Raw genomic sequence first — 72089 nt, forward strand, 5'->3', positions numbered from 1 at the left:
TGAGTTGCTGGAAAGGAAAACTCATGTCTTATGGAGGCTGGTTGATTCTTATTAACTCGGTGCTCACGAGTTTACCTATATTCCTATTATCTTTCTTTGAGGTCCCAGTTGGGGTTAGGAAAAGACTGGACTTCTATCGATCCAGATTCTTTTGGCAGAGTGATGAACTTAAGAGAAAATACTGACTGGACAAATGGGATATTATCTGTCGACCAAAGGACCAGGGGGCCTTGGTATTGAAAATTTAGAGGTCAAGAACAGATGCCTGCTTAGTAAGTGGCTGTATAAGTTGTCACTTGAGACGGAGGCAACATGGGCGCAGATTATACGTAGTAAATATCTGCATTCCAAGACCCTATCCCAGGTCACTATCAGACCAACTGATTCGCCGTTCTGGAAGGGGCTCATGAGAGTCAAAGCTACCTTCTTTAACAGAACTAGGTTTATTGTCGGTAATGGCAACAACACTCGATTCTGGGAAGATACGTGGCTTGGTGACGCGCCTTTGGCGACCCAGTATCCATCCCTTTATCGTATTGTTCAGCATCATGAGGCTCTTGTTGCTACGGTCATGCAGTCCATTCCACTTAACATTCAGTTTAGGAGGGTGCTTGTGGGTGATCGGTGGGAAGCATGGCTTCACTTGGTTCATCGTCTGATGGAGGTTCAGTTAACTCCTCAGCCCGATCAATTGTGGTGGAAGCTTACTAGATCTAGGGAGTTCATAGTTAAATCGATGTATATCGATATTATTAACTCTAGTGTGATTCCTAGTTCCAAAAAGGTTTGGAAAGTCAAGGTCCCTTTGAAGATCAAAGTGTTTATGTGGTTTGTGTTGGGGAACGTAGTAAATTCAAAAAAATTCCTACGGACACGCAAGATCATGGTGATGCATAGCAATGAGAGGGAAGAGTGTTGTCTACGTACCCTCGTAGACCGGAAGCGAAAGCGTTAGCACAACGCGGTTTATGTAGTCGTACGTCTTCACAGCCCGACCGATCAAGCACCGAAACTACGGCACCTCCGAGTTCTGGCACACGTTCAGCTCGATGACGATCCCCGAACTCCGATCCAGCAAAGTGTCAGGGATGAGTTCCGTCAGCACGATGGCGTGGTGACGATCTTGATGTTCTACCGTCGCAGGGCTTCGCCTAAGCACCGTTACAATATTATCGAGGATTATGGTGGAGGGGGGCACCGCACACGGCTAAGAGATCAATGATCAATTGTTGTGTCTATGGGGTGCCCCCCTGCTCCCGTATATAAAGGAGTGGAGGAGGGGGCCGACCAAGGAGGGTGGCGCACCCTAAGGGGGAGTCCAACTCCTACAGGGAGTAGGACTCCCCTTTTTCCTATTAGGAGTAGGAGAGGGAAGGAAGAGGAAGGAGGGAGGAAGGAAAGGGGGGGTCGGCCCCCTCCCAATTCAAATTGGGCTTGGGGGGGCCTCCCTTGCTCCTTTCCCCTCCTTTCCACTAAGGCCCAATAAGGCCCATATACCTCCCGGGGGGTTCCGATAACCTCCCGGTGATCCGGTATTGTCCCAATCTCACCCGGAACCTTTCCGGTGTCCAAATATAGTCGTCCAATATATCGATATTTATGTCTCGGCCATTTCGAGACTCCTCGTCAAGTCTGTGATCACATCCGGGACTCCAAACAACCTTCGGTACATCAAAATATATAAACTCATAATGAAACTGTCATCGAACGTTAAGCGTGCGGACCCTACGGGTTCGAGAACAATGTAGACATGACCGAGACACGTCTCCGGTCAATAACCAATAGCGGAACCTGGATGCTCATATTGGCTCCTACATATTCTACGAAGATCTCTATCGGTCAGACCGCATAACAACATACGTTTGTTCCCTTTGTCATCGGTATGTTACTTGCCCGAGATTCGATCGTCGGTATCTCAATACGTAGTCAATCTCGTTACTGGCAAGTCTCTTTACTCGTTCTATAATACATCATCTTGCAACTAACTTATTAGTTGCATTGCTTGCAAGGCTTAAGTGATGTGCATTACCGAGGGGGCCAGAGATACCTCTCCGACAATCGGAGTGACAAATCCTAATCTCGAAATACGCCAACCCAACATGTACCTTTGGAGACACCTGTAGAGCACCTTTATAATCACCCAGTTACGTTGTGACGTTTGGTAGCACACAAAGTGTTCCTCCGGTAAACGGGAGTTGCATAATCTCATAGTTATAGGAACATGTATAAGTCATGAAGAAAGCAATAGCAACATACTAAACGATCGGGTGCTAAGCTAATGGAATGGGTCATGTCAATCACATCATTCTCCTAATGATGTGATCTCGTTAATCAAATGACAACTCATGTCTATGGTTAGGAAACATAACCATCTTCGATTAACGAGCTAGTCAAGTAGAGGCTTACTAGTGACACTTTGTTTGTTTATGTATTCACACAAGTATCATGTTTCCGGTTAATACAATTCTAGCATGAATAATAAACATTTATCATGATATAAGAAAATAAATAATAACTTTATTATTTCCTCTAGGGCATATTTCCTTCAGTCTCCCACTTGCACTAGAGTCAATAATCTAGATTACACAGTAATGATTCTAACACCCATGGAGCCTTGGTGCTGATCATGTTTTGCTCGTGGAAGAGGCTTAGTCAATGGGTCTGCTACATTCAGATCCGTATGTATCTTGCAAATCTCTATGTCTCCCACCTGGACTAGATCCTGGATGGAATTGAAGCGTCTCTTGATGTGCTTGGTTCTCTTGTGAAATATGGATTCCTTTGCCAAGGCAATTGCACCAGTATTGTCACAGAAGATTTTCATTGGACCCGATGCACTAGGTATGACACCTAGATCGGATATGAACTCCTTCATCCAAACTCCTTCGTTTGCTGCTTCCGAAGCAGCTATGTACTCCGCTTCACATGTAGATCCCGCCACGACGCTTTGTTTAGAACTGCACCAACTGACAGCTCCATCGTTTAATGTAAATACATATCCGGTTTGCGATTTAGAATCGTCCGGATCAGTTTCAAAGCTTGCATCAACGTAACCATTTACGATGAGCTCTTTGTCACCTCCATATACGAGAAACATATCCTTAGTCCTTTTCAGGTATTTCAGGATGTTCTTGACCGCTGTCTAGTGATCCACTCCTGGATTACTTTGGTACCTCCCTGCTAGACTTATAGCAAGGCACACATCAGTTCTGGTACACAGCATTGCATACATGATAGAGCCTATGGCTGAAGCATAGGGAACATCTTTCATTTTCTCTCTATCTTCTGCAGTGGTCGGGCATTGAGTCTTACTCAACTTCACACCTTGTAACACAGGCAAGAATCCTTTCTTTGCTTGATCCATTTTGAACTTCTCCAAAACTTTGTCAAGGTATGTGCTTTGTGAAAGTCCAATTAAGCGTCTTGATCTATCTCTATAGATCTTAATGCCCAATATGTAAGAAGCTTCACCGAGGTCTTTCATTGAAAAACTCTTATTCAAGTATCCCTTTATGCTATCCAGAAATTCTATATCATTTCCGATTAGTAATATGTCATCCACATATAATATCAGAAATGCTACAGAGCTCCCACTCACTTTCTTGTAAATACAGGCTTCTCCAAAAGTCTGTATAAAACCAAATGCTTTGATCACACTATCAAAGCGTTTATTCCAACTCCGAGATGCTTGCACCAGTCCATAAATGGATCGCTAGAGCTTGCACACTTTGTTAGCTCCCTTTGGATCGAAAAAACCTTCCGGCTGCATCATATACAACTCTTCTTCCAGAAATCCATTCAGGAATGCAGTTTTGACATCCATCTGCCAAATTTCATAATCATAAAAAGCGGCAATTGCTAACATGATTCGGACAGACTTAAGCATCGCTACGGGTGAGAAGGTCTCATCGTAGTCAATCCCTTGAACTTGTCAAAAACCTTTTGCGACAAGTCGAGCTTTGTAGACAGTAACATTACCGTCAGCGTCAGTCTTCTTCTTGAAGATCCATTTATTCTCAATTGCTTGCCAATCATTGGGCAAGTCAACCAAAGTCCACACTTTGTTCTCATACATGGATCCCATCTCAGATTTCATGGCTTCAAGCCATTTTGCGGAATCTGGGCTCACCATCGCTTCTTCATAGTTCGTAGGTTCATCATGATCTAGTAGCATGACTTCCAGAACAGGATTACCGTACCACTCTGATGCGGATCTTACTCTAGTTGATCTACGAGGTTCAGTAGTAACTTGTTCTGAAGTTTCATGATCATCATCATTAGCTTCCTCACTAATTGGTGTAGGTGTCACAGAAACCGGTTTCTGTGATGTACTACTTTCCAATAAGGGAGCAGGTACAGTTACCTCATCAAGTTCTACTTTCCTCCCACTCACTTCTTTCGAGAGAAACTCCTTCTCTAGAAAGGATCCATTCTTAGCAATAAATGTCTTGCCTTCGGATCTGTGATAGAAGGTGTACCCAACAGTCTCCTTCGGGTATCCTATGAAGACACATTTCTCCGATTTGGGTTCGAGCTTATCAGGTTGAAGCTTTTTCACATAAGCATCGCAGCCCCAAACTTTCAGAAACGACAACTTTGGTTTCTTGCCAAACCATAGTTCATAAGGTGTCGTCTCAACAGATTTTGATGGTGCCCTATTTAACGTGAATGCGGCCGTCTCTAAAGCATAAACCCAAAACGATAGCGGTAAATCTGTAAGAGACATCATAGATCGCACCATATCAAGTAAAGTACGATTACGACGTTCGGACACACCATTATGCTGTGGTGTTTCGGGTGGCGTGAGTTGCGAAACTATTCCGCATTGTTTCAAATGTAAACCAAACTCGTAACTCAAATATTCTCCTCCACGATCATATCGTAGAAACTTTATTTTCTTGTTACGATGATTTTCAACTTCACTCTAAAATTCTTTGAACTTTTCAAATGTTTCAGACTTATGTTTCATTAAGTAGATATACCCATATCTGCTTAAATCATCTGTGAAGGTGAGAAAATAACGATATCCGCCATGAGCTTCAACATTCATTGGACCACATACATCTGTATGTATGATTTCCAACAAATCTGTTGCTCTCTCCATAGTACCGGAGAACGGCGTTTTAGTCATCTTGCCCATGAGGCACGGTTCGCAAGTACCAAGTGATTCATAATCAAGTGGTTCCAAAAGTCCATCAGTATGGAGTTTCTTCATGCGCTTTACACCGATATGACCTAAACGGCAGTGCCACAAATAAGTTGCACTATCATTATCAACTCTGCATCTTTTGGCTTCAACATTATGAATATATGTATCACTACTATCGAGATTCATCAAAAATAGACCACTCTTCAAGGGTGCATGACCATAAAAGATATTACTCATATAAATAGAACAACCATTATTCTCTGATTTAAATGAATAACCGTCTCGCATCAAACAAGATCCAGATATAATGTTCATGCTCAACGCTGGCACCAAATAACAATTATTTAGGTCTAATACTAATCCCGATGGTAGATGTAGAGGTAGTGTGCCGACCGCGATCACATCGACTTTGGAACCATTTCCCACGCGCATCGTCACCTCATCCTTCGCCAGTGTTCGCTTAATCCGTAGTCCCTGTTTCGAGTTGCAAATATTAGCAACAGAACCAGTATCAAATACCCAGGTGCTACTGCGAGCTCTAGTAAGGTACACATCAATAACATGTATATCACATATACCTTTGTTCACCTTGCCATCCTTCTTATCTGCCAAATACTTGGGGCAGTTCCGCTTCCAGTGACCAGTCTGCTTGCAGTAGAAGCACTCAGTTTCAGGCTTAGGTCCAGACTTGGGTTTCTTCTCCTGAGCAGCAACTTGCTTGCTGTTCTTCTTGAAGTTTCCCTTCTTCTTCCCCTTGCCCTTTTTCTTGAAACTAGTGGTCTTGTTGACCATCAACACTTGATGCTCCTTCTTGATTTCTACCTCCGCAGCTTTTAGCATTGTGAAGATCTCGGGAATTGTCTTATTCATCCCTTGCATATTATAGTTCATCATGAAGCTCTTGTAGCTAGGTGGAAGTGATTGGAGAATTCTATCAATGACGCAATCATCTGGAAGATTAACTCCCAGTTGAATTAAGTGATTATTATACCCAGACATTTTGAGTATATGCTCACTGACAGAACTGTTCTCCTCCATCTTGCAGCTATAGAACTTATTGGAGACTTCATATCTCTCAATCCGGGCATTTGCTTGAAATATTAACTTCAACTCCTGGAACATCTCATATGCTCCATGACGTTCAAAACGTCGTTGAAGTCCCGATTCTAAGCCGTAAAGCATGGCACACTGAACTATCGAATAGTCATTAGCTTTGCTCTGCCAGACGTTCATAACATCAGGTGTTGATCCAGCAGCAGGCCTGGCACCCAGCGGTGCTTCCAGGACGTAATTCTTCTGTGTAGCAATGAGGATAATCCTCAAGTTACGGACCCAGTCTGTATAATTGCTACCATCATCTTTCAACTTTGCTTTCTCAAGGAACGCATTAAAATTCAACGGAACAACAACACGGGCCATCTATCTACAATCAAACATAAACAAGCAAGATACTATCAGGTACTAAGTTCATGATAAATTTAAGTTCAATTAATCATATTACTTAAGAACTCCCACTTAGAAAGACATCCCTCTAATCTTCTAAGTGATCACGTGATCCAAATCAACTAAACCATAATCGATCATCACGTGAAATGGAGTAGTTTTCAATGGTGAACATCACTATGTTGATCATATCTACTATATGATTCACGCTCGACCTTTCGGTCTCAGTGTTCCGAGGCCATATCTGCATATGCTAGGCTCGTCAAGTTTAACTTGAGTATTCTGCGTGTGCAAAAACTGGTTTGCACCCGTTGTAGATGGACGTAGAGCTTATCACACCCGATCATCACGTGGTGTCTGGGCACGAAAAACTTTGGCAACAGTGCATACTCAGGGAGAACACTTTTATCTTGAAATTTAGTGAGAGATCATCTTATAATGCTACCGTCAATCAAAGCAAGATAAGATGCATAAAAGATAAACATCACATGCAATCAATATAAGTGATATGATATGGCCATCATCATCTTGTGCTTGTGATCTCCATCTCCGAAGCATCGTCATGATCACCATCGTCACCGGCGCGACACCTTGATCTCCATCGTAGCATCGTTGTCGTCTCGCCAATCCTATGCTTCCACGACTATCGCTACCGCTTAGTGATAAAGTAAAGCATTACAGCGCGATTGCATTGCATACAATAAAGCGACAACCATATGGCTCCTGCCAGTTGCCGATAACTCGGTTACAAAACATGATCATCTCATACAATAAAATTTAGCATCATGTCTTGACCATATCACATCACAACATGCCCTGCAAAAACAAGTTAGACGTCCTCTACTTTGTTGTTGCAAGTTTTACGTGGCTGCTACGGGCTTTAGCAAGAACCGTTCTTACCTACGCATCAAAACCACAACAATAGTTTGTCAAGTTGGTGCTGTTTTAACCTTCGCAAGGACCGGGCGTAGCCACACTCGGTTCAACTAAAGTTGGAGAAACTGACACCCGCCAGCCACCTGTGTGCAAAGCACGTCGGTAGAACCAGTCTCGCGTAAGCGTACGCGTAATGTCGGTCCGGGCCGCTTCATCCAACAATACCGCCGAACCAAAGTATGACATGCTGGTAAGCAGTATGACTTATATCGCCCACAACTCACTTGTGTTCTACTCGTGCATAACATCAACGCATAAAATCTAGGCTCGGATGCCACTGTTGGGGAACGTAGTAATTTCAAAAAAATTCCTACGCACACGCAAGATCATGGTGATGCATAGAAACAAGAGGGGAGAGTGTTGTCTACGTACCCTCGTAGACCGGAAGCGGAAGCGTTATCACAACGCGGTTGATGTAGTCGTACGTCTTCACGGCCCGACCGATCAAGCACCGAAACTACGGCACCTCCGAGTTCTAGCACACGTTCAGCTCGATGACGATTCCCGAACTCCGATCCAGCAAAGTGTCGGGGATGAGTTCCGTCAGCACGACGGCGTGGTGAAGATCTTGATGTTCTACCGTCGCAGGGCTTCGCCTAAGCACCGCTACAATATTATCGAGGATTATGGTGGAGGGGGGCACCGCACACGGCTAACAGATCAATGATCAATTGTTGTGTCTATGGGGTGCCCCCTGCTCCCGTATATAAAGGAGTGGAGGAGGGGGCCGGCCAAGGAGGGTGGCGCGCCCTAAGGGGGAGTCCAACTCCTACAGGGAGTAGGACTCCCCTTTTTCCTATTAGGAGTAGGAGAGGGAAGGAAGAGGAAGGAGGGAGGAAGGAAAGGGGGGCGGCCCCCTCCCAATTCGGATTGGGCTTGGGGGGGCGCCCCCTCCCTTGCTCCTTTCCCCTCCTTTCCACTAAGGCCCAATAAGGCCCATATACCTCCCGGGGGGTTCCGATAACCTCCCGGTGATCCGGTATTGTCCCAATCTCACCCGGAACCTTTCCGGTGTCCAAATATAGTCATCCAATATATCGATCTTTTTGTATCGACCATTTCGAGACTCCTCGTCAAGTCCGTGATCACATCCGGGACTCCGAACAACCTTCGGTACATCAAAATATATAAACTCATAATGAAACTGTCATCGTAACGTTAAGCGTGCGGACCCTACGGGTTCGAGAACAATGTAGACATGATCGAGACACGTCTCCGGTCACTAACCAATAGCGGAACCTGGATGCTCATATTGGCTCCTACATATTCTACGAAGATCTTTATCGGTCAGACCGCATAACAACATACGTTTGTTCCCTTTGTCATCGGTATGTTACTTGCCCGAGATTCGATCGTCGGTATCTCAATACCTAGTTCAATCTCGTTACCGGCAAGTCTCTTTACTCATTCTATAATACATCATCTTGCAACTAACTTATTAGTTGCATTGCTTGCAAGGCTTAAGTGATGTGCATTACCGAGAGGGCCCAGAGATACCTCTCCGACAATCGGAGTGACAAATCCTAATCTCGAAATACGCCAACCCAACATGTACCTTTGGAGACACCTATAGAGCACATTTATAATCACCCAGTTACGTTGTGACGTTTGGTAGCACACAAAGTGTTCCTCCGGTAAACGGGAGTTGCATAATCTCATAGTTATAGGAACATGTATAAGTCATGAAGAAAGCAATAGCAACATACTAAACGATCGGGTGCTAAGCTAATGGAATGGGTCATGTCAATCACATCATTCTCCTAATGATGTGATCTCGTTAATCAAATGACAACTCATGTCTATGGTTAGGAAACATAACCATCTTCGATTAACGAGCTAGTCAAGTAGAGGCTTACTAGTGACACTTTGTTTGTTTATGTATTCACACAAGTATCATGTTTCCGGTTAATACAATTCTAGCATGAATAATAAACATTTATCATGATATAAGGAAATAAATAATAACTTTATTATTGCCTCTAGGGCATATTTCCTTTAGTTTGTTCATAAACAAGTAATTTTAACAAAGGACAATCTAGTTAAGCGAAAGTGGACAGGTTCTACTAGGTGTAGCTTGTGTGATCGGGAAGAGACTATCAAGCACCTCTTCTTTGACTGCCCGTTGGCATGAGGGTTGTGGCGCTATGTGCAAATTGCCTTTAACATTACTCCTCCGACTTCGGTCAACACATTATTCGGGACGTGGCTTGTTGGGATAGAGCCAGAAATAGCTAGACACATTCGTGTAGGAGTTTGTGCGTTGTTATGGGCAATTTGGAATTGCAGAAATGATTTGGCATTTAACAGAACACCAACTATTCATTTTTTGCAGGTTTTATTCCGGGCTACTGCGTTGATCCGTATGTGGTCCTTACTCACTCCAACGGAGGCCACGGAGCGTTTGGTTACTGGATCTGTCCGGTGAGAGATGGTAGCGCGGGATATCTTCAACCGGTTTGGATGGCGGTCATGTAATAGGATAGGCGATTAGTTTCCCTATCTGTTATTTTGCCAGCCGGTTGTGGCTTGTCAGGTTTTCTGTTTTGGCGTTGACGCTCTGTGTGAGCTAGCCGATCTTTTTTGTTCAGACTTAAAGACCTTGTTGAACCTTTTTACTTGCTAATAAATGTGGCCGTATGAATCGTTCTGATGCAGAGGCCGGGGAGTCCCTCTTTTCCTTGCCTCGGTTTCTCTCTTATGTTCTGCCTTGTCTTCCTTTTTTCCTTGCCTCGGCTTCTCTCTTATGCTCTGCGACATATTCTCTGTTCTTCATTCCCACAGCTTACTGCATGTTTAGTTGCCCAACTTCCATCTCTTCCTCCCATGTCTGTTGCCTATTCTGCTCCTCCATTTGCCTCTCTAGCTCATCATGTTGAAATATGAATAAAAAAGACATATTCCTCTGCAACTTCTTTTGCTCCTCTGTTCTCTTCTCTTTTCTTCTTCTCTACAGCTTTTCTTTTTCTTTCTGCAACCCTAAACATCTTCTACTCCGATTCTTCTTTTTTTCTAGCTGCCAAAACCTGCCTCTTGGCCACTTTTGCTTGCTTCTTTTTCTCTTCAGTTACTTTCTTTCTTCAAAAAGTATTAGTTTATCTATCTATAAAGCTTTCCTTTTCTCTTAATTTGCTTTTTTCCTTGCTTCAGCCTCCTCCTGCCTTCTTTAAGACAGTTGTATAATCATTTGATCTTCCTCTTGGATCTTGACCATTGCAACATCAAACTTGAGCTTGTTTGCAACATCTCTTTGTTTTGCTACTGCTCTAAGTTGTGCCAATGCTATCACCATAGTTTTTCCTAACTAGATGACTCGTTGCTCCAATTGGCGCAGAGACCAACTGCAGCCTGGAAGCCAAGCGAACTATTTGGAGGATTTTTCCTCAACTGTTTGCAAATGACTATGTTCCTATTGCGTTTCTATTTGCATCGACAATCATTGATAGAAAAGCAATGTGAATGTCGGACTTCTTTTTCTTCTGTTCTGTTAGTCTTGTTGTCAGACTATGAAGTGACTTCTCGAAGTTGTGTCACCTTGACTGGAAGGCATGTTTCGGCATCTAGGTGTGGTTTTTGTGCATTGCCCAGAACTTGAGACCCTTGTAGCTAGACATATCACGTGCTGCCTGGAGTTGGACCGATGCGGCTACTCGGCTAGCATGTTCCACCCCCGGCCTTTTACCCCTTCTACCTTGCCGACCGATGTGCATGCTTCACGTGCTCGCTTGTTACACTTTCCTGGACCGTCGTTCATTTGGTCGGTTCGCCTTGTTTCCTCTGATCCTAGGTGGGTTCTCAGTTTGAATGCTAACTAAATTTAGATCAGAAATGCTAAAAATCTGACATAGCAAATCAAAGTTTTTATGGAAAATTACGTCTCATGAGCATGGCAAATTACTTCAGCAAGCATGGCAAATTCTGAAGAAAAAAACTAAACATGTCAGGATTTGCCATGCTTTCTGAAGAAAAAAAACTAAACATGTCAGGATTTTCCATGCTTGCTGAAGGGAATTGTGAGGCTCGTGACATGCAGTTTGCCATACAAAACACTCGATTTGCCATGTTTAAAAATCTGACATCAAATTTGTAGCACGGTCCATTTGGATCACGACAAGAGGGCCTGAGGAAGAAAACCACATCATCTGCAAAGATGGACATGTGTTGTATGGGCACAATCCCTGGTAAGTTCTCCAACACCTCCTCGTCCACAACTTGCAGAATCAAGGTCGTAAGGGCATCCATTGTGATGAAAAATAGCAAAGAGGAGACCAGATCCCCTTGACTTAATCCTTGAGCATGAGAGATCTTTCTTTCTGGAATGCCATTCACCGAAACCCAAGAGCTTGTCGTGGAAAGCAATATCAAGATCCACCTCAGCCACGCTTGACTGAATCCTTTTTTGTTGGAGAACTTGAGAAAGGCCTAGGAGAGAGGGTCGAACGCTCGCGTCAAATCCAGTTTGAGCAGCACGCCTTTGATCTTCTTGGCATGTAACTTCCTTGCCACTTGTCGCACTAGAAGAAAATTATCATGGAGGTTTCTAATTTTGATGAACACCAATTGATTGACTTGGACTAACTTGGCCATCCTCCTTCTGGCTCTGTCAGAAAACGCCTTGGCAAATGATTTAGAGAAACTATGCCCCAAGCTGATTGGTCGGTAGTCACCAACTCGCTCAGCATCCAGCTTTTTGGGGTCATGGTAATTAGAGCCTTATTGAGAGCACCAAACCCACGAGCCACAACAATCCCCCACATAAAATTTTTAAGCGAGTCGTCATGATGTCAGGTGTTATGATGCTCCAAGCCTTCTGGTAAAATAGGCCAATGAAGCCGTTAGGGCCTGGTGCACGGTCAAGTGGTAGATCACGTAACACCCTCCACACTTACTCTTCCGTGAACACACCATCCATGTCAGACAGATCCACCGAATTCACACCAATAGCGCTCTGATCAATGCAGTGCTCCCTAATCTTCATATTTCCCAGGAGGTTGTCGAAAGAATCAGCAAAAGAGTTCTCCTAGCCCACTTGGTCAGTGATAATGCTCTTGCCCATGCCCCATCTTCTCTGTTCTTTATTCCCATAGCTTACTGCATGCATGTTCAGTTGCCCATCTTGCATCTCTTCCTCCCATGCATGTTGCCCGCCTTTCCAAAGATTGTTGCAGTTACCCTGACGTGTTGGTCGCATAGCGGCGCGAACAAGCCTCTTAGCTCTGCGACAACATTCTCATCCACCTTTAGGTTCTCCGGTAAGATCCCCAATGCTCCCGTGAGCACCGTTTCGGTTGTCGAAGCTTTGAAAGATTTCCTGCCAGCCTTTGCCTTGCCTGACATGGTGCAACGACGTGGGGTGCAGGGCCGTCTATGAGGGAGGCCAAACTGGCCGACCGCACAGGGCCCCAAAATCTTGGGGGCCCCAAATCATCAGGTAAACAACATTAGGTATTAGTTTAATCTGGAAAAAGGATCCAACAATCCATCCCATTAGCACCATACGGGAGTTCAAAGAGGCTACAGCCTTATTTGCAACCGAAATTGTTGTGCATACGATGAACAATGCATACGATTTTTGTACGACATGATCTCACTCGTCCATCCAACTGATCGAATGGTTGCTGACCTCTGTCGTACGTACATCGTACAAAATTTGTCGTATGTGTAGCAGTTCTCGTTTGAGACACTGCTCACCTGCCTGGCTATTCTATTCCCCTTCTCCCCCTACATGTTTGGCTATTGCATGCGTCGTCCAGATTGCTTTCTATACGAGGGTACAAACGATCTCACTGGCCGGTGACTGATCAGGTCATCACCTATATGAGTACGAACACACTACGTAGCTCAATTCAATGTTCATCTACTGGGCCCCATCTGATCTGTTCGTTCGTTTCGTCGTTTCGATGCGCTACTATATTTTTTTTTCGCCAGTTGTATCCAGCGTTCCAATTTTTAATTGCCTCTGCAGCTTATCTACAATGTGCAATAAAAATAGAAAATTTGATACTACATGGATGATGCTTTTAGGTAGAACAACATGAGATCATAACTGATTAGTTGTGTGTTTGTTTAACTTCAAAAAACATTGTATGTTTTTTAAAAGATATGATTGCACTTGCGTTTTGCCCTGGGCCCCTAAATTCCTGAAGACGGCCCTGGTAGAGTGAAAGGCTCTGCTTCAGGTGCCGAGGTGGAGGTGGCTTGGATCTCCTTAAGAAGCGGGGTGGTGGAATTTCAATCATCGAGGAGCAGGGCTGCTTCATTTTAGCATAGGCAGCCGCATCTCGATCCGACATGTCCGTAACAAACGCGTGCCGCCTCCCCCTCCATGTGAGAAGCAGCACCATCTTGTCCTATAGTACTAGGCTCCACAAGAAGTAGGGGGGGGAGCGCAACGAGGCGGTGCGAAATCCACCTCCTCCGGAAAGATTGCGTGATTTGGCAAGAAAAGGGGGGGAGGGGGGGGGGGGCAGGGCTTGGAAGTAGCTCTCCACAGAGGGTGCAGGCGAGGGAAGGGGCCTAGGTGACGAAACTGCAGGCGAAGCCAACACCGTGGACGATGCGATGCCATCAATTCAGCCCCGTCTCACCAATGATGTGGTGCCATGCCATGGATTCAGCCCATCGCCAACAACCACAAGGAGAATGAGTAGAGCTCATTTTAGACCCGATGTGTCTGGTTTTAAGCTCGTTGTAGTGGCAGTGATGTTTAATTGTACTCATTGTAGTGTTTAACTGTGCAATGAACCATGTTTTATGTAAATCGTTCCGGATATCTGAGCATCCAATTTTGAGAATGTTGTAAAAGCAAAAATTGTTTGCATGTCCAATCTTCTCTCTCCACTATCCATAATTGGTTTGGGCAGCCAAATTACGGGTACAATGTTGGAGATGCTTGTGCTATTTCGCGCGAGAGAGATGCTCGTGCTACTTTAGAACTTTAGAACATTCACCGCAGTCATTATAATCCCATCCTTCCCAGAAACAAAATGCAGAGGCACATCCATCATGTCAACAACGAGCCCCTGCCATACGTTGGTTTTACAGCCATGGTACAAAGCGAGTTTCTCCAATGCAGGCGACGGTTTGCAGGTGGGGGAGTACACCACGGGCTACAGCTACAGCGGCTCACTTCCTGCCACGGCCTTTGCCTTTCTTGGATTTCTTCTTGCCCTTGTGCTTCTGCGCCGCCCTCTGCGAGGTCGAGGCGGCGGCCACTGCTTCCTCCTTCAACGGTTCCACCTCGTTGCTTCCTGCTGTGTCAGGCTCACTGTCTGAACATCCAGTCCGTTCGACCACTCCGTCAGTCTGCGACTGGACATTCCTCATGTCATCTTCTCTCATGGACGCCCTTGCGGAGGACACAAAGCTGATGACCGTCTGCAGTTTGTTCTCACCATCTCCCCATATCGAGTATAGATCCTCCAGAGTCAGACAAGCTGTCTTCTCCATCCTGCGCAAATGGTAAATTATCAGAAGACTTTGGGGATGGCCTAGTCATGTTTTACAAAACGTCACTCATACCTTATTATCTACCAATTGCAGTTCGGCGTTTATACTGCCATTAAGAAATTTAGAGTTGGCCTTAGTTTAACATTGGCTTACCCGGCAATGCATTCATCAAATTCACTGCGGATGCGCCTGATATCTTCCAACAGTTGTGCATCAAGCTTTCCTGTAAAGCCTGCTTGTTCCATCCATCGAACAACACTTCTAAGGAACTGAATAATAACCCTTGCATCTTTCTGCAGAAATCAGCTTTTAGAATAACTTGGCAGCCGCGAAGCAATGGGACAGAGTGAAAAATAACAAAACAAGCACCATAACATATGAAACTCACCTGGCCTTCCTTGTTGGCTTGAAAAGCCTCAAACTTATCCCAGAAGGGAGTATTCTCATCACTTAAATCTATTTCACTTGTACTCTCCACCTTATTGGCTGGTACAGCCTTAGGAATGTTTTTTTTACCATCAGATTTTTCTAGCAGTGCGGCCTCTTCCTTTACAGAACTTGCCTCTTCAGGACGAAGAATAGCCATTACCTTCTGAACATCACCCAAATCCTCTGTGCTAATCATATCAGCATTTATGTTCTGAAAGCTTGCTATATCTTTGGGTGGACCCATAACTACCATACGATCTCCGATTGCAGCAAGTGCATCAGCGAGTGCTCTTCTGAAGTTGCCCCTGGTGCGAGACCTCATTTGCAGTTGCAGGACACGCACAATCTTCTGAGAGAATTCCACAGGTAAATCCTTAAAGACTCCATGCTTCAGAAGAATATTTGTGGCCTCATAGCAATTCCCCAGACCATCATGAGTTAGGATCAGTGGATAAAGTGTAACCACTAGTCTCAACAGGACTGCAGTGTATGAACAACTAGGAGTTGAAGTCTTCTGTACCCAATCCCAGAGCGTATTCTTGTTTCTCAAGATACTCATAATTGTATCAAATATGAAACGCCCTGATAAGAATGTCATCTCCTCAAGATCAGGATCTGGGCTCGAATTAGATACCAGGCAGCTGTCAAGGTAAACCTTGCTGGTACGGCAGTCCAGCATATTGAGCAACAGAGATTTTGTGCCATATATACAACCTTTCTGTAGAAGGTACGATGAAGCCAAGAAACCAAGGCACTCCATCAGACCCACATAGCATATTGGGGATATGTAGTCCAGTTCATTCCTCCAAGTCACATCATAGAAGGTAGAATTAAGAGCAGTCCTAAAGTTCTTGATCAAGTAGGATCTATCAACGCCAGTATCAAGAAATCTCTTCAAATGTCGGAAAAACTTTGCCCAGTCAGAATCATTGTCGAGGTACTGTACCAGCCTTGAAATGAGTGCATCATCCAATCGTGCTGCATGAAGCAGAAGCACAGTTGTCCTCCCAAGATGCCCGTAAGTCAAATTTTTATTTCTTGGCCGAAGATTTGCACCAAGGGAATCAGCAATCAAACAATATGAAGCTGGTGAATCAAGTATACGCAAGAGGCTCCTCGTTGCTCCATCTCTCCAGACAAGAAAAACTAACTCAAAGAAGCGGCGCTCGCACAGAGCAGAGAAGCTTCTTAACTTCATGGTACTTTTCGGCATACTGAACTCTGGTTCTTCCAAAAAGTTAGCTATCTCTTTTATGATAAGGGTAGTTCTCACCAGGGCATATGAAGATGCCGGATTTGGATAAATTTGAACAATGGTCTCCAACTTCTTAAGTACACCCAAACCAACAGAAGACAACTCATTCATCAGGAAAGACTGAGCACATGAATGACACTGAAGGACATCCAGCCAACATCTGTTGCCATCTTGCTGCAAAGAATTTCTGCCTGCATTAGAGAGCCAACTTGAATTCATGTTAAGCACGACATATCGGCCATCTTCGCCATCTTTCCTCAACCCAAAGTACTTACAGCAAAGCTCTTCATACAAAACTTCATAATCATTTAATTCTGGACCATCAGTGTGGCGAAGATGAGATAGTACTTTGATTATGATTGACTTCCAGTGATTCCAAGCATACGCTAGAGTTTTGGGTGATATCTGGTTACGAGCAACCATATCATTACAACTACTGTCATCTTCAGATCCTGGTCCTAATTCCAAATTATATTCAGAGGCTTGGGACTGAAGATGAACATCAAGAATCAAACGGGAAGCAATAAATTCAACGAACAAGTTTTCACATTTTCTGCCATCAAGCAAAGTGCAATTTAAACTGGGAAGAGACTTCTTCATATCTGACAGTGCATCAGCTTCCAGGGAAGCAAAGCTGTAGAAGCCCTCAGAGACCTTCTTTGCCATCTGTTTGGCCCTTGCAAGTGACCCTTCCTTCTCTGCGTATCTTTTGGGAGGCCACCCTCGACTGTTTGAAGACCAGAAGGAATCTACAATGATATTGAGTAGGAGAAGCCGTGTTGCATCCTCAAACATATCTGCCTTCTCGAGCATATCTACCTCCAGCAGGACATCTCCTTTATGCTTTGCCATTCCTGCAGCCTCAAGGAAATTACCCTTTTCCATCTCTAAACTGAACAGTTCATCAACAAGATTTCTAGACTTTAAGAATGCCCGCACATGATCCATAGAACTGAAAGCCTTGACAAAATGCATCATATGCTTTATGTCACGGCACACAAAATAATGTTGAGCACAATTTTCAAGATATGTCTTTCTGATTGCAGAAACCTCCACGGATTTTGAATTCTCAGCCAAATGGTCCTCCAACTGTTGCAGGAACTGCAAGCCAAGATTAAATAATTGTTTTCCTTTCGAGCACATCAAGAAACATTTGGTGTAACATTTAGCTTTGAAGTACACTTCAGCTGCATCTGACCAGCTTTCAGTCATGGCAAAACAGTCACCGGCATCCTCGAGTCTGGAAGCACCACATTTTTGCATATAGATCATACCTATTGCAGTTCAAGAAAAATAGTGTTTAGTCAGATAGAGCTGCGTGGAGTGTGATGAAAAGACCTTAAAAATTGTTTAAAATATTAAGACATTATACTGTAACTCTTTAGGAACAACTTGTTGATAAACGTTATGGAATAAAAAATCTCAGAGGTGTGGGTACAGATTGAATATTATGGAGAATTAGCAGACCTGCTCTTTTGTAGTCACCTAATTTGATATAGCAGGTAGCAGCTTTCTCATGCATGCCTATGGACTCATAGATTTCTGATGCTGTTTGCAATTGAGCGTTGCCCTTCTCCAAATTTGAGGACATGGCACGTTCAGCAGTAGCTAAAAGTCCGGCAGCTCTTGCCCACTTCTCTCTGTATGTATCACCAGCTTTTTCAAAACACATTGTAGCCATTTCAAATTGCCCTTCATTGAATAACTGCAAGAAAAAAAAACTTCTAAGATGGAATAACAACTTCGAAAGAGAAGTACGCTAAAATTGTAAGTAGGCATGCACAATTATACCTCAAAGAATTTCTGTACGACCAATTGTCAGACAGAAAAAGGCCCATGAACTTCAGGAAAATAAAAGGTCAAAAAAGGTAAACTGGCTTTCCAAAGCAAACAAGTAAAGATCACTAACCTTTGTTCCCCGTAGCCTCCAATCATCAGCACTGCTTCCTGTCTGCATTGCTTGAACGAGGTTAGAATCAAGTAATCTAACCTCTACAAGACACAACTTCTTCCAGTAGTCAAACATTGGTCGACAGTAATCATCTGTATTCTCACATATCCACAGCCTTTGCCTAGTGCGTGTGATTGCAACATAGAGTTGCTTCAACTCTGAGCAGAGAAGATGATGCTTGCTTCTGTCAAAACCCGGATGAGAGATCTCTTCAGATTGTGCTATAATATCTTTATCTTTCATGTAACCGTACAGAACTCTCCATTTGTTTCTTAAGGGCGACGAGCCGAAAAAGTTGTACAACAGCACATCCTACACAATGTATTCAAAGTAACAATACGCAAAACTTATGACATGACATTTAACTTTTTTTGGCAAAATGCACAAAAATTTAGTGAACTAGATGCTCATACCTGGAACTCAAGGCCCTTACATTCAACAATGGTCAAAACAAGAGCCTGTTTACCAACAAGATCAACAATTTGTTTTTTGGTAGCATCATCACGAACTAATATGACTTGCTCAGCACCAAACCCATGCATGCTACCATGCTTACTTTTGATTTCTCCAAATATAGTCATAATTGCATTTTCATCATTATCAGACTCCAGCAGCACGGGTGCTTCTCCATACACAAGTCCAGTCTCTGGGTTAAGCTTGTCAACACTTGACGGGAAAAAGAAGTACAAAAGGCTCATGATACTTTGTGCCATGTGAAGGATGCCACAATGTGTGCGGAAATTTTGAGTAAGTTGGAACATATCAGAGAGTTTGACTTGTTTTCCATGTTGACGTCCTTGATTAAATGCTTCCGTTTCTGAGAGAAATGCGGTATAAAAAAGCGAACGAATATCTTCAAACCTGAAATCAATACCCCTAGCTATAGTCTGTGCGGTGTCACCAGCAAAAAGGAAGCCTTCCTTGAAGTTTCTGCAGACGTACTTAAGAAGTGCTATTTGTGTCATGGTTAGATCCTGCACCTCATCTATGTAAACAAAGTCCAATAGATCTCCATTGTAGCCCTCGGATACAAGACTGGTGTGAAGGCTATTGACAAAATCTGACAAATCAAACTCTCTGGCAGTGGATTTCATACTCTCATAATCAACAAAAATATTGTAAATCCTATCTCTCTTCTCACTGTTCAGAGATGAAAATCTTTTATCTGAGAGTATCACATAATCTTGTCTTCCAAGCTTGCTGATATAAGGACTGCTTGCTTGATATCTACCCTTTATATGAGAAACTATTTCAGTGAAGACAGTGGATGCATCAAGATTCTTGGTCAGGTCTGCATTGAAACGAGGCCAATAGGCAGCAGCAAATTTCTCATAGGTAACTTCCTTTGATTCAATAAAAGTTTGCAGCGCACGAGAGTTTGAATGCCCTCTATCAATGCTAGACTGCAGTTCACCATAAAACACATCAAAAAATGATGTCCGGCATGTTCCATCAAGCATCATCAAGAACTTCCGATATGTTATAGTAAGAGGATAGTGCTCATGAGGTAGATTGCTAAAATTGTCAGGTATATCTGTAAACTCTTCCTGGTCATCAATGATGTCATGCATGTGAAGAATGCTAGGCTGATCAGAGGCGTCACCAGAGCCAAACCTACAGGGTTGAAATAAAGTAATATGCGCGTCATGGTTGATATAATCATATAACTCATAGAAGAATCAGTAAATATCATTTGAAGAGTGTATTTTTTTCAAGGACTCGCCTACGAAGGAGCACATGGTTGCTGTTTCTTTCAATACAAATCCACGAGGGTTGGTCCCCATAAGTATAGTGTTTTTTTATAATTATTCAAGTATATCAAAGAGAAATGTACTTCATATGGATAAAAATGTTAACCTTGAAAGGGCATGACAAACAAAGAATCTAAAGAGCATGAACTTATAAATACAGTAACCCCGTAAATAAAAAGAAGATAAAAATACAGTAACCCCGTACAGTAAAATGAAGTGAGTACATTGAAAAAATACCTTGGACCAAATTGCACACATATTTCTGTCCACTTTAAATATATGTCCAAAAATAATTTTGAAAATGCTAAACACGTGTAAACTTCAAAATAGGGCTCTAGTTCAACAGACTTACCTTTTAAGTCCAGAAATGTGATTTTTTATGGCTGAACACAACTTTGGGCTTACAGTGATAAACACTTGTTTCACAAAACCTTCTCCTGCATCCTTCAGTGGCACAATATCTTTTTCATCAAGCCCTGACAAATCATCTCCATCCAAATGTAGACCTTGGGAGGCAATCAATGACTGTTGCTCTTTTTGAATCAATTTCATTGTCAATACAGTGGTTTTTCCGGTGCCTGACCTCCCAAGTATAAAACTAGTGACCGGGAATTGGATTATCACCTTCTCTTCATCAGTTAGTTCAAAGGGGATATCAATTTCAGAACCATCAGAAGACGTCAGCAAATGTTTTGCCACTCCAGATGATAACGAGTAGAATTTCATCAGCAAGAAGCTTTCGCGAACTTTTGAATTTTCCATAGCATATGGTGTATCCACTAGATCATGCTGTTCCTGGGCATCAACTCTGCAATCCTTCTTATAGCGAATAATATCATGCTCAACATCCCAAACCATAGGAACCTCTAGTTTCCTGCAAGCCATCAAAAAAAGAAGCAAGAAATAAGAATAATACTATTCAAAAAAGAGAAATAAGAAGAATGTCTACAAGCAGCCCACTCATAACTCATAAACATGACTATTGACGAACAGTTCAATTTCAAGCATGGTAAAAGAATCCTAGGAACAAAGTATGGCCCAATAAAAATGAACAGCGCATACCCGAGGGTCTGCACTCCTCTGCAGTGATCCAGGTAATCATCTGTGTACATGGAAAATAGGTTCTCGAGACGTTGAACGGTTCTTGCAACATGTTGTTGTGATAGTAGGTCCCAAATTCTTATTATCTGGATATACCTTTCTTCACTTTTCTCCAAGTCAGTACTCCAAATAAGATAAAGGTCCCTGATCTTGTATACTTTTGCAAGATTGGAAACACCAGGTACATCCAAGTTCCTAACTGGTGTCCTCCAACCACCGCCAACTTTGACAAGCTTTTGGAGTATTTCCCTCCTGAGCTGTGATGATTTTAGCTTGGTGAAAGACTTTCTAAACTCGTCGCTAACAATGACCTGTTGAATTTACCAGTACACAAAATAGAGTCTGAGAAAGAATGAACTCAAGAATATATCAACAGGTATGTTCTGTAAAAAAAAGTAGGGAGTTACAAGATGGTATGTAATCTATAGAAAAAAAATCATATATTGACATACCATCCTGCAAAGTAGCACATGTCCCTGCAAATCTTAATTACAAACAGCATAACAGAGATAAGCAAACCACAAAAAAAAACATGTTATAAAGAAACCGTGTATCAACAAACCCAATACTCCCTGACAACAAGCAGAGTCTTATCAGACTAATGTGCATAAATGTGGTTTGCATTCCAATACATTAAATGCACATAACTAAACTAACTTAAATTTTCTCTTGAGCATGCATCCAAACATGCTAAAATGGCGCAAAATGGCACAGCCACTCAAGGTGAAGCCAAGCCAACCAACAGAGTTAAAAACTACAATCTAAATTCTAAACTACTAGCAAAAAGAAAAGGAGGTAAATAAACGCACACGTAGAGGGAGCACACGGAAGTATGGTCAAAGTCAAACTGACTAACATCACTATGCTACTTACCTTCCATCTGGTATTGCTGAAAACGGCCGACTCAGCATTAAGAAGATCCTCAAGTTCATCAAGATCTTGCTTTACTTGCAAAACCAACTTACATAAGGCCGTGTCATTAGTGGCATTGAAAACACATTTACGTCTTTGAGCATCAGAAACAAGGTCTGTCCAGACAGTTCCACTTTTGTACAGTGTATGAGCATTACCAACAATCCAAAGACAGTGCCTGCATCAAATAAAGCATCCATTAGAAAGACTATATTATCAATCTGACAATACTTTGAACAGTAACAAAACAAAGGACTGGGAAAAAATGCTCACTTTGCCCTGGTAAGAGCAACGTTTGTTCTTTGGTTATCAGCAAGAAATCCAACAACTCCTCTCCCATTGGATCTAACTGTTGATAGTATTATTATATCATCCTCTTCTCCTTGGAAACCATCAATAGACTTGACTCGCACATGAAAGCCATCACATGTGTCATATTGTTTGCCAAGTCTACCTTTAATTGCATCAACTTGAGAACTATATGGAGAGACCACACCGACGCTGAGCACTTTGCCCGTACTTTTCCAACCTGCAAAAAAAAAACTAAACTGCTAAGTCTTTAATGAGCTTTTGGGGTCTATTTTGCATAAGGCGAGCGAGAGAATTTTCTATAGCAAACTGCAGTTGATTCTGTATCAGCTTACAAGTGACATAGCATTACTTTTCAGCTCTGAAGGTAAAAACAAAATACCAATTAGTGAGTACATGTAGTGGCCAACAACTCTAACAGAGCTTGATGTCTCACCTTTCATATCATCTACTTAATGTTCTAAGTTTTGCAAATAAAAAATGTAACATTATCTATTAAACAGGGAAGTGTATGACAGTGGACTTGCTGACAGACATATGTAGGGAATTGAATTTTCATAAACCCAGATTGATGCAGTTAACAAATCACAAGATATACACAGGTAACAAACTGACTGTTGAACATAAACTATTACACTGATCACCTTTCTATCAATGAAAGTTATGCAACATGAAATACAAGAAAGACCCTATAAGCTTCTAAAGATGCAAGTCATATCAGCTAAGTATCTTCATATAGAAACAAATTAGTAACTACTACCTCCATCCGGGTTTATTAGGCCCCCTTTTATTTTAGGCTAAAGTTTGACCATAAATTTAACTAACAAAAAGTAAACTATATAGCCAAGTAGCTCTTTCAGATACAAATCAAATAGTGTACTTTTTGTATCATATAATTTAGACTCCCAGCGTTCGGAAATAACTGATGTGGTTGTAACTGATGTTGAACTAAAACCACGTCAGTTATTTCCGAACAGAGGTAATATTTTATTATTTTTATAGATGGCCAAAGTTTGACTCAAAATACGAGGGGGGCTAATAAACCCGGACGGAGGTGTACCAAGGATACTGAGGCAGGATATTAAGGTTGGAAGAAAAGATAGGATTCAGCTAACATACATTTAAAGATGGTTTGGATCAGGTGCAAAACAACAGCAACTTCAACCATGTTTCTTCGACTGTTTCCTGTGCCTTCTTTGTCTTCCCTTCCATCAGTGAGGTTTATAAAAGTGTAGCTATCAAACGGGAAGCATGTATAATCCTTGTTATAGCTAGGTGACAGGACATTTGAACCATCTAAAATCTTCCTCTCATAAAACTGAACATTTGGAAACAAGCTAATAATAGGATTCATGCGATACTGTATATTCAGCAAATGTTTATCGAATCCCAACATAACCAATCTCCCAAAAAGACTTGTACCAAAGCCAGCTTCTTTGCATACCTACAGATAAACAATGAACATAAGAAGTACGATTATCATCAACAGATCCAGCTTGTTTCCAAATGAAAGGTAAGAACTAAGATTGTCATGAATCAATCTCCAAAAAAGAGTCACACCAAATCCAGCTTCTTTTTTAGCCACCTGAACTGTTGTATTGATTGTGTTATCCATCGAACTTAAACAAAATTATGAAAATTACCCAATGCAGCCATTTCCAACTCAATTTTAAGGTCTGCAGCATTTATGGTCTAAAGCTTCATAGGCTTTGCAGCGTTAAAAAATCAATGTAAGGTAAAAAAATTAAAAGAAATACGTTATATAAGACATGCATATTCACATGCGTGATTAGTAGTGCTGTAGAGTGATGCAGCAATAACTAAAAAGTTGCTGTAGCATTTTAGCATTAGAAATTTGCAGCCAACTGCACCGATGGCTCGATGACAACGTATAGTATAAAGAGGGTAAGGTGAAACTTACTTGACTTTTAACCATTGCACTCAGCTGACAGTCATCTCCAACCAAAACAACATGCTTCAACCAATGCAGACGTAGAGGGATCACCAACTCACACTCCCGCACTTGAGCAGCCTCGTCAACAATTAAGACATCGAGGGGTGCAATCTCCATGTGATGCAACCGGTAAGAGCTAGAGGTAGTACAGAAAAGAAGTGTAGCATTACGTATGCAGTAGCTCTGGACCCAGTTTTTGTCTACTCCAGTGGGTAAATTAAGCGAGTGTAGCAGATCTTTAAGCAATTTAAGGCATGAAGACCTTGCTCCGTCCAGTTCCTTCTCAATAGGAGATATAAGCTTTACACAAACAGAGTTTTCATTTGACAGACAACCAAGGGCCCTTTTCAAACAATCTTCAGTCAAGTCTACGTTGCACAGAAGGGTCCCAAAATTTTCCAGCATATTAAGCAAGGAAGATATATTTACGACACTATCACGAGAAAAGCACCTTCCAGGAAGGTGAACCCACAAATTCATTATGCATCTTTTCAGAGCTATTGCTGTCGCATCAAACTGTTTCTTTATGAAGTCCAGAAAGCTCACGGGATCACTATTTCCTTCATCCTCAAGAAGCATATCGTACCGTGACACACAGTCATCAAAAAAGGATACCATCGAAGCTATTCTGTACTTCCATCCAGACAACGATGAAAAGCACTCAACAAGGTCGTCCACCCGAAAATCCAAGAAAATTTCCTGAAGATCCTCGGTGATGTCCATGTTATACTTGTTCCCAAACAGCAAGACATCTCCAAGAGAAAAGGGTAGACCATTTTCATCAATGTGCTCATTGAACTCCTTCAAGTTTTGAAGGAAACGAGTGCAAACTCCAACGACAGCGACGTTAGTGGGAGCACAAGTAAGAGTTCTGCATTTCACACACGCCAAAGCCCATAGTAAAGCACTAACAGTCTTGGTCTTTCCAGTACCTGGAGGACCCCATATAAGCTTCAACAGGTTCATATGCCTACATCGTACAGCTGAGATCACAGATTCAATAGCGTCCAGTTGCGATTGATTAAGTTTGATTGATAGTAATTGCTCTGTCAAGGAAGGCAATAAGCTCCCATCCTGTGCAACACAGATACCACATACATCATCACCCTGCAACAGACCCAAAAAGAGGAACTCAAAAGGTTAGACACCAATTCATACTGGCAAGAAAAAAGCAAGTAACTAAAACACAACTATCCAGGTTAACTTACCAAATTTGTTGGGGCTAACAGAGACTTGATTACTGTGAAATTGTTATCCATGTGCGTATCAAACGAAAGTGCTTTCCATATACGTATATTTGTCATGATATTAGTGAGAAATATTGCATGTCTGAATTTACTCAAGTCTTCTTCTTCCAAACCAATATCCTTTGCAACTTTAACTCTGAAACCCTTCTGGTATTCATCATCCAAAGAAACCTCAGTAACCATTGCCAAGCAATATGTCACACCGTAGCGGTTAAGGTCCTCTGCAGATTCAGGTTTCAAGCTAGACAAAATGAATATATCACCATTCCTTGCCGTATATGTCTCAGTGGAAAAACCAGCACCATTGTCCCAGAAGTCCACATCCATGAAGTATAATCCTGATTTTCCTGCTACCTCCATGGAAAGTATTTTCGACGAGGGTGCTTCATTGATGAGTTCAAGGCATGAGCACAGATCTGACCTCGTTTCTTCAATCAGAGGCAGACGATACGATTGGAGATAGTGATCAACTGACTTGAATTTGCAGGGAATAGTCTCAACCTACATAATGAGGGTATAAATGAAAATATGGTTATAGCTAGCAAAAGATTCTTTACTAACTGCTTGAGCACAGAAATGGCATGCAATTAATTGGCACCCTTTACAAAAAAAACTAATGCTCCTTACACACACAAAAAAAACTAATGCTAGCAGAACAGCTATGTGGTCAATCTCATCTAATGCAAGACCAGCAACGATAAATCCAGAGCATAAGCATCACCTAGGAGGTAACTGTAATCAACCGAATTCTCAAGACATAAAATCCCAACATATACCTGTCACGTTAGAAAACCTGTCTCGCCACATGTATTATCTTGCTACATACAGTTTTCGGAATGCGACCAGGTCGATTATACTACGACCACCGTAACACTTGACAAGAATGATCGTGCATCGTGGGCATAGCACCATATTAATGCATCATTATTTTGAACAGCAGCAGGCACCAATGTGAATCAGTTACAAATGACACCAACAGGCAACGAGCAACATGCAGATTTCAGAAGTGCCATGTGTCACCAGGTGTGCAACGATTTGGTGAGCAGAGATTGTCCAAACATGCCAACTGCACCGCACTTCCCTGATGCGTGCATCCAAATGACCCACTTCAGTTGCACTACAAGCGACTAATCAATCAATAGATTTTGGAAACCTAGCGCGCATACGCATGCATAACGCTTGGCACGATTCGAAAAAAGAAATGGCTCTAGCTGGCAACCACAGAAATCAACAAACCGGAACTAGCAGCGCCGAGGGGATGGATCGATGATACACGTATCTTGAGCACAGAAACGGCATTCAACTAATTCTGGCATCTTCTAAAAAAAACTAATGCCGCTATCAGCCTAGCAGAACGGTGCTATGTGGTCAATTTGATCTACGCCAAGATGAAGCAAGGACAAAATACAGGGCATAAGCTGCTAGTCGACCGAAGTTTGAAGACAGAACTTGTCATAAATGTCACCAACATATAGAAACATCTGATAACTTATACGATCGTGTTATCTAGAGTTTTCAGAATGGGAGATGGTCGATTATGCTACGAGCATCATGGGCATAGCAAATTAATTAGTGCGTCATTATTTTCATCAGCAGTGGACACCAATTATGAATTAGTATGAATCAGTCACGGCTGGCCGCCAACAGGCAGCAGCAAACATGCAATTTCCTGAAGCAGCATGTGTCGCCCGGTGTGCAACGATTTGGCGGGCAGAGATTGTACGAACATGCCGACTGCAACTGCACTTCCCTGACGCGTGCGTCCAGATGACAACTTCAGTCGCACATTACTGACAACCAGTGCAATACAACTCTACAAGCGACTAATATTCGATCAACAGATTTTGGAAACCTAGCATGCATACGCTTGGCACGCGCCGCGCGCTCCGGAATCCGTACGCGCGCACAGATTCGGAAGGAAAAAAAAATGGGATCATGCCGGCAGCCGCAGAAATCGTCACCCGGAACTACTAGCTAGCAGCGGCAACCGAGGGATGGGTGGGTGGATGGCGCGGGTGTACGTGTACCTTGTCCCTGTAGAGGTCGTCGTCGTTGATGTCGCGGATGGACCAGGAGAGCACCACGTCGCCTAAATCCATCTCCGCCATGCCGCCCTCCCGCGCCCTAGCCGCTCACGCCCTCCCGCGCAGCAAGCGGTATTCGCGAGGAGGACGAAGAGGAGGGAGGGGTGTCGAGGACGAGGAGTCGTCTCGTCGCTGCGAGTCAAAGGCGGCGGTGGGGTGTGACTGCTGCTGCTGTTGCTGCTGTGTGGAGAAAAAAACAAGGCAGGGGTGATCGGTGGGACGTGGGAGGGGATGGGATTAGTGCTGCTGCGCAGGCAGAGATCGTTTGCTTCTGGGCGAAGATGCTGCTCTGCTCCGTGGCAGGAGGCTTTGGGGGTTCTAGCCTAGCCTTTCTAGGGGAAAGCGTGATCAATGGGAGGAGTGGGATGGGATGGGATGGCTCGGGGTTGGGAGTGGGGCCCTTTTTTCACGGGGAGGGTAAACATGCCGGCGCGTGGATGGACTGCCGCGGAGGCGCACAGTGCGCGGAGTGGCTCCGGTTTTACCGAGCGGACTGGTGCGGTAAAATCAATCGTTCGTGGTGGTAAAAGTACGTAGTACAGGTCGAAGAACGTGTTCTCGGTCAGCTCTCGGCCGGTCCTCCTATTTTCTCTCGCCTCGTCGGCCAGGGGCGTTGCACCGCGTACCGGCGAGCGAGCAGGGCGACGGACAGCAATGGCACTGATTTTCATTTTTCTGCAACAGGATTATCTTCTTCCCTCGCAACAACAAAAAAACAGGATTATCTTCTTCTTTTTTTAGCTGGAAAGGAAATTATCTTCTTCACGGTGTCCCGCGTGATATAATGAATTTTCTCAACATTGTCAAAACAACAACAAAAAAATTTTGTTAACAGTACTAGATTATTGGTGCCTGCATTATTCATGGATTTATTTCGGGATTCCGGCGACTTTCGTTCAGAGGGAGGAGACGTCCCCGTCGACTGTGAGGCGTCTGTGGTGACTTCGTAAAATTTCAACATGCTATGTCGATTCAGTCTCTTGGAGTGCTCACAGAGCATCTCCAGCCGTTGGCCCTCCAGGAGGCGCTCAAAATCGCTCCCTGAGGCGCACCGGCGAAAACCGCGTGCTGGGGGCGTGATGCCCCCTAATCGCGGCGCCCACGAGTTATTTGAAAACCATAAACTAGGCGCAAATTCATCCAAACTTCGACGAGTTCATACACATTTAAAATATTTTACAAAAAAACGCTACTCGCCGCGGCCCGCCGTCGCCCTCGCCGCTCCTGGCCGCCGCCCGCCCTTGAAGCTCTACATGCCGAGGAGCTTGTAGAACTGCGTGTAGTCGCCACCGCCGTCATCGTCGTCGTCGTCGCCTCCTCCGCGGCCGCCGTCCCTGCTGCACCCCTCCCCAGGTTGGCGCGGCGGGTTGGACGGTCCGGGGGCGTCCTCGTCCTCGTCGTTGTCGAGGATCACCACGCCGTGCTCGTCCTCGCGGCCACGCTTGCAGGTGGCTATCTCCTCCAGGGCTCGGCGCTGCAGGACCATCTTGTCGTGGAGGTAGTCGTCCCGCGCCCACTTTAGGGCCTCCTCGTCGGAGAAGCCGCGCCAGACTACGGCCTCGTACTCCGTGGGGAGGCCGGCCTCCGCCTTCGTTCTGACGAGGACGAGGCGGCCAGAGGTGGGGGAGGAGTCGGCGATGCGGACGCGGGAGCTGCGGGTGCGGTGGCTGACCGGCGTGTCATGGGGCTCCGACTTGACGGGGCGGAGGCAGGGAGAGGTCGAGCAGCCGGACGAGGAGGAGGACGCCCCGGGTCCATGCGTCTCGGCGTCCACGAGCTCCCACGCCGACGGGAGAAGGATGGGGGAGCGGGGTACTCCAGCCTGGGCGTATTGCCGCCCTCAATGTACTCGAGGACGGCCTCCAGCGTGCGGTCGGGCACGCCCCACCATCGGTGGCGGCCTTCGGAGTTGAGCCTCCCGGAGGGCACCACACCGTTGGTGGCCTCGAGCTGCTCGGCGTGGCGGCGGCGGAAGTAGGGGTCCCACAGCGGGCTGTCAGGGACGTGCCGTGGTCCTTCCCTCGCCGCATGCGGCAGAGAGGCGCGGATACGCGCGATCTCCGCACGCCGCGCCGCTCCGATGGGCGGTGGGGGCACCGGGACGCCGCCGGCGCTGATCCTCCATACCCCGGGCACCCGCATGTCCGGCGGGACCGGGTACTCGGCTTCATAGAGGAGCCGAGCTTCGTCCTCGTGGAGGTGGCGGCGGCCAAAGCCGTTCGCCGTCGCGCCGTTGCCTGGGAAGCGCTCGGTCATGGTTGAACTGGAACAATGCTACCTCTTGAGCACTGCGTTGGATTTCTCCGAAGAGGAGAGGATGATGTAGTAAAGTAGCGTAAGTATTTCCCTCAGATTTTGAGAACCAAGATATCAATCCAGTAGGAGGCTACGCGCGAGTCCCTCGTACCTACACAAAAACAATAGCTCAACGCAACCAACGCGCTTAGGGGTTGTCAATCCCTTCACGGTCACTTACGAAAGTGAGATCTGATAGAGATGATAAATAATATTTTTGGTATTTTTGGTATAGAGATGCAAAGTGAAAAGTAAATGGCAAAATAAAAGGCAAAGCAATAATAAAATGATGGAGATTGATATGATGAGAAAGAGACCTGGGCAAGAACAAAGCTAAGCACTTCTCCCATGGTAAGAACAACCAATCTAGTAGGCCAAACCAAACTGATAATTCAAAAAGACTTGCAAAGATAACCAATCATACATAAAATAATTCAGAGAAGATTCAAATATTATTCATAGATAGACTTGATCATAAACCCACAATTCATCGGTCTCAACAAACACACCGCAAAAAGAAGATTACATCGAATATATCTCCACGAGAGAGGGGGAGAACATTGTATTGAGATCCAAAAAGAGAGAAGAAGCCATCTAGCTACTAACTATGGACCCGTATGTCTGAAGTAAACTACTCACACTTCATCGGAGAGGCTTGGATGATGATGTAGAAGCCCTCCGTGATCGATGCCCCCTCCAGCGGAGCTCCGGAACAGGCCCCAAGATGGGATCTCGTGCATACAGAAAGTTGCGGCGGTGGAATTAGGTTTTTGGCTCCGTATCTGATCGTTTGGGGGTACGTAGGTATATATAGGAGGAAGAAGTACGTCGGTGGAGCTTCGAGGGGCCCACGAGGCAGGGGGCGCCCTAGGGGGGGCGCCCTCCACCCTCGTGACCGCCTCGTGGCTTTCTTGACGGAGGGTCCAAGTCTCCTGGGTCTTATCTGATGAGAAAATCGCGTTCCCGAAGGTTTCATCCCGTTTGGACTCCGTTTGATATTCTGTTTCTCCGAAACACTGAAATAGGCAAAAAAACAACATTTCTGGGCTGGACCTCCGGTTAATAGGTTAGTCTCAAAAATAATATAAAAGTGGAAAATAAAGCCCAATAATGTCTAAAACAGTAGATAATATAGCATGGAGCAATCAAAAATTATAGATACGTTGGAGACGTATCAAACGACGAGAGGAGAGGGAGGGATGGGGGAGGAACGGGGCGTCGGCGGTGGAGAGTTTGTGCGTCACCCGACACACTGGGGGGCGGCTTATATAGGCGAAGGCGCCGCGCGTCCGCGTGGCCGCCGTGTTACGCGTGGCGGGCGAGGGACGCGCGTTGTCCGGTCTTCACTGCGCCGCCCGTGAGGCATCAATGGAGGAGGCTGACCGGCGCGGCAGCGCGCGGCACCTTTGGCATTGATTCGCCGCGGGAACCGAGGCAATGAGGACGACGAAGCCGCGAGAAGAGCTGAGTCGCTGCCAAGGAGGGCCCGCCGACTTTCGCGCCAAAAACGATTCGGCCGGCGCCCCCAAGCGTCCCCAACGCGCACGGGTTCGGCCTGGATCCGCCGGCGCCAATTTAGCCCGAGCCGGCGAAAAAAGGGCCTTTGGGGACGCGACTGGGCCGATTTTTCGACGCCGACGGCCGAAATATCGTCTGGGCGGCCTTGTTGGGGGCGCGGCTGGAGATGCTTATAGAGGTAGTGCGTGCGTCCGCTCATAGGGGTGAGTGTATACTCGTGTATATGAGCAACTTTGATTGTATTGTGCTACAAAAAGCAGTACTAGGTAAATTGTCCGGGCATTGCAAAGTGGGCACAATATCTTCTACGTAATAACCATGATTATTGTTATAAAGTGATTGTGTACCAAAAATAAACTTTAGCTGCCAGTTGAATTGGTGCATATTGACTTACCAAAGAAAATATAATTTCATTTGACAAAAGAACAAGATGTGAGGCAATTGAGGGAAGGTGTTAAAGGAAAATCGACGTAAAACCCGTAAAACAGGAAAAATATGTGGGGTGTGAAAGGGGGACCATAGAAGGAAATGTTAGACAAAACTTTACCTAATTTTTAAGGTAGGAGAGACTTGATCTTAAATCTACTTAAAATATGATGACAACATATATTTAGGAGCAAACATATACTATAAACAGATAGTTCGTTAAATTAGGAAGTGCTTTCAAGTCAATACTTCTTTTTTGAATCGGTCTTCCGCTTTTACATTACTTATTACATGACGGGAATACATTGTTCGGGCAGCATGGGATACATGAGGAGAGAAAGGGAAAGCGCGAGTTCAAGCATTATCAGAAAACCCATTGGACACGTCGACAATCGGCTCGTGCACTACGGGGGCAAAAGACCGATGACACTAAACAGCCTAGCTAAGATCAGTTTCGAAGAAGGGCTGAAATCAATTTTATGTACTCCCTTCGAGTGAGTATGTAAGGCGAGAAAATCGTTACACTTCGACCAGGACATGCGGTAAACTCAATGGTATTGATAGTTGCTAGCTTCAGTCGGCATGCTTGTCATGTGGGTGGGGAAGGGGGCTTAATGGCATTTTTTGGCAGTGCTATGGTTACATCATGGAGATTGTTGCCATTCTTAGGGGCTTTCGATGGCTAATGCATAATCTACTCTGACACCATTGGTCTTGATCTCAACTTCTTTGATAAACGTCACAACTATTACTTCAACACCTTTAGCGGTTGCTTCTTCAACCTCCCACGTTTGAACTTTTGGATTTCTTTTGTTGCTGTGTGGATGTTATGCTAAGTTGCTAATGGCCTCTTCTGCTAGCTAGTGGCAACTTGCAACGACGGATCGACATTGCTGTCCCTCTTGGTGGTCAACAGTGGCTAGAGCTTGAGCACACGCCTTTTGCCTACATGGTTCTACAGGACACGTGTCGGGTGTTGCACAACGGTCGCTACCCTGTGTGTCCTTTGTGGGTTTCGTCTGAATTTTCTTACGCACAATTTTTCTCTATCATCATCATGGATTTGTAATTTATCTATAGAGCCTGCGTGCTCCTTCACCTAGTTAATCCATGAACAAGATATTTGCCAATAAATAAGTAAAGTGTATCAGTGCACACATGTTTCACTATAGTATTATTTTTGTTTCACATTGTGTGGGCTATTTTTGTAAGTTTTTTTGATATAAAATTGTGAGTCAGAGAGGGGGGACAACGAGACCGAGCTTGGACCTCGGCGAAGACATGGACAACTTGCAGGTTCACGTGTTTCTTTAATTTTGATGCCACTCAGATTAGGCGGGGTCGAGTTCAAGATGCGAACGCCCCTGCTGACCACGGCGTCGCCAACCAAAACTCGCCGGAGGCGAGGGCCCCCGGGGTGTCGCCATCAGAGGGAAGGAAGAAGCTTGACTGGTTTGGATGTGGGGATCTCACTGGAGATAGAAAATGGGTTGATTGTTGGTTGTTTCGGGTGCGAAGGATCCCATGCGGAAACGTTTTTCTATCGCTTTCAAATGTCAATATTTCACCGTGTCTCGCCAAGAAATATGTGTCTCTCGTGAAAACAACAATATGACGTTTTTTTAAGCTGACAATAATGTGGTGTTACAAGAAAAGGAGGAGGTTCCTCTTTACGGGGAGGATGAGCTTGGAGTAAAAGCTCTCACCAACCGTCACAAATGCCGTTCGTTTCCCCAAAAATAGCCTGGCTGCTGCACATTATCCGACGTGAAAATGCCGGTGAAAGCGTGGTGCGTGAGTTACTGCAGCTATTACTGCGCCGCTAGCCTAGTTCATCATGACTCTGGTACTGAATGCAGCATTTCTGTGAGAGATAAATGAATTGGAAAACGAAAAGGAAAGAAAGAAGGGAGGCGGTCGTTTCGTTACGTTTCGAAGCGGGAGTGGAGAGGGGGTAGGGCGGGAACGCAAAAGCGGCCGAAAGGGGAACGAGGACTTCTCTGTCAAACGTGTAAAGCTAAAGCCCACAACTTTTCGGCCTGCGAACCTCTTTTGCCTTTTGGGTACAGAAACGTCGGATCTTTTTTTTTTGAGCATCACAGAAACGTCGGATCGCTCGAGAAGCCCACGGGATCCGTGGTCCAATCTCTGTATGGCCTTCCTCTTAGCTTAGCCTAGGGCATCTCCAACGTCAATCCCCCACTATTTGTTCTTAAGGCCAAATTTAACCTATGATCCTAAACGGACGTCTGTTTAGTCTGGATTTTATCCGTTTTGGTATTGGTAATGGGATGCCGTCCGTGCGTTTTTCTGGATGCGTCGGCCGTGCACCTAACACGCGGCATCTCGGCCGCATCTTGTGCGGCTGCATGCAAACTTTGACAAAGCAACAAAGATGTAGCTCCATGCCAACGGCCATAGTTCACACCGGTGGCAGTGGTTCATGCCGACAACAAAGCCAGCGGCCAACAAATATATGCCATCCTACAAAATGGTCAAGCATCCAAGTTTCACGCCGGCAGACTAGCTAGCCTTCAAAGTAAACAAGTTTTTCATGCCGGCAACAAAGCCAGCACCCGGCACACTAGCCAGTCTTCAAAAAGAACGGCCATAGTCCACGGCCGAGGCCTCCCTAGTTCAGGTCGACTTGATCGAACATCTCCTTTTGACGGTTTGCGAACCAAATCTTTCTCTTCGGGGACATGTTGGTCATGTCGATGCTGGTTTGGATTGAGTCGATGCCTCGGGTGATCGCAAACTTGTAGGGCGCAAACTTCCTTCGCTCATAAAAGGTTTTATGAACTCTCGTCCAAAAGACGGGTCCTCTTTGCTCGACACCTTTCGTGGGTCTTGGCCTATCTCCATCCAACTCTCGCAAATCAAAGTGTCTTCTTTTTTGGTGTATGATCCCGTGTGAATGCTTTGCTTCCTTCTTTGTGCGTCGGCCCTTTGGGTGAGTTCATCGATAAACAATGACTCCTCCACAATGTCAACCTCTTCTTCCTCTTCTTCGCAATACGTGTCATCATCTTCATGTCATGAATTGCCATGGTCGTCGACCTCCTCTTCTTCATGGTCACCGAATTGGTCGTCACCATATTGGCCACGGTCGTCTTGGCTTTGGGTCTCGTCGGAGTCGAAAGCATGGCCTTAGCCGTTGACGTGGAAGGCCTCACCACGGCCCTCGTAGATGATGTTCTCCATGAACTCGGCGTAGTCAGGGTCGTCGGCCGTCGGTGTCGTCGGCAGTGGCATTTCGTCGAACAACTTGCGGGCGCCGGCAAGGTTGGCCGTAGGAATCTACCGAGGTTGCTTCTTGTGCATCTCGTTGGACGAATGGCCAACACCATTGAACCTGACGTTGAGGTCGATGACGCCCGGGATGGGTGGGGTGGCCGGCGTGATCACGCTGCCGTCCGGCGACATGGAGACCCGGGTCTGGCCATGCAGCCACGGCGGATGAAACTCTAGCGTCTCTAGTGTGATGGAGGACGAGCCTGTGCTAGCCGCGGCCATGACAACGGCCGAGAGGATGGCCGGCGGGGGTCGACACAACCCTAGCATGAGGAGGGCGTGAGCCTTGGCGACGATGGCCTCCTTATCGTCGATGGCAACCTTTTGCTGCCTGGCACGCAGCGCGGCCGCCTCGGCGGTGAAGTCGGCAACGGTTTTCTTCTCTGCCGCAACTGTACGTCAGGCCCTCCTCTTGGCTGATACATAGTCGAGCTTGGCGACCTCAGCCTACATGAGCTCCTACCGTGGCTTCTTGGGACCGTTCTTCTTCGTTGCAGGGCGCGCAGTAGCGACCGGGTCGCCGGGATTCTTCAGGGCGTCGTCCATGAAGGAGGGAAGGGAGGGGGAACGCGAGAGGGTTTTGGGCGAAAGGGGGGAATGGGCGCGTGTGTCCCCGACGGGCAGACCAGGGGAGGACAAGGGTGCGTGTCCCGCATGTCTGCGTGTTGTCCGTTTTGACGCAAACGCGGCCCAAATTTGGGCTGAAATGGATTAAAAGCGGACCGAAAACAGATATTTATCTATTTGCTCTCTCGTGTTGGACCGTGTTTTGTGTCCATTTACCTTCAAACGGACACATGCGGACTATTTGGGGGTGTGCGTTGGAGTTGGCCTAACATCTGTGGATGCATCCGCGAACCCGGCCGTACAATGGAGCTAGCCATTCAGTCTTATCCATCAAATATCTGCATTGTTTCTCCTTTTCTGTTTTAAGTCCGCAATATTAAAAAAATCCATATATGAGCATAATTCTTCGAGTAGTGAAAATCTCAAATGCAACCCGGTTCAAATTTAAATGTTACAATTCAAAAATCAAGTTTTGAAATAAAATGGACAAACATGAATTCAACTTACTACCTCTGTCCTGGTTTACTAGTACCCATCTTTTTTTGGGTCATATGTTGACCAAGATTCTAACTACTAAATATAAGTTAGACATAGCAAAAGTAATACTATTGAAAATTACATTCAAATATGAATCCGACAATATAATTTTTGAAGGCATGCATTAATAGTTTGCTAGTCAAATATATGGTTAATTTTTGACCCAAAATACTATACAGACTAGTAAACCATGAAGTAGGTAGTATGTTCTAGTTGACTCCGCAATAGCAATGGATGATTTTGTCAAGTACTACCGTCCAAACACGTCGACCATCACAGTAGAAAATATTATCATGACACTGCACGACATGTGCTTTCAGACATCCGAAGGTACTCGTCGCATGAATCTGCGGTCGTGCCATAGACAAGCATCCTCAATGTAGGTGTGCACTTCTGGCAAACAAAGAATCCATGTTTCCTAACGCCATCCTTCTTCAAGATGAAGTAGTCAATATAAGCCTGGACACCATCGTAGAAATGATCGAAAACATCTCTCTGCATCTGAAAGCGATGGCGAAAATTGCTAGCGAATAAGGCTTCACCAGCAAAGTAGTTGTCCACTAATATGAAATGCCCTTGTGCTCTCTTCCATTCAACATTGGATGTTCCTTAATTTATCCCTTGAAATTCAGGCCATGCTCCCCCGTTAGATCCGCATCTGCTAGGACTGCTTGCATCATCACCATTTCATCCTCATATCCGTCCTCCTATTCAATGAGGAAGATGAAGTTGTTGTAGAAGTACTCATCCTCCGAATCCATCGTGCTTACTTCAAAATAAGGAAAAAAAATATCAACAACTTTGCTATGACATTTTGACAAAACACTTGTCGAGCATGTTGTCGTTGACAACAGCTGCGGGCGGAAGGTAGCAGCGGACGTATGGGAGGTCAGACAATGCCTTGGCGGGCAGCCAAGGTGGTAGAGCGACGACAGCGGGCTGGGAGGTCATTTACCATCCAACGGCCACACCATTTTATCCTTCGGTGCCCCCCTTTTTCCAAAAAAACAGAGAATCCCCGTATTTCCGTATCAACCCCTCTCCCATACGTATATGTAACGTCTTCTCCCACTGGCTCATCCCGCAGGCCGCAGCGGTTAGGTGGACTGTGATATCCCCAATCCACCAGGGTTTCAAATCCTGGTGCTCGCATTTTTTTTAGAAAAGGAGGATGACCCCCGGCCTCTGCATCTGGGCGATGCATACAACCACTTTATTATTATTATTCTCACAAGACCTTACAAAGCTATACAACAGCAAGTCTAAAGCCATCGTCTAAGCAACAGATGTCGCTACACCTATCCAATTGATGAAGGGGCGCAGATAGTCTGGGCCTAATATCAAACAGACATCACAGCTAAACCTAAACATCTAAGACCCGAGGTCCCAGCCAGGACGCCTGCTGGGTATGGGGCACCTACCAGTCCGGCGCACTCCTCAACCAGGACGCCTGCCGGGTATGAGGCCGCCGCAGCCACGTGCCATCAATCCATCTTCAGATCTGTACTGTTGCATGAACCGTGCCAGGTCTCTCTGCCATCGACGTCACCACGACGCCAGACAACGCCACCATCCTGCGCTCGTCCATCATCACACGCCCACCGGCGAGACTCCCGCTGCTCCATGCTGCTGAGACCCGCCGTTGTCGACGTGCCAGATGCCACACCGCTCCTCCGACGCGAACACCAAAAACAGGAAACGCCCTAAAGATATAAGGGGCACTCTGCACAGCAGGAAAGCCATCGCGAGCAGCTGCAGAGAGCCAGCGGACGTCCAAAACCCCCACCTTCATCAACCCACACCCGAATCCTAGCTCCCCAAGCAACGCCTCCAAGGAGGGGATGATGCCCATGGCGCCACCGCTGCCCAATCCAGGCCAGATTTTGGGTTTTCACCCGGGAGAGGACCGGAGGTGGCAAGAATATTGACCACGACACCGCCTTCAGGAAGGATGTGTCGCCCGAAGCCGACACCACTGTCGAGCCGAACCAGCTGGCCTAGGGTTTCCCCCGGTCCCAATCTGCACCACCATCCCCAGAAGCACCGGATCCAGCAGCAGCCGCCGGCATCAAGCGCAAAGGGGAAGGAGCGGGAACGAGGGAGCAGCAGGCCTCCAGATCTGGTGAGGACGAAGCCCCCCGAACTGCCGCCGCCAAGCGCCGATGCCCCACCACCCGAGCGATCGAGGACGCCGGGCAGAGTCCCCGAGCACACCGTCCAGGGAGCGAACAGCGGCGCCGCACCAGCAGAGGTCGCGGCCCCGTGGATCCGGATCTTGTAGCGACCAGACCTCAAACAGTCTGATCTCTGTGCTCAGGTGTCATCTCTGGATCAGTAATGCTGACACCACACAGTACTTGGAGGATTTATAACAGAGTAGCAATCACACACTTATTACATCGATTGTCTCAGTAGAGAACTTATTACAATAAATACGGCTTAAGGCCATCTAATAACTATAACAGCGGAAGGCTTGGAAGATAAGTGAGTCCATCAACTCCAACGGCATCACTGAGTATAGAACCACGACCTAAAAACTCCTTAATCGTCGTCTGAAAAGTCTGCAACATTAACGTTGCAGCCCGAAACGGGTCAGCACATGGAATATGCTGGCAAGGCAACACATAGAGAGTAATGGAATGAAACAGCTATACTATATGCATATCTGGCTGGTGGAAAGCTCTATGGTTATAGTTTTGCGTAAAGCCAATTTTTCCCTACTGCAAAGGAATAAATTTATTTAACTATCATGGTAGTTGTTAAACATTAAGAATGGTTGACAGCATTCTCAATCCCAATTAAGCATCATCATTAAACAAAACCCAACAAAATTAATTTAGAGTAACATGTTGAGATTCACATGATAATCCAAGTACTAGATACTCAAGATTGTCCATAACCGGGGACACGGCTAACCATGATTAGTTTATTACACTCTGCAGAGGTTTGCGCACTTTTCCCCACAAGACTCGATCGCCTCCGTTTGGTTTCTCGCACTACATGGTGTTTGAGAAGACGGATGACCGAGACATAGTCTTTCAGAAGCGCTAGCACCTTACGATCGGGTAGACCGTACCACCTACATCCCCTACATCTGCTAGTCTATCACTGTAAGAGTTCGCACGACTTAGTCAACTATGCTAGAGCCCATAATAGTTTGTGGCTGCACACGGAAGTTTCTAGTATGAATAGTCTCATGATCCCTTTGAGCCTGGGTGGCGGTCCAAAAGAAAACAGGCAAGTCCTGAAATACCCAGGTGCCTCAATCCACCCAGATGTGTGTTTAAGTTGCCACCTTAGATAAACCATTAATTAACAAACTCACATCTGTCATGGATATCACTCACCCAATTCACGTCTACTAGCATAGCATGGCATAATGAGCAAACGTAGAAGTAACTCCCAAAGGTTTGAAAGTAAACAGGTAATAGGTACTACCTCAACTACTTCCCATCCCACAATTTAATTAGATCCTAATCATGCAATGTTTGAGTATTGATCTAATGCAATAAAACTGGATAGTAGGAAAGGTATGATCAAAGTGTTACTTGCCTTGCTGATGATTCGGGAAACCTAGCGATTCGAAGTAACAGGCGGCGCACTCCGGGTATTCTATCACAGACAAACAAACAAGCATACAATAAGTACTCATCTAATGCACAGGTAAAAGTCAAATAAGAGACCTAACCAGAAGGTTCAACTTAAGAACTCCGGTTTGCAAAAAGAATCAAATCAAACGAAGCAACGGAAGTCAAACGGCGAAAGAAAAAAACTTCATTCTACTAATATGGATCTAAGGCAATTTTTACAGTAGCAAAAACTTGTTTAAGTTGATTAAACGGATAGAGGGTTTCGAGACGAAACTCCAGCCGCTTGAATCGTCTGATTCCGATAAACGAGCGAAAAGTTATACTAAAACGAAAATCGGATCAGGAATCGCGATCAGAAAAATCGCGGATTTAATCCGAGAAAAAGAAAAAAATGAACGTTCGTTAGAACGAACGAACACTCGCTATTTAAATAAATCGAAAAACCAATCTATTTAAAAAACCGACAGAAAAACCAGACGATTTTTCAAAAAAAACGGCGCGGATTTTGAGGCACGGCGAACCTCGGGCGGCGTGCGGCGGTGAGGCGGCGGCGTCCGGCGGCGGCGGCGGGGCGGCGGCGGCGGCGGGGCGGCGGCGGCGGCAGGGCGGCGCTGGGGGCGGCTCGGCTAGGGTTTGGCTGGGGCTGGGCCTCCCCCCCGGCTTATATAGCCTAGTCGGGCCGGAGTCCGGGTCGGACATGGCCCGTTAGGTCGGTTCGTTTTTTTAATAAATAATTACGAGCGGAAGAAAAAATAAAAAGAAATACTAAATGGTCTCCAAAAATCCCGAAATAAATTTTCCCGGGCTTCTAAAATCAAGCCGCACAAGGTGAACATTTATTTGGGGCCTAAATGCAATTTTAAAAAACACACATTTTTCCTAAATTCAAATAAAATAACAAAAAACTCCGAAATAAAATCTTATTTGATTTTATTATTAAATCCTCAATATTTCTTTATTTTGGGAAAGTCATTTTATTCCCTCTCTCATATTTTTGTAATAGAAATAATTAACGATAAAATAACAAAATCAAATGATCCTATTCTCAAAATTTGAGAAAACTCAAATATGAAAATAACGAAATCTCCAACTCTCTCCGTGGGTCTTTGAGTTGCGTAGAAATTCCTAGGATCAACCAAAAGCAAAATAAAATATGATATGCATTTATGATCTAATGTATAACATTCCAAATTGAAAATTTGGGATGTTACAAACCTACCCCCCTTAAGATGAATCTCGCCCTCGAGATTCGGGTTGGCTAGAAAATAGGTGAGGGTGGTCCTTGAGAAAATCTTCCTCTCGTTCCCAGGTGGCTTCGTCCTCCGTGTGGTGGCTCCACTGAACTTTGCAAAACTTGATAACCTTGATGTGAGTGACTCGGCTGGCAAACTCGAGAATCTTAATTGGTTTCTCCTCGTAGGTCAAATCGTTATCCAACTGAATAGTTTCCAATGGCACTGTGTCTCTCAACGGTATGTCAGCCATCTCCGCGTGGCACTTCTTCAGCTGAGAAACGTGGAACACATCATGAACTCCTGACAATCCTTCGGACAATTCCAACTTGTAGGCCACTTCTCTCATACGCTCCAAAACTCGATATGGTCCTACAAATCGTGGCGCTAACTTTCCTTTAACTCCAAAACGCTTTGTTCCCCGAAGTGGAGATACTCGAAGCTAAGCTCTATCTCCGACTTCATAAACTGTCTCCTTGCGTTTAGAATCTGCATAACTCTTCTGTCTAGACTGGGCTACCTTGAGCCTATCGCGAATCAATTTCACCTTCTGTTCAGACTCCTTAATCAAGTCAGGACCAAACAACTGGCGGTCTCCAACTTCGTCCCACGACAACGGTGTCCTGCACCTCCTTCCGTACAAAGCTTCGAAAGGGGCCATCTTTAAACTGGTTTGGTAACTGTTGTTGTAAGAGAACTCTGCATATGGCAAATTATCGTCCCAACTAGATCAGTAATCTAGCGCACAAGCTCTCAACATATCCTCCAAAATCCGATTGACTCTCTCGGTCTGTCCATCTGTCTGTGGATGAAAAGCTGTACTGAATTCTAGCCTGGTTCCCAAAGTTTCATGCAACTGCTTCCAGAACTTTAAGGTAAACTGGGTTCCTCTATCCGATACGATACTCCTCGGAACTCCATGCAGACATACGATCCTGGTCATGTATATCTTTGCCAACTTAGCACTGGTGTAAGTGGTCTTTACTGAGATGAAATGAGCTACTTTCATCAATCAATCAACTACAACCCAAATCGAGTCATAGCCTGAACGAGTCCTGGGTAATCCCGTGATAAAATCCATGCCTAACTTATCCCACTTCCATTCGGGTATCGGCAATGGTGGTAACAATCCTGCTGGCTTCTGATGCTCTGCCTTTACTCTCTGACATACATTACAAACTACTACATACTCCGCAATATCTTTCTTCATTCTGGTCCACCAGAAAGTATCCTTCAAATCCAAATACATCTTGGTATTTCCTGGGTGAATCGAATATGGTGAATCGTGTGCCTCTTGCAGAATCAACTTCCTAATCTCCGGGTCATGGGGCACATAAACACGGTCTTCAAACCATAGGGTGTCGTGCTCATCCTCACGAAATCCTTAGCCTTTCCTTTGCTAAGTTTCTCCTTAATAGAGGCAATCTCCTTGTCAGTCTTCTGAGCTTCTCTGATTCTATCCATCAAAGTTGACTGAATCTCCAATGCTGCTACATAGCCTCTCGGAACTATTTCCAAACATAGTTCACGAAGATTTTCTGCTAACTCCCTTGGTATTTCTTCCGTCATTAATGTATTGACGTGGCTCTTACGGCTTAATGCGTCAGCTACTACATTAGCCTTTCCGGGATGGTAATGCAATCTCATATCATAATCCTTGATGAGCTCCAACCATCTCCTTTGTCTGAGGTTTAACTCCTTATGTGTGAAGATGTATTTCAAACTCTTATGATCCGTGTACACCTACAATGATTTCCAATCAGAAAATGTCTCCATGTTTTCAATGCATGCACTACGGCTGCTAACTCCAAATCATGCGTAGCATAATTCAACTCATGAGGCTTCAGTTGTCTTGAGGCATATGAAACAACTCTCCCTTCCTGCATAAGCACTGCTCCAAGTCCTCGACGTGAAGTGTCGCAATACACCTCATAATCTTTGGTCTGGTCTGGCAAAATCAACACTGGTGAGGTAACCAAACGTTTTTTCAACTCCTGGAAACTAGCCTCACATTCCTCCGTCCATATGAACTTGGTTTCCTTCTTTAATAACTCCGTCATAGGCTTCGCAATCTTTGAGAAATTCTCAATGAATCTCCGGTAGTATCCTGCGAGTCCAAGAAAACTCTGGATCTCTCCCACGGTGGTTGGTGCTTTCCATTTGGTCACGGTATCAACTTTAGTGGGATCCACGGCTATACCTTCTCCAGATATAACGTGTCTGAGGAATCCTACTTCCTTCAACCAAAATTCACATTTACTGAACTTGGCATATAGTTGATGTTCTCTGAGCTTTCCAAGTACCAAACGCAAATGCTCCTTATGCTCCTCTTCATTCTTCGAGTAGACCAGGATATCATCAATGAACACTACGACGAACTTATCCAAAAACTCCATAAATACTTTGTTCATCATGTTCATAAAATATGCGGGTGCGTTAGTCAGACCAAATGACATAACGGTATACTCGTACAGCCCATACCTGGTGGTAAAAGCTGCCTTAGGAATATCTTGTTCTCGAATCTTCAACTGGTGGTATTCTGATTGCAGATCGATCTTGGAAAATACCTTAGCTCATTGCAATCGATCAAACAGATCATTGATCATTGGTAGTGGGTACTTGTTCTTGATCGTTACTTCATTCAATCCTCGATAATCAACAACCATCCTTAACGATCCATCCTTCTTCTCCACTAGAAGTACTGGCGATCCCCAAGGCGAAGAACTTGGGCGAATATATCCCTTATCCAGTAACTCCTTAATCTGTTTCTTAATTTCCACCAAATCTTTTGCAGGCATCCTATATGGTCTCTTTGATATTGGCCCTGTGCCTGGCAATAGCTCAATCAAAAACTTAATATCTCTATCCGGTGGCATGCCTGGCAACTCCTCTGGAAATACTTCAGGGAAATCCTTCACTACTGGTACTTCCTCGTGCATAACTCCTGTTAAGCAATTTACTTGAGTCCTCTTTGGCACATGTCGGGATACATACTTGATCCTTCTCCCTTCTGGGGTGGTAAGCAAAATTGACTTACTAGCACATTCAATATTCCCTTCATACTTTGACAACCAATCCATGCCTAATATCACATCCAATCCTTGGGATTCCAATACTATTAGGTCTGAGGGAAAAACATAGTTACCAATCCTCAATGGTAATCGATCACACCATAGACTAGCCATATATTCTGCTCCGGGCAAGGTTACTAACATGGGTGACCTAAGGGCTTGGGTTGACAGGTTATACTTATCCACAAATCCCCTTGAGATGTATGAATGTGATGCACCAGTATCGAAAAGAACGAGTGCAGTAAATGACTTAACCAAAAACTTACCTATTATTGCATCAGGCTGAGCTTCAACCTCCTCCACGCTAGCGTGGTTCACCTGTCCCCTGTTGAAAGGGTTCGACTTCTTCCCAGAGCTTCCATTGCCATTTCCATTTTGTATTTCAGGGCATTCATTGGCATAATGTCCGGTCTTCGAACACTTAAAGCAAGTGACTTGGCTCAGGTCCTTCTTGGCTGGGGTTGATGAGTTGGTGCGATTCTGGCCATTGCTTCCTCCATTCCCATTACCATTCCTGGTGCCATTGTGATTGTGCGAGCTACCTCCTCCATGGGTATGCTGAAAATGTCCTCCCGGTCTAGGGGTAAAACGTGGCTTCTGCTGAGCTCCTGAAGTGTACTTTCCTTGTCCATACTTCCTCTTGCGATTCTCAATTTGCTGTTGCTTGCCTTCAATCATAAGAGCACGGTCTACCAACTCCTGGTAGTTTTTGAAGGTTGCTACCATCAACTGCATGCTCAACTCATCATTCAGTCCTTCCAGAAATTTCTCCTGCTTAGCTGCATCCGTAGCAACGTCATCTGCAGCATAACGTGCTAACTTACTAAAGTCCTCCACATACTGGCCTACTGTCCGTCCTCCTTGGCGCAAGTTGCGAAACTCACGCTTCTTCATGGCCATAGCTCCTGCTGAAACATGGGCAGTACAAAAGGCCTGCTGAAACTGGTCCCATGTGACAATGTCGACAGGGAAAGTGGCTGTGAAATTCTCCCACCATGATGTTGCGGGTCCTTCAAGCTGATGTGCGGCAAACTTCACCTTCTCCGCATCTGTGCATCCTGCTGTGGTCAACTCTCTAGCTGTCTTGCGGAGCCAATCATCTGCTACTATCGGCTCGGTGCTACTGGAAAACACCGGCGGATTTAGCCTAAGAAAACGGGCTAAGTGATCAACAGGTGGTGGTGGTGGTGGGTTGTTGTTGTTGTTCCCCTGGTTCTGATTCTGGACTAGCAACTGCATCAATGTGTTCTGCTGCTGGATCAACTGGGTGAGCTCCGGTGGAAAGGTAAATCCGGGGTCACGTCTCGGAGGCATCTGAGGGTTTAGAAAAGATGAGATGTAAGAATAGAGGGGGTCTAAAGAGAAAACACTACCCATATGCACATGAGGCAAAAGCAAACAATTCACTTCATTCAATCAAACAAGGGCATACAATCGATCTAACTATCGCAAAAGTGCTCGGACTACTATATTTACATGGTGGACTACTACTACTAATGAGGTGGTCTACTAGAAATATTCTTCGGTTGCAGACTCCATGATATCTGCTCCAGCTTCATCAACATAGTCATCATCGCTTTCGTCTGGGTCCGAGTCTGTGTCGTCGATGATGATGTAGTCTTCCGGGCGAATCTCCTTGGGTTCTTCGTCTTCATCTACTGGTGTAGGGCCTCCCATAAATATCGCTAGCTTCATAGTTAGATCGGCATTCTTATCCACCAATACTTCAATTTTCTCTTCATAATCTTCACGTGTAGCCTTGAGTTCTTCCTTCAGTTCCTTGATTCTTGTCTTAGCCTTCTTCAGATCTATCATGTCGGCGCACATCTGGTTCTCCTGTCGTCGAATGTGCTGGTTTAACTCCTGGATAAAAGCTGCAATTGATCTATCCTTCCTGGTGCTGATCATCTCCCAGTGTTCATCTCGGCGTCCACAAATCTGGTAGATTGTATCCTTGAGATCATTGCGGTAGACTTCTCCAATGCGTCCCATGGCGATGTGAGCTGCCATGCTCTTTCCTAGACTCCAAGTTGATGCATCAAAAGAAAACTCTATTGGCTCAGTGACTGGCATGAACGTCCTTCCTGGAACTTCAACTTGAATCATCCAGCGCTCTTCTTCAGGTAAAGTGGTGTTGTAGGTTCCTGTGAAGCTTGGTACTCCTATGTTCAGGTATCTAGTGACTTCCTTCAAGTGACGTCCAAAGGGTGTATCTTCATCCGGTTGTGTGAACTTGTTCCTTGCATCCGCCATCCTAAAAGAGTAGAAAAGATGAGAAGTCAGAAGAGAAGAGAGTGAGTAGTGATCTAGGTCTTTAGCTTAGTGGTCGTGTCCTACAGTCAGCGTGTGCTCTGATACCATCTCTATAGCGACCAGACCTCAAACAGTCTGATCTCTGTGCTCAGATGTCATCCCTGGATCAGTAATGCTGACACCACACAATACTCGGAGGATTTATAACAGAGTAGCAATCACACACTTATTACATCGATTGTCTCAGTAGAGAACTTATTACAATAAATACGGCTTAAGGCCATCTAATAACTATAACAGCGGAAGGCTTGGAAGATAAGTGAGTCCATCAACTCCAACGGCATCACTGAGTATAGAACCACGACCTAAAAACTCCTTAATCGTCGTCTGAAAAGTCTGCAACATTAACGTTGCAGCCCGAAACGGGCCAGCACATGGAATATGCTGGCAAGGCAACACATCGAGAGTAATGGAATGAAACAACTATACTATATGCATATCTGGCTGGTGGAAAGCTCTATGGTTATAGTTTTGCGTAAAGCCAATTTTTCACTACTGCAAAGGAATAAATTTATTTAACTATCATGGTAGTTGTTAAACATTGAGAATGATTGACAGCATTCTCAATCCCAATTAAGCATCATCATTAACAAAACCCAACAAAATTAATTTAGAGTAACATGTTGAGATTCACATGATAATCCAAGTACTAGATACTCAAGATTGTCCATAACTGGGGACACGGCTAACCATGATTAGTTTATTACACTCTGCAGAGGTTTGCGCACTTTTCCCCACAAGACTCGATCGCCTCCGTTTGGTTTCTCGCACTACATGGTGTTTGAGAAGACGGATGGCCGAGACATAGTCTTTTAGAAGCGCTAGCACCTTACGATCGGGTAGACCGTACCACCTACATCCCCTACATCTGCTAGTCTATCACTGTAAGAGTTCGCACGACTTAGTCAACTATGCTAGAGCCCATAATAGTTTGTGGCTGCACACGGAAGTTTCTAGTATGAATAGTCTCATGATCCCTTTGAGCCTGGGTGGCGGTCCAAAAGAAAACAGGCAAGTCCTGAAATACCCAGGTGCCTCAATCCACCCAGATGTGTGTTTAAGTTGTCACCTTAGATAAACCATTAATTAACAAACTCACATCTGTCATGGATATCACTCACCCAATTCACGTCTACTAGCATAGCATGGCATAATGAGCAAACGTAGAAATAACTCCCAAAGGTTTGAAAGTAAACAGGTAATAGGTACTACCTCAACTACTTCCCATCCCACAATTTAATTAGATCCTAATCATGCAATGTTTGAGTATTGATCTAATGCAATAAAACTGGGTAGTAGGAAAGGTATGATCAAAGTGTTACTTGTCTTGCTGATGATCCGGGAAACCTAGCGATTCGAAGTAACAGGCGGCGCAATCCGGGTATTCTATCGCAGACAAACAAATAAGCATACAATAAGTACTCATCTAATGCACAGGTAAAAGTCAAATAGAGATCTAACCAGAAGGTTCAACTTAAGAACTCCGGTTTGCAAAAAGAATCAAATCGAACGAAGCAACGAAAGTCAAACGGCGAAAGAAAACAACTTCGTTCTACTAATCTGGATCTAAGGCAATTTTTACAGTAGTAAAAACTTGTTTAAGTTGGTTAAACGGATAGAGGGTTTCGAGACAAAACACCAGGCGCTTGAATCGCCTGATTCCGATAAACGAGCGAAAAGTTATACTAAAACGAAAATCGGATCAGGAATCGCGATCAGAAAAATCGCGGATTTAATCCGAGAAAAAGAAAAAAACAAACGTTCGATAGAACGAACGAACGGACGAACGCTCGCTATTTAAATAAATCGGAAAAACCGATCTATTTAAAAAAACCGAAACTAAAAAAACCAACGGAAAAACCCGACGGTTTTTCGAAAAAAAAATAAACCGGCACGGATTTCGAGGCGCGGCGAACCTCGGGCCGGCGGCGGCGGGGCGACGGCGGGGCGGCGCTGGGGGCGGCTCGGTTAGGGTTTGGCTGGGGCTGGGCCTCCCCCCCGGCTTATATAGCCTAGTCGGGCCGGAGTCCGCGTCAGACACGGCCCGTTAGGTCGGTTCGTTTTTTTATAAATAATTACGCGCGAAAGAAAAAAATAAAAAGAAATACTAAACGGACTCTAAAAATCCCGAAATAAATTTTCCCGGACTTCTAAAATCAAGCCGCACAAGGTGAATATTTATTTGGGGCCTAAATGCAATTTTGAAAAACGCACATTTTTCCTAAATTCAAATAAAATAACGAAAAATTCCGAAATAAAATCTTATTTGATTTTATTATTAAATCCTCAATATTTCTTTATTTTGGGAAAGTCATTTTATTCCCTCTCTCATATTTTTGTAATAGAAATAATTGACGATAAAATAACAAAATCAAATGATCCTATTCTCAAAATTTGAGAAAACTCAAATATGAAAATAACGAAATCCCCAACTCTCTCCGTGGGTCCTTGAGTTGCCTAGAAATTTATAGGATCAACCTAAAACAAAATAAAATATGATATGCATTTATGATTTAATGTATAACATTCCAAATTAAAAATTTGAGATGTTACAGATCTCCGCGAAAGGGACGACGAAGGCCTCGCCGCCACCGTCACTGGTGGCCGCACGGGCTTGCCCGACGCCTTCCTCGGTAGCGGCGAGGAGGGGTAGAGGAGATGTAGGTGGCGGCGCTCGGAACCCTAGTCGCCGCCCGAGTCGCCCGAGTGGGCGACGCGGGGGCCGGGAGGAAGGAATCTAAAATGGAGACATGTCTTACGTCCGCTATCCTGGATTTATTTAAGGAATTCCGGCGATATGCTTTCAGTGGGAGGAGACGTTCCCGTCGACTACGAGGCACCTACGGTGACTTCGTAAAATCTCAAGATGATATGCCGGCTCAGTCTCTCGGAGGTGCTCATAGGGGTATGGTGTGCGTGTGTGCGTTTATAGGGATGAGTGTATGTGTGTTTATATGAGCGCTTGCGTCTGTGCTGTGTTGAAAAAAAAGGCATGCATGCCGCACACCATTGCTGCGGAAGCCCGGCCACGGTGAACACAACGAAGATCCACCAGTTCACTGCTTGTCCTGCAGCGTCCGTCTCGCCGCCGGCGACGCGCACATGATGTATGACACGATTACCACATCGCCGGGAAGCGAGAACATGCGACACCAGGAGGATGGCGAGGCGCCGAGGACGACGAAGAACCGTGATAGCACGACGTCATGCTGCTGCTTTGTGTCGTCTAAGTGGCCGCGCGACTTGTTCATATCATGAGGCATGAGCGATTCAGCGGTGGACATTATTCGGTTGTAAATGATGGCGGCCACCGTCACGGATGAGCTCTAAATAGTTCAGATTTGTGCCACGCCTCACTTGAACCACCTGGGCAGTAGGAATGCTCGAGTGGACACCGTCGTGACCGGATGACGGTGAAGATCACGGCCATGCCGTTGGACGCCTTGTCCCTTCGAGCGCGGCCGGCGGGCCGAGAGTTTTTGCGACTAGGAGGCTGGTATCAAGCAAGGAGAAGCAGAAGTATGCTAGTGGATGAGAGGGAGCCTAGGTGTGGCCGAACGGTCCAGCCAGTGCTCGACGCTGCTGCGACATGTGCTCCTTGATGTGGTGCCATGCGTATGACCTGAAGAGCTAGAGCCTAGAGCAGGAGGCACTTGGAGGTGCTCGGCGAGTTTCTTATGAGCTCCGGCCATGGGCTTTGTGACAACGCCTCTGTACATACGGGAGTGAGGAGAAAATACAGATTTTTTTGTCTTCTCTTTTGCTGAAAAAGGGGTACCAGAGGAGGAGAAAATGGTGTGGCTGTTGGATGGTAAATGAACAAACGGGAGTACCGATGGGAGCACGCCAAGGGAGCAGGCAAGCCCCGTCCCAGACTCCAGGTGAGGTTTTGGATGAGTCAGAGTTATCGGAGTCCTACGTGGCGCAGGTTCAGACTCTCGCACTCGGAGTCTCGGACACACCCGTGGATGTTTGCAGCACCATGTTGAACAAAAAAACGTCCGCATCAGTCCGTGGACGTTTCAGGCCGGCGCTGTAGATTCCCTTAAACCTCACCCCCGCCAGCATACTGTAAACACAAAGGTTCAGCAGTAAAGCAAAGAATGGCAACTTTCAAGTCATTATCACACTAGCACTTCCCTTTCCACCCACTAAATAAAGAAAGGGATCAAAAGAGAGACGCTGCAACCAGCAGACGGACGAGTTCAGTTTCCTGCTAATGCCTCCTTTTGGTTTGAATGAATTTCTTAGGAATTCTATAGGGTGGGATTTTTATAGGAATTTTTCCTTTAGAGCCCTTTGGTTCATAGAAATGGATTCCTATTTCTACATAGGATTGGTTCATATCCTCCACATTTCAAAGGAAAATAAACATTAGCCTAGACTCAATGAAAAATTTCCTATGATGTGAACCAAATGACATCTCGTTCCTATTCCTACTCATAGGTTTTGAGACATATGTCACCTCATTTCCTACAAGTTTCCTATTCCTATGATAATCCTATCCTATGAACCAAAGGAGGCCTAAGAGTAGTCACACTGGCAGTTCGTGTAAAGGCAGCAGGGAATTGGATGTGAGCTGTCGAACCACTGAGAGTGCACTAAAATTCATACGAAAAGCCCAAGTGAAGTGAGCAACCAAGTACGGTCACGGTAACGAAAAAAACACGGTACACTTGTGTAATGATCTCAATGGTGTGATGACAGTGAATGCCACCAGCTTCTTCAGACATCAATGGTAAGAACTGGCAATTTAAGTTCCGCTATGAACTGAGAGGATGGCATTCGTATGCGCGTCTACTCTGTGGCGATGAGAAAAGGCAGTCCCCTGAAAGAAACAAGCACTTCGGTTAGTGTCAGGGGCACCAGTAGGTGATAAACCCCAGGTTGCATGGTAATAATAGTTCACTGAATCTATCCAGACAAGTCAATGTGGAAAGCTGAAGTAAAGTATGCATGCATACCAGCCCCCTCTCCTGGAGAAGTAATCCGAGTCCAGGGACACCGCCAGAGCAAGAGCTACGGCCCTTTCAGGTAAACTCAGCGGGCGAACAACGTTTAGTTCTTCGATCTGGAAGCATAAGTGAGACATGAGTTTGAGACCAGTTTAAAGGGAGGTTCTTAAAATATCAGTGTAAAGAGCAACATTGTTTGCAAGTACAGAAACTGAAACACGCCATATGATCCTAAGTTTCACATCCGGCAGGGGGGCACAGCTACATCAAGGCAGATATGCTCTTAATGTCTGTCAAGTGAGAACACTTACATCTGAACCAAGACCAAGTCTACTGCTTTGTCCATCATCACCAAACCGAATTGCATACTGGCCAGCATCCGTAAAAAGCTGCAATGAGATACAACCAAAGATATATTGATCGGTCATTACTCCTCGGTTAACCACGTCCTTTCTACAGGCTAAGATAATGCAACACAAAATGCACTCGGAAAAGATATGTGATGTGCAACCATGCTACAACTATGTGTCCAATGATGTATGCTAATTTCCTTGTGCAGAAGAAATGTCAAGCAATAGTATCACATCATATTTCTTATTGATCAGAGTGTGGATTGTTAGCTTATGTTACTGATTATGTTTTGCTAGACATCTATGAAACACATTCCATAATGAATTTCCTTCAAATGCATGAAAATACACGCCTACTCAAAAGGAGATTACCTCAAAACCAATTCCCCTCCAATTACGGTCAATCTGGGCCAACACATTTTCATCTTCATCAATAAGGGTAAAGGTCCAGTTCCAAAATCCAGGATTCTCAACCACAGCAAATTGCTTGTTCCTAAAGAACAAACAAGTTGAAAATCAACCTGTCAGACGGTATAGCAAGAATGACAGCTACATAAAGAACCTAGACTGGATTAAAGAAATAAAGGAATTGGAAGATCAGAAGACCATGTTACCCTAAGTACAGATCATAAATTCTACGCCAAAGATGCCAGCGCCTGTGGACTACACCTACCTCCTGATCAAAGGAAAATAATGAAACTTCATCAGCAGTATTCCTGTGCATTCATACGAGGACAAAACTCCCATCTGAGTGAGTTATAGCAATCAAATCAAGAATATTTGTGTACCTTGCCATCCACTTCTGCATAAATGGAGCTGTTGATGAACCAAAATGGCCGGCGGACCTGAACCCAATAGTATCCATAGCATTAATATCTTTGCAGAAATTCCAACTATGTATTTACAACGAAAAACAACAATGGCTCCTCCCAAAGAAGAAAAAAAACAATGGCAAATTCTTACCGTGAATATCTCATTACCCATAGCATCAGTAAATTGTGCAGTAAATGGCCGTCTCGACCGAAGTAACTGAAATACCAGAAAAAGGGAAATATTGTAAGGTACTAATAGTTGCCATCAAGGAAAAAAATGAATAAATAAACGTCAGATAAAGATGAACAAACAAACGCCAAATACAATAAGGTGCTTGTTGTTTTTTGCACACAAAAAAATTAGATAATAGCATTAGATTATTTCCTAGACTAGCAATACTAAAAAAAATACATAATTGACTTTCAGCATCATAACTGATCAAGACAGCAAGGGAGTGAAATTTTGCAATGTTGTAAATAAATAGGTCATATTCATCTATAAAGATGACAAAGAACATTAAGAAAGTAAATGAACATACATATCAGATGACACTTCTACCCTATCAGAAATATATTGCCAGCTAGATAAGAAATATATTCCCATGCTTCCATTACTAAATGGATAAAACACGTTACACATATAAAATTCTTCATCATAACTAAAGTTTCTCTCGCACAACGCCTATTGTTTCCATGAAGCTGAAACCAAGTACAAAATACAGTCCTTCCAGAGCACCGCAAAAACTACTCAATATGATAACACTGCATAGTGGAGGCTTAGAAATGGGAGAGCAACCAATTTTCTACGATATTCAACATTCACCACTGATACCTCTCTCTAATACATCAGATTTTCCCATGTCTCCATTTTCTCAGTCCCTTATAGCTTACATTTACCCCCATTTCACGTCCCATAGGAAATATTTCAAGATTTACACCGCATACCGTACATAAACTATCAGTGTCAACTCCAACTGAAAATATTAAATATGTAACCTCAATCATTCGAAAAACGAAAATAAGAGAACCAATCACAAAAAACTCCTTGCCCAGCAGAGAACAACCAAAAAAGCATCCAATAAAAATACATGATATAGTGAAAGACTTCCGTTATCTGTACAACCAAAAGATCACAATGATAAGTGACATGCTACCAACAGGTGTTCTTTAGCACAGGGAGGATAATGGAAACTCTGGTCTATCGAACAAATTTCAGTAAATTACCATAAAGTGTCAGCATAAGGTAATTTAAATTTATTTATGATCAAGTAACCACATAGATGTACCTGCCTAAAGATGACATTGCTTTTCTCTCGAATATATCCTACAGGCTGGCATTGAAAAAGAAACAAGTCAACGTGTAAGACCCGGAGATGAAGCATAGATGCTGAAATAATACAACAGCCAAACCAGCTAGCTGGAAGGAGACACACTTACAGACTGGGAAAAGAGTGGATCCATTATGATATATCTACTCTCCTGCATTTCAGAACAATAGTAGTAAGAAAAAAAAAAAAACTAGCTTCAGCCAAATTATCAATAGTTCACATAAGCTGCTATTCCATTATGGAAAGAGCTGGAGAAGCATGTTCATATAAATCACCTGCTCGAAAGCAAACATGATATTCGCCCATTCCACATCTCTGGCTATAAGGAGGTTGGCTCTTGAGAGGAGAGGCTCCAGTTTGGCCTATAAAACACATATAGAGGCCACCTTGGTTATTCCAATAGTTATAAATCACTCAGATTTCAGCACATTGAAACAGCTACGGTTGGATAAAACATCAACCATCAAGTATAACTGTAAGCGGTAGGGAACAAACTTTTAATCGATTGGCCAGTATCCTGCTATATTAGCCCCAGAAATATTCATTCACATACCACTACTCTGCCCTGTTCAGCTAACCTACAAATTCCCACACGACCCTGCTACCAATCGTAATCAGAGTTCAGTAGAGTCTACTAACTACTGGCAGGAGAGTTTTCTCTTCCATTCTCTAAAGAACTTCATCATGCGCCTGATAGGAGGGTTTCCTCTTCCGTTATCTAAAAATGGATTGGTTGCATAGAGTCTAAGATAACATCTGATCAAAATCGAATGGTACTACAAGTAACAAGCTGCAATTAGAGAATACAGATTCCGCTTGCCTCTAGGTATGGGAGGTCCTTGGGATCATAGTGGCCGCCTTTAGACGGGGCCACCTCGCCGCGGGCCGCTCCCCCAGCCCTCACCTTGTCAATCCCCGCCGCGGCGGACCCGGAATTCACGAAAGCGCGCGCGGCGTTGGCCAAATAGCCGAGCGGATCCTCGCCAACGCCTTCGGCCTTGCAGACCAAGGCGCCTCCCCCCAGTCTCCTCGCAGCTTCCTTCTCCCTTTTCAGCTCCTCAACCCACAGCCTCCGCAGCCACCCCCGGGGCAGCGGGGACCCGTCCCCGCCGCTGGAGAACCCCTTGGAACCCCTGACGTCGCTGCTGCGGGTCCTCGCCGCCGCCCTCCCGGCCGCGGCGGCCTGGGAGAGCAGCCCGGGCAGCCGCCACATCGGGGGGACGCCGGTTGGGAGCAGGTGCGAGGGGCCACCACTACGGCGAGGTCTGCGGCGCCGACGCCCAACCCCCTTTGGAGAATCGTCGCCGCAAGGTTCTGCAAGGGAGCAGAAGCACGGGACGGGACTAATTCGGTGAAGAGGACTGAGGGATCTCAGCCTGTTTCCCTTGGTTGGATGGGCCAGCTCTACCCGCCACCTGGGCTACCTGAAAGTGGCCCAGGTAGAGAGGTTGTGCAGGTGACCAGCCCTGCATTAGCAGCATGGCACGGGCTGTTAGGGAAAAAAAATCACACGTGCGCCTGCAGCCCGAATTCCATATCTGACGCATTTTGCGTCGAAAAACTTTCAAACATTGGAAAATCATCTAAAACAACCGACTGATTTCTCTTTCTCCTAAACCGTCACCTCCGCACGCCACGTGGCCCATGGGAGTCCACTAACCGCTCTTCTCCCACATTATCTCTTCTCCTCCACTCGTTTCTCCTTTTCCTTTTTCACCTTTTCTCTCGTTCGTGAGCTGCCAGATGAGAGGATTCAAGAGGGGAATCGGGAGGACCACCGTCGGAGTTTAGGAATCAGGAGGACCATCGTGCGGCCGCTCGATAGCCTGCTCGTGTTGTTGTCCCCATAATTGCAACCCATGGAGTGTTGCACAATGTCACCCACCCCGTTACTGCAAGCTGCGAGGCCAGCCATTGCCCATTGCTGCTGGTAGGCACTCGCCGTACCGTCGCTCGAGGATGTGGCACTGCCGCAAATGGAGAGGTCGCACCAGGTGTCGTGTGTGCGATGCAGCGTTGGTTAGCGAAGCCGGAGCTGTAATGCAGCAGTCACAACACTGCAGGGAACCGTTGCAAAGCTTGCCAACAATTGTTAGTGTTGTGATGCAACGGTCGTCGGCACTAATGGAGTTGCGATGCAGCGGTTGCGACACTACAGGGGAGGAACCAGTGTCTAGATGCAGCTTCGTCGGCGGCTGTCGGTGCTGCAATACAACACCGTCAGAGCTGCGATGGAGCGCTCATGACGATGCAAAGGTTGTTGGTGCTTCGATGCAATGCTCGCGAGCGGCTGCGGTGCTGCAATACAGTGCTCGTCGATGGCTGCTGCAAGGTGAGACGGGGTGTGGCAGGTGAAAATTTTCCTAATTTTTGGGATAAAAACCCCTTCCCTGGTGTCAAGTCATTTCCTAGCTAGCCCAACCCCTGCAGGGGGAGGAGAAGGGCCATCTCGTCCACCACCATTCTCTCTTCTTGGTACACTAAAGGTGTCCTTTCGGAGGCTTGCTCGAGAAGCAAACAACATTCTTCCGTGCGACGATGAGACTTGGGGGCGTGGGCGTGCGGGTGCCTTGTGGCATGTCAGATATGAATCTTGGAACCCTTCGGCGTGCCGCCCCACACCCTCACCCTATCGTTCTCCTATCGAGGGCGGGGGCTTGGGCCCATGCATGGGCCATGCCGTTGTCGCTGACACGTAGACCGCCGACATCCCACAATGCTTAGGCCCCAAAGTGGAAGGTCCACCCGCTGACAGAAGTGGTGGCTCAGAAGCAGTTATTCGCCTCCTAAGATTAGAAGCAAAGTGTGCATTGGGACAGACCCGGTATCACTACGCGACTGTCGTACTAGAGGTTGGGAGGGCCATCTCGATCGGATTGGTCAGATCTGCATGCGCTGCCACCTACCTTATGCGCCAACTATTGGTGCTTTTAATCTGACGGGTCAAGGGATGGCGATTTGTCTGGTGGGGGCGAGCGCTCGATAGATCGAGATGGTGAGGGTAAGACAAAGGGAGTTTATCGAGGTTCGCCCTAAAAAATAGGGTATAACCCTAATCCTGCCCATGTTATCTTTGTTATTGCGGTGGTCGTCAGGGATTAGGGAGATTGCAGATGAGATCTATATTGGTGGGTACACTCCCTGCTGCCTGGTGACGGAGAGGGAGACGAGATTGGTTGGTTAGTGGATATGATTCTAGGGCTTTGTGAGTCCCTAACTATCTTTATATGACAAACTTCCGTGTTATGTTGAAGGGTGACTCCTATCCTCTCGGGTCCCGAGAGGTCCAGGGCTTGAGTAGCCGACCCTCCAGTCCTTTCGCCAGCCGGGCTCGGCCCGCTTGTCCTGAAGATCCCCATCAAGGGCCATGACTAGATCCATTTTCCTCGTGCCCTCATCACTAGTGCATAGTGAAAAGGTTGCCTGACTTAAAAAAACTGACATGAAACATGGTACATGCATGGTGACACAAATGGTAATCTATGTACTTGAGTGTTTTAATCAAACAAAAAATATGGTGACATTTACAATTCACAAGCCCATTTTAAAACTAGTTTACTTTGATTTACTCTGAATAAAAAAATATTTGTTTTTTCACACATCTGCAAGTTTGTCTTTCTTTCATAACATAATATTGCACACGGTGTCCCTTTTGTAACTAATGAGACGAGTCTACTGGGGTTTATCAAACTTAGTTTTGTGAAAAAAATATGGAAAAAAATATGGAAAAAAATATTCATGTCACGCTCATTTGCTTGAGCCAAGCTTGAACTTTGTCAACTTTACTCTATTCTTACAATGGAACATTGATTTTATTTATTTAACGGGCTTTTATGAGTCGACCTTGAGTCTTTGCGGGCTTCTCTTGAGCCGAGCTCGAGCTAGACAACAAGCACAAGGCCAACTCAAGCCTTGTTCGAGGTCGACTCTTAAGTCTTAACTTCTACTGAATTCAAGCCCAATAGTATTCACTCGAGCATGGTTCGCAAGGTTGTCAAAACCACGATTCTATTATACGATCCTACGACTTTATGATCGAAACTAATTTATCCGATTCTACGATTTTAGTCTATAAAATCTACATTTATATGATCCTAACAATTAAGATTCTATGATTTGTGATCCTCATTGAAGCTCTGATCTGATTCGAAACCATGATCCTGACAACCTTTAATATGTCTGCTCCAACCGGCCTGCAGAAACTGAACACTACTTTTTTGACAATAACCACACACTACACTTTGCATATGGGTGGCCCGGTCCTATTCAACGCTTAAGGCGCTACTTATAGCCTTAAGTATTCTTTTTAGAACATAGCCTTAAGTATACGTGGGACACGCCCCTCGATAGCAATTAGCCGGCCCATTTAAGGCAATTCTCGCAGGACGCTCGTCCCAGTTTTGGGATGCATCCCGCGCCTTTTCTCCTTTTTGTTTACTAGTCAATGTGTACACGCAATGCACGTTAATTTAAAAATATATTAAATGCATGCGGATATTAAGCGGGATATTATTTGTGTGCTATTATATGATTAGCATTATATTTGGCATGAAATTAACTACACACTAAACGTGTTGAGCGCTCGACATTGAAGCAGTCTAGGTCGTTGGATTGACATGATTTGATGGTCAGGATTAATTGGATCAGCCCATTTGGGTCTTTTTATATTGGTATAGATGGTTTTTGGATTGTTTTTTTGTTTCATTTTTCTGTATTTTCATTGTTCAATTTTTCCCTTTTCAATTGCACAAACTTGTTTGAGTTCATTTGTCAAATTCTTGTTTTTTGAAAAATGTGATCTTTGTCACATTCACAATTTTCCCATGTTTTGTGAAATTTGTAAATTCACAATATGTATTAAAAATTCGTAAAGTTTTTCTCAAAATCTGTGAGTTTAAAAAAATCCTGAAATATTCCAAATAATTGTGATTTTTAATTTTTTTTGAACCTTTCAAGTTCGCAATTTGTCCAAGTTTTGTGGTTTCTTTTCTCAGTTTTTCATACTTTTTCCAAATTTAAGATCCTTTTTCAAATTAGTGAACTTTCTTTTCACTTTTCTCAAATCCTCGTTTTTTACAAACTTTTTTCAAATTCATGATCCTTTTTCAAACTCATGAACTTTTTCCAAATTTTGAGACCTTTTTTCGGATTCATGATCATTTTAATTTTATGTTTTTTCAAGTTCTTTATTTGTTTTTCAAATATTTCTAAAAATTTGGCAATTTTTTTCCAATTTCACAAATTTCAAAAATATATTTAGTCATCGAGCCAACTAGTTAACTGGTTCGACTGGCTAACCGGTTAACCAGCTTATCCTTAGGGATCGGTTCTTTTTAGGAACGTCCGGGGTGATGTTAACCGTAAGAGCTATATCTCGCCTAATGTGAGAGTAGCTTTGGTCTCGCCTGAAGCCCGTTATTAGCGTTTTTTGTCTCCGCGCTCGCTCAGTCGAGGTTCGTTGCGTTAACTGCATTCGTTTCTTCCCATTTTTCCTTTTCAGTTTTCTTTTGTTTTTTCTATCATTTTTCTGTTTCTTCACCGTTTTTTCATTTTTCTGTTTTTTCATCTCTTCATCGGTTTTCTTCATCTCTGTCATGATTACAATTATTTTTATTTTCTTTTTTTATTCATTATCTTTGTTTCTTTTCTCGGTTTTCTCTGCCTTTTGCTTTTCTTTCTATATTTTGTTCTATATTTTCTTTTTTTGTTGGTTTTCTTTGTTTCTCTTTGTTTCCTTCTCAGTTTTCACCGTTCTTTTGCATTGGTTTTCTTTGAATTTCATTTCCTTTATTTGTTTCTTTCTCAGTTTTCACCGTTCTTTTGCATTGGTTTTCTTTGAATTTCATTTCCTTTCTTTGTTTCTTTGTTTTTTCCTTTTTACTTTCTATTGGATTTCTTTGTTCTTTTGTCGACTTTAATCAGTTCCTTTTTTCAACACATGTCAATTTTTGTCAGTACACATTCAACATTTTTCATATACATCAGAAATATATTTTTTAATTGTGCTTAATATTTTTTAAATACATGATTAACATTTTTTGAAAACTTATATAGTTTGAAGTTTACTCTTTTCCATACACATTGCACATTTTTCTTATATATCTAATACATATGTTTAACATTTTCCAATACAAGATCAATATTTTTCAAATACATAGTCAACATTTTTAATACATGGCAAACATTTTGTTAATGACAATAAATATTGTTTTCACACATAATGCACATTTTTTGTATACATCAGGAACTTTTTTATATACATGTTTAATATTTTTGAAATACATAATTATTTTTTTAAGTATATGTTTTTGATGTCTACGTTTTATTTATATATCTTTTACAGTAGGAAAAATATTATACACCTTTAATATTTTAAAAATATATGATCAATATTTTTCGTACTTTTTTATATTTTTTGTTCACGTGATAAAAAATTTCTATAGGCATTTAACATTTTTCAAATGACTGATTATTTTTTCTTGAAAACACAATTAACGTTTTTAAAATGCTTGATTTACATTTTTTAAATACACGATCCACATTTTTGTACATGAGAAACATTTTATCTATACATATTTAATAATGTAACATTTTTAAATGTTTGAGATGTGTTTTTTGTAATATGTGTATTTAGAATATTTTAAAGTATAAACAAAGGTAAAATAAGAAAGCAAAAAAATGAAATAAAAAACAGAAAAATAACAAGGCTGTGGCATGTGGCCTCACTCACGCATGCCTGGGCCAGCCCATCGCGTGCTCGCCTTCAGGCGAAGCTTCCCTACGCCTCGTTATAGGCACGGAGTGTTCGAATCCCTCTCTTTCCGTTTTTCCTAAAAGACATAGTGGCGCCCGATGCTTGAGCGAGCGTTGAGCCGTATGAGCTTCCTTGCTAGGCCGGCCCATAGGAGGGGACCGTGAGCGCTAGGTAGAAAGGCGTTGGGTAGAGAGGACCCCTTACAAAAAGGACTTCTGTGTGAGGTGAGACCGAATGACCATCTCTTTCAAAAATGAAGAAGAGGCCAGCCTCAAAGCGTTCGCATGTAGAGAGGTGCTATCCCTGGCAAAAGATCTTCTCCAAAATTTCGTCATTGCATGAAACTCAAAGCAAGTGGTCAAGACATCAACAAGTGCAACACCGGACAATATGGTTCCATCACCAACGAGATCAAGATGAGGGCCGGTAGTTTTAACTGTAAATTCCTCTTTCAAGGCCGAGCCGCAAATAACGTACCTCATAGCTTAGCTAGATTTTCGCTATCATTAGGTCAGGGGCGCCACCTGTGGCTTGCCCATCCTCATAGTCCAAATTGTATCCCAACTGTGGCTTATGATCTAATATATAAAAATCAGACCTTACCCCTAAAAAATATATCTCTTTCAAAAAAGAAAAGACCTGACCACCCTCTAGGAAGAATAAAAGGGAGGAGCGAATCAACCTGTGGTTGAGTTGGTTAGGTGAACAGTGGTATCCCCAACCCACCAGGGTTCAAATCCTGGTGCTCGCATTATTCCTGGATTTATTTCAGGATTTCCGGCGATACGCTTTCAGTGGGAGGAGACGTTCCCGTCGACGACGAGGCGCCTACGGTGACTTCGTAAATCTCAAGATGATATACTGATGCTCAAAAAAAAAGAATAAAAGGGAGGAGCCCTACACTCCAACTCTTCTGTACCGAATAAATCTGTGAATGCATTCCCCGTGCCTCAGTCCAGTACCGAAAATCAATCCAGCCGAAGGAAGTGGATGGCATGCTTTAGACGTCTGTAGCGCTCTAGTTTCTCATAAAACATGGTAAGCAGGCAGAAGGCATGACCTACATTTCTCAACTTCCTATGGGTGAATGACATCAGAGATGCCAAATTCAAAGGGCGTGAGCTTTCCGCATTTCTCGGCTGTGTCTCTAAACAGTAACAGAAACAATGACAAATCATACGATGACCGTTCGCATTGACCTTTAGCACCGCCACATTCTGTTATATTCTGGCCCATCAATTTTGTGTGACTTGCCACTATGATATTCTTGGCAGTTGGCACAGCATATAAATTAGGTCCCATGAGACCTTGAGTTTCAACTTCATGAACAAAGTTCAGGTATGCTCTCTTCTAGTGCTACATGTAACTCACGATCTCAACACTTTTCTGCTTTCTTTAGGAAGATTAAAATCATAACACTGAGCCAGCATGGATTTCTTGTGCTCCATTTTACTGATCATCTTGCGCTTACTGAGGTGTATTTATCATTACAAATTTGTTTCGGGATACTCAATAGTTTGCCGGTTGGCTAATGCGCTTGCGGTAGTTGAAGCACGAAAAAGATGCTAAGGGGTCTGTTAGGTGTGGGACAAGCAGAGTTCCTTCATGTTCCATCTTCCATGAATCATGCATGCCGCGTACAACGCCAAATTGCATAGCTTAAAACTCCACGGCACCACCTCTTCTGCAACGACCGAAGCAACCAAGCCAGCTGCAATTTCTGTTTCTAACCGAATTCTATCTGCTGCTGCGTTCTTGTCGAGTCATCTTTTCCCCTTAGTATGTGCACTGCAACTCCGCAGTCTGCAAGTATTTGCCACTTTATTTTAGCTCAAGATTAGTTCATATATATGGTGCTATTTGTTGTCCGATTTCCGCATGCATTTGATTTTCTGTCAAAATCGAGTTACTCAAAGCATTTCTTTCTATGCTCATCAGTTTTTATACTCTGTTGATTTGGTTTGAAGGTGCCAGGTGCTGTTTGGTCAATATGATTGTTGGGGGTGGCTATTTTGAAGGTTCCCATGATCATAATCTCATGCCGGGATCTTTAATAAAACCTGACTTTGCAAATGAGAGGCAGAGGAGGGAATGGATGAATGTAGCGTTCTGGGCTTTAAGAATCCTCCTCCCCGATCCCAAGGTTTGTCTTGTTCATCATTTTGCAAATTTAGGTGATTTAATGACTTTCATATGTACTTCAAAACTGCGACACTTATTTTGGATCGGATGGAGTACATAATACTCAACTACTAGAAGATAATATAATTTCTGTATAATTTCACCCATTCTTCTGGATGCCATCTTCAGAATACTATGCAGTTTTCACTATCTTCTTAATTAATGAAAATGGCAATTCTTTTGCCTCGTTTCCAAATAAGAAAAATAATATTGCAGCCTAATAGACCCATGTTTTGTATTAGATCAACAAAAACCCCTTTTCAAAACTGTCTTTTATGTAAAGTAGGTTCAAGAAACATGAGTTAAATAATATGCTTCTGCTGGCCTTTTGTAAGAATACTCTCGTTCGATCTCTGTTTACATTCGGTCTGATACCAACATCCTGTTAAAAGTATTTGCCATGAAGTAGATCGTCACTCTGCTGGTGCTATACTATTTAACCCATATATCCTGATTGAGTATGTCAGTTAACCTCTATTTAATCATGGAGAGCAATAAAAAAAATTGATATATCAATATTATTTTGATTTTTAGTGACTTATTTACTTTGATTTTTTCATAAGATAATGTCATCATCTTCATTGCATTACTCTTCAAAAACAGTACCCACATCTCTAGTGATGTAATCTTAACCAATTAGATAGGACTTTCTGATTTACTCAAAGGAAAACTAAACAGCATGACAGAACAATGAAAATCTTCCTTGTACTCCCTCCATTTTATGGGGTGCTCATATAAGTTCATATAAGTTCGATATGGCATTAATGCGCTACAGAACTTTTTACTAGGACGACAGGGTCTCAAATGTAGAGGATGCCATTGAATACATACATGAGCTGAACCGGACAGTGAAGGAACTGAAGATCCTAGTAGAACAGAAGAGGCATGGGACTAATAGGAAAAAGATGATAAAGATGGACGAAGAGGCAGCTTCCGATGGCGAAAACTCATCGACGATGCCAGTGAGGGATGAGCAAGACAATGAGCTCGATTGGGCCATAAGGAGCTCCTGGGTGCAGAGGAGGTCCCAGGAATGCCGTGTTGATGTCCACATAGTGGAAAATGCAGTAAACGTCCAGCTCACTGAATGGAAGAACGCCAACTCCCTGCCTCATGCCGCGAAGGTTCTCGACGAGTTCCATCTTGAGATCATCAGCGTGGTCGGACAGATTGTTGGCGATCACCGCATATTCATCTTCAACACTAAGGTACTGAGAGGATATTCTTTAATTTAAGCAGCATCAGGAACCTCTTTCCTGACATCACCGATTATCATTGACAGTAAATGCTACATGTCCATGTTGACGCAGGTATCTGAAGGCTGCTCGGTGTATGCCCTTGCAGTGGCCGAGAGGCTCTTTCAAGCAGTTGATGCACAGCACCAGGCCCTCAACATACTCGGCCAGGCTCTAGCAACCAAACTGACTATCTGAAGAAGTTCATAGTCTGCAACTGTCTTGGAGTAGCAATTTCATGTCTGTTCTCTCAGTGACAAAAGTTGTTAAATCGGGCTTGATAATCTGGCCATGCGGAAGTCATAAATTGCGTTGGCTGTTCATTTCATCTGTAGTTGGTTTGAAAACATAATAGCAGAACAACATGATTCACTCATGTTTGGATAGTTTACTGTGCTCTTCGTACCTTCGCGGCCGCCGCTGGCTAACCCATTGGATCATCTGACGTGGCAGCTGCTGGTCCTCGCCGCCGCCCTACGGGACGCCGCGGCCTGTGCGAGCAGCACGGGAAGCCACCTCGTCCGGTCGGGTGCAGGGGCTCGGAGCCACCACTACGGCGAGGTCCGCCCCCGCCCCACGGCCAGCTCCCTAGGAGAATCGTCCCGGGCCGGGAGGAAGAAGGCCGACGGATCGGAACAGCACGCGATAAGATATTTTGGTTGTTTTGTCTTCCGCCTGATAATTATCTTCTGTATTCATATTTAAATTTGAAATTTAACGTGTTATGATTTTGGAATGTAACTACGCAGTATGCATTTTTTTGTTTTTTATAGCTTGATAAATCAATATGAACTTGAATGATCGGTCGTGTTTCGACGGAGCTGCGAGCGACGATGACCTCGGCTTCATGTGGGAGGACGAGAGACGCAGGGGTGTGGTTGACCTTTTCTGCAGTGCGACGAAGGGAATACTTCAATCGAAAGGCTATTCATAGGCAGATCGGACGGCAGCCCGTCGACCGGCCAGACTCTGCCGCTGGTCGACCTGCACAGAGTACTACCCATTAATATGTCAATCATTTGCTATCTCCTTTTCAAACAACCCTAATTTGCATACATTGTAGCATATGTTCGTGTTTGCATTTGAATACAATGTGTATGTTTTGTGACCACTATCTCTACTCCTATAAAAGACTCGGTTGGTGATGACGGTGTGTCTGCCATCCGTCGTTTCTGACCATTAAATCTGCATCTAACGGCTGTGAGGAAAGTTGTGGCATTTTTTGCAACAATAGCCCACTTCTCTGATCCAATTTGCTGAAAACCCCTTATTATCTTGAAAGCAACCACATCCCTCCCTTACCTCATCAAAACAGTCTGAGAAATATATTTTGAATGAAACGGAATATATTTTTAGTGGTATATGTATATCAAAATAAGAGTGTTTTCTTTCAAGTTTGTGAACAAGTACTATTTTACCTTGAATCCGTTGCAACGCACGGGCATATTGCTAGTTAGCGAGAAAAACTGGACCCAATGCAGCGGACGCAGCTCCTCTGACATACTATGCACACACTGACGTGTGGAGCCGGACCCACACGTCAGTGGCCCAACGTCAGGGGGCGTACATCAGGGGATCCGACTCCCAATACAGCAAGGCCTAGACATTGTGTGACCGGCCCACAATGTCACATACATTAGTAGTGTATAATGTGGTCTGGTCACATAACATAACCGATATTATACCTTTGTCCTGGTTTATTGGCCCCCTTCGTATTTTATGCTAAATTTTGACCATGGATTTAATTAACAAAATATTAATGCATATCATAAAAAATTATACCGTTGGATTTGTATTTGAATATAGTTTTCGATGATATTACTTTTGCTATGTATAACTTACATCTTATTAGTTAAAATCATGGTCAACATATGACCCTAAATACCAGGGGGTGCCCGAAACAACATTTAAACACAAGAAGACTTGTCAGCCTTTTGGGTTAATGATGAAAACAACACGATTATTTAGTCTAAAACACGACTAACAATAAATTGTCTAGTATTTTTTTCAAGTCACTTTCGATCCATGTATCTCCACTAATCATAATGGTTTATAGGGTTTTGTGGAGAGATACATGGATCCTATGTCTCCACATAATCTTTTGTACACATAGGGTATGATTGTGTTTTTACATCACCAGGTACCTTGCTATAGTTGAGTTGATAGATATAAGTAAAAAAAACTTTAAAAGACAACTAAAAATACTTCAAAAATACTTACATTGTGCCACCTCTTCGTCCATCCTATCTTTTATTCTTGCTGGCGTTTGTCAAAATATCAAATCAGGTAAAAATAAGTTCCAAAAAATATACAAACCTCGAAACATACACCATACACCCTCCCCCAATTAGGATTATGTTTGACACATATAGAAGTGATGGTGCCTTCTGAGAGATGGTTGGCTACTTACAAGAACGAGAGCATATGGCGTCCGCTCGAGTCATTGATAATAATTTCCTTTTCTCTGGTCCAAAGTGCATTTCATTCTAATGAAAGATGAACACTTCTCTTGCGAAAACCAATTCTGGACCTAGGGACGCCAGACATATGTTTTGAAGATCTAAAGAAGATGTTCGTTCCAATGGGACCTGAGATAGAAAAAGCTCAAATGAGACAAACTAACAATTGGAAGGGCACATCTAGTATACAGGCACATCATGGACAAATAATTCGTATATATTAAGCACATTTAACTTAAATCTAGCAGTCATTGGGTAGATATTTCCAGCTTCTTGTTCACTCTCTTCCTCCTTCGCTAGATAGTTCTTCTTCTTCAGTCATCTTATATGTTTGATGTCTATTGCGATGTTCTTATTTCATTTTGTTTTGCTTGTTTCATCTTGTAGTCTTTGTTGATAGTGTGAGTGAAGTATGTACAAGCCATGGAATCTTTTAAAATGGAGTAAGATAGATTAACACGACAATTTCAGAGGTATTCCACTATTCTAATTCTCTATTCATTCTGAAATCTTGTTTCTTGTTTCATTCTACCTATTGTTCAACTCTTTATCTTTCCTATTTTTTGTTCACATTAGTAGATACTAATGCAACTAATGATAATTTCTAATTATGTCTTTATGGATCACATATTTGTTATAACTAACTGGAAGTTTCTGATGTTGATTCTTCAAGTAGAACTAAAACAATGATTCTAAACCTACCAATTATTCTGGTGTTTCTCTCCTATGAGGTTTCGTCTTTTTTAAAACTAACGAAGCATATTCTCTGAAACCAAACCTTGGGTTCGAAGGTAATGGAAATACTATTCTCAGTCCTTCACCTTAATTTCATTCTAGTTTTGTCTCAAATGAACTTGATTTGTTATTCCCCTTTTCATGTTAGTTGAAGCACACTATATTCATTTCTTATATTGATTTATGTTATAATTCAATTCATGCGGTCATGCCCATTTTATTCAGCATTTTTTTGTCTTCAAGTTGTTATATATACCTATTACTAGATTGACTTGATCAATGTTGTTCATAACTTCAATTTCAGAACGGGTAGGAGGTTCCATAAACACTAGACGAAACCAAGCATATTCCAAACGAGCATATCAAATAACTAGATCATGTGCATGGAAAATTAGAATCGAAGATATTTTCTATTTCAATACCAAATACACACATGTTGTCAACTTATTATCGAACAAGCTTGCATGACACATTTGTCAATGGTTCAATCCATACTCTGAAAGTTTCTATAATTGTGTTTACCTAATAATACACTAGAAAAAACTATTAAGATATTATTTAGATTATACACTTTAGAGATCTCTATTATGATATTTAGGTACACATGAACATATACACATACAAACATATATGTATACATTGTATAATTTATCCAGTTGTATAAAACTAGTTTGAGAAAAAAAATTACTACAACACACTGTACAAATTTACCAGAACCACAATTTTTAGTGATATACATCACAATTATATAATAAAAACAATATAACTAATATTTAAAAACAAAAATTAACTATGAAAACCATGTAATAGTAAATTGCAATTGTTAAGTGTACTATGATTAATATAGGTTTATAAAAATAAAAGTTTAGTATAAAAATCTTTAGTTTAATTAGCCATGAGTGTCGATTTTTTTCGGAATTTGTTAAGTCTCTAAAATGTCTTATATTTATTTACAACGGTAGTACTTCTCAAATGAACCTAATTCATAGAAGCAACAAAAACATTGTCATTCTCAGTTGCAGAAAAGAAGATAAAAATAACAAAATATCTAGCTCGGAATATCTATTGGAATCTCAAATTTTGTGTGAACTGAATTTGGCAATGACTCTTCGAGAAAATAATAAAATATGGGATTTAACTTGCTTGACAGCTATCGCTTTCGCTATCTTGCTTGGATTTAGGGATTAGGAATTTTTATTGGGAAAGAGATTGGATTGGCATTCAAGTAGTAGTAGATCCTATTGGTCCAAAGTAGCCATTATTGTATCAATTGAAGTAGCTATGTTCATGAAATAAGCGCTACGATTCTAGTTCAAAGATAGGAGCATTAAGCTCTCTAAATCCAGTCAATCCAGTTGGAAGTTTCACTAACTACTAGGGACTAGATAAAAATATTTTCTGCCTAGAGGTATCAGGGCCCTACCCGAGAAAATGGGGGCCCTATGCCAAATCAAAAATTAGGCTCTTGATACAACCATTGGCAATTAAAAAAAGTAAAACAAATATTTAGTACGAAGTGATTCTTATCAAAAGGAAATTCTCAAAACAAAATTATTATAATATATATGTATCTCGTTGGTACGTAGTTGAAGTACATCTAATAAGAAAGCTATTTTCAATACTTGGAATTACTACATTATTTTGCACAAATCATGCCATCCTTCTAGCATTCCTTTGATACAAAATCTTCATGCTATTCCTCGTACACAATGTCATCCCAATATCATTTGATTCTTTTGCTAAAAAACTTATCAAGAGCACCTTTTCGAGATTGACTTATTAGTTCGCTAAAACTAGTGATGTATTAATAATGGAACATAGAAACAAAAGGGGATGAAACAAACTTTGATTTATTTGGGAAGAAGAATTCGCGAGGCAATATGTTTGGTCGTCTGGTTCATGTCTTGCCTGACAAGCACCTCAGGCATGGCCTCCAACTCCATTGGGTGCATCCAGGTCACAACGTGGGTAGCAAGTAGCAACGCAATTGAAATCCGAAGAAGCAGAGAAGACATGAGAAATCAAGAAGAAGACACAGAACAAATGGATGGTGGATTGAGGGTGTAGAGTACGTACCTATACATTCCAAATTTCAACTGTAGGCTTATTTTGGCGAATCTGCAAAGGAATTAATCACTAGAGCAACGACCGAGGAATGGATTTGCACGAATCGTTGGAAGTTAAAGAGAATACAGAGAAAGAAAAGGAGAAGATGAAGGAGGAGGCCTTCGTGACATGGAGTCCTAGGAGTAATTACGGTGCAGGTTCCCAGTTAGTCAAATCCATTGATTAGTCATTACAAGGAGAGTACTAACAAATTGGGGGCCTTGTGCAGCCGAACATGTTGCACAGGTGTATGGTATGGGCCTGAGAGGTATCACAAAATAGCAGTGCTTAAGTACATCTGAACTTTGTGCCTGATTGTTCATATACATAGTAGTAGTGAAGCACCTTGGAGCTTTTGCCTGAATGCTCATGTACATCAATATCCTCATGTAACCCTCATCCCCTACAAAAGATAAATAGATCAAGGCACTATGATTATAAAGTAGGCTTGGTGATTGGGAATTAGTACAAAAAATGGTCATGTATAACGAATAAAAATAGCAATATAAGCATGTGACATAAGCTCCAACAAATACGCAAATAACCCTCTCTCTTGTGAGATGAATCCTAGATTGCTTGAATGTTCATGTAGACAATTTGTATCATCAGTTTAACATAAAAAAGAGAAATTCTTTGTTATCCGACAGAACAAATGATGTTCTGTCGGATTTACAATTAAATCATGTTCAACACGATGTAAGTGAACCTGAGGACATAACCCACATTCAAATTGTGCTCAACACGATGTAGGTATTAAGGAGTAGCCACACACGAAGAACCCCAACCATGTCAACTAAAGCAAGCATCCAATTACTTTGGTATTATTATTATTATTATTATTATTATTATTATTATTATCATCATCATTCTTGTTCTATAAATTGTTTACACTTATGATCAATTACAAAACCATATCCATAGCAAATCTGGATGGTTCATGTTGGAAACATCGATCACCTCATGCTTACACTAGACATTATACCTCACCAATTAATGTAGCCCAATGTTTTGAAATATGCCATGTGATTTTGTGTCAACTCACAATCCATCCCAAAATACCAAAATACAACACCTATTACAATAGCAATATGCAAATGTTAATGCTTCCACGGAACAATTTTTTTTAAATCATCATAGGAACAACAATATCACATTGAAGGAAAGCAAGGCAAAGAAAATCGACATTTGGGTGTACATTAACTTCGCGTTGATATGATTTGTCACCATATCTTTGTCTACCACTTCAAAATAATCTGAAAGAGGGAAGTGAATATTAGATTGTGCGCAGGCAAGAAGAAAACTGTGATTTGGAAGATTGTTAGATATATGGGTCTTAATGAGAATGCAAGTTGTAAAAAAGAGGTGCCATCAAAGGAGGACTGGGAGTCGCCGTGGGAATGGGGGAGGAGGAGACGACATGGGAGGGGTAGAGAGGTTCTATGGGAGGTGGAGAAGAAGCACCATGTGAGGGACAGAGAGATGCCATGGGAGGGAGAGGAGAGCAACCACAAGAGGGTGATAGAAGCAACCATGGGAGGGACAAGAAAATAGAGAAGGTGAGATGAGGAAGAGAGCTTGAGGCGATGAGTAAACTCACCTACGTCGCCACCGCCATGGGTTCGTGCTTACAGGGATGTGCGGTTGCTCCCCTTTCTTTCTGTCTTCCTCTCGTTGACTCTAGAAGAACGAAGGAGAGAAAAGATTAGCGGCGGGTAATGGGCCCCCAACCCATGCTATTTTGATGGCCATCATGTGTAAAATCCATTGGCAATAAAAAGGTAAAAAAACTAGAAAAATCAAAAGCTTCCCGCTTTACTATTGTTAGTATTGGTCCCAAAAACATAGGACCCTATGTGGTTTGATAGCTTGCTGCCATCACCATAGTTTGTTCTAAAAGTTCACAATGATTTCAGAAAGGTCGCAACCATTTGGCCGCAACATTGAATTTCAAGCAATGATGTTCAATCACATGAGACGTCTCTGAAGGTGCTAACCTTGATTGGATTGTGGGGCGGGTAGTACATGTGACAATGGAAGCACAATGTCCATGATAAATTATTTCCCATATTCCACTAAAAGAGATATAGAATCCAGTCTCCCAACAACCGATTGTACTAATGGAAATCATGAGGTAGCGGTAACCATACACCATGATGTGTATATAGACGTATATTGAACTAAAATGGGTTTTGCCTTATTTCTCCAAGAGCATATCCAACGGATTTGATAAGTTTAGTTATATAATGGGAGATGAACAAGATCTCTACGAAAAAATGCTCTCCATTAGATTATCACTAAAATTCATTTTGCTTCCATCTCTCATCCATTGTGCATATATACTCTAAAATATAATTCAAACATGTA

At 43.6% G+C, this 72089-nt stretch overlaps 3 protein-coding genes across 4 annotated transcripts; 1 reads left to right on the plus strand and 2 right to left on the minus strand.

The window, feature by feature from the left end:
- Positions 1-14324: 14324 nt before the first annotated feature.
- Positions 14325-28288, minus strand: LOC125539604. Its single transcript, XM_048703096.1, has 14 exons — positions 27911-28288; positions 25845-26384; positions 24604-25743; positions 23802-24126; positions 22647-22902; positions 22335-22551; positions 21423-21772; positions 20713-21234; positions 19023-20223; positions 18568-18921; positions 18126-18363; positions 15363-17932; positions 15128-15267; positions 14325-14975 (listed from the first exon to the last, which is right to left on the minus strand). Exons 1-14 carry the CDS (start codon positions 27989-27991, stop codon positions 14651-14653), a joined length of 8259 nt encoding a protein of 2752 aa, XP_048559053.1. The 5' UTR covers positions 27992-28288; the 3' UTR covers positions 14325-14650.
- A 23097-nt stretch (positions 28289-51385) lies between these two features.
- LOC125539605 (altered inheritance rate of mitochondria protein 25-like) lies at positions 51386-55616 on the minus strand. Its single transcript, XM_048703097.1, has 11 exons — positions 55076-55616; positions 54531-54617; positions 54365-54406; positions 54214-54258; positions 53079-53144; positions 52904-52960; positions 52730-52791; positions 52488-52608; positions 52077-52154; positions 51775-51881; positions 51386-51638 (listed from the first exon to the last, which is right to left on the minus strand). Exons 1-11 carry the CDS (start codon positions 55466-55468, stop codon positions 51608-51610), a joined length of 1089 nt encoding a protein of 362 aa, XP_048559054.1. The 5' UTR covers positions 55469-55616; the 3' UTR covers positions 51386-51607.
- A 6717-nt stretch (positions 55617-62333) lies between these two features.
- Positions 62334-64834, plus strand: LOC125539606 (transcription factor EAT1-like). Of its 2 annotated transcripts, XM_048703099.1 has the most exons (4): positions 62334-62788; positions 62977-63152; positions 63979-64398; positions 64501-64834. In XM_048703099.1, exons 2-4 carry the CDS (start codon positions 63000-63002, stop codon positions 64621-64623), a joined length of 696 nt encoding a protein of 231 aa, XP_048559056.1. In that variant the 5' UTR covers positions 62334-62788; positions 62977-62999; the 3' UTR covers positions 64624-64834. The 2 variants fall into 2 exon arrangements, with proteins under 2 accessions (XP_048559056.1, XP_048559055.1); XM_048703098.1 differs by having other exon boundaries at positions 62334-63152.
- Positions 64835-72089: the final 7255 nt, after the last annotated feature.

This window comes from Triticum urartu, chromosome 2 (genome assembly GCF_003073215.2).
Source record: "Triticum urartu cultivar G1812 chromosome 2, Tu2.1, whole genome shotgun sequence".
NCBI lineage: Eukaryota > Viridiplantae > Streptophyta > Magnoliopsida > Poales > Poaceae > Triticum > Triticum urartu.

Coding starts and splice junctions, on each gene's coding strand:
- LOC125539604 (XM_048703096.1), bottom strand. CDS start 27,991: ATGGCGGAGATGGATTTAGGCGACGTGGTGCTCTCCTGGTCCATCCGC. Junction 26,385..27,910: donor ACGACCTCTACAGGGACAAG/GTACACGTACAC, acceptor CTCATTATGTAG/GTTGAGACTATTCCCTGCAA. Junction 17,933..18,125: donor AGGTGACTACAAAAGAGCAG/GTCTGCTAATTC, acceptor GAACTGCAATAG/GTATGATCTATATGCAAAAA.
- LOC125539605 (XM_048703097.1), bottom strand. CDS start 55,468: ATGTGGCGGCTGCCCGGGCTGCTCTCCCAGGCCGCCGCGGCCGGGAGG. Junction 52,792..52,903: donor ATGCAGAAGTGGATGGCAAG/GTACACAAATAT, acceptor TCCTTTGATCAG/GAGGTAGGTGTAGTCCACAG. Junction 51,639..51,774: donor TTCTCCAGGAGAGGGGGCTG/GTATGCATGCAT, acceptor TGTTTCTTTCAG/GGGACTGCCTTTTCTCATCG.
- LOC125539606 (XM_048703098.1), top strand. CDS start 62,937: ATGCTCATCAGTTTTTATACTCTGTTGATTTGGTTTGAAGGTGCCAGG. Junction 63,153..63,978: donor TCCTCCTCCCCGATCCCAAG/GTTTGTCTTGTT, acceptor ACTTTTTACTAG/GACGACAGGGTCTCAAATGT. Junction 64,399..64,500: donor TATTCATCTTCAACACTAAG/GTACTGAGAGGA, acceptor ATGTTGACGCAG/GTATCTGAAGGCTGCTCGGT.